This window comes from Micromys minutus (genome assembly GCF_963924665.1).
Source record: "Micromys minutus genome assembly, chromosome: 2".
NCBI classification, from domain to species: domain Eukaryota; kingdom Metazoa; phylum Chordata; class Mammalia; order Rodentia; family Muridae; genus Micromys; species Micromys minutus.
The window spans coordinates 59,144,038-59,204,985 of NC_137971.1; the positions used below are offsets into that span (position 1 = coordinate 59,144,038).

The window sequence follows — 60,948 nt, forward strand, 5'->3', positions numbered from 1 at the left end:
CTAGGGGGTAGAAATAATTTACACCTTAAGGACTGGAAGACTTGTCTGTCCATCACGAAGCGCAATGTATAAGCTGCTATCTGCCCAGCAGTGACAAGTAGAGGCTTCTCTCGTTGCCTGTGAGGGGCTCTGGTACTTGTCTGAACCAGTACTCTGGCACCTATGACCCAGGACCCCTTCATATCAAAAGCCTCAGCCCAGAGCTGAACTCATCAGCCTGCTCCTCACAAAGGCTCACATACACAGCGACGTTAAAAAATTAAAAAAGTTAATGTGGGTGTGAATCATAGCAACAGAGATCACGACAGCTGATGAGTGAGCACAGATTAAAGGGAGCTTGTGCCAAAAGAATGCTTTTATATAAAAGATTGAGTATGGAGCAGCCCAACAATAAATCAGGTGCACAGTTTCCCCACAGCGAGCACGCAAACCGCTAAGCAGCCAGGGTCATGAATTTCCAGCAGAATGAAGAAAACTCATCATGATTCTCCCATCACCGTGTTGGGACCACACAGCCATGTGTCTCAACCCTTCCTCCTCTTAGCCAAAGTCAGCTGGGGATGGGGGGGAATGCCCTACATAGGTGGTGGGTGGACAGGTGCTTGGACCCCAGACCCTACAGAGATATTCCATCTGCCTCACTGGGTCAGTGCAGAGGCAGGCATGAGAACCACACTGGAGTCCAGATAAGGAGTTGAAGCCTGACGGTTTGTTCAGGGCCATGGAGGCTCTACTCTATCCAGCCAGCCATCCAGGAAAGAGGTATTCACAGTGGCTGCCTCTGAGCAGACACTCACAGAAAGGCTCATGACACTCACCGTGACCTCTGCCCCATAACACATGTTTGAAGACCCCAGTGGAATGTCTTAGCTAGTCACAGGAAGTTCTCCATTTAACCAAAAAGTGATGAGTGCATGGCTTCCCGGTTGCAAGTCCCAGGTCAATGAGAGGGTAGCAAACTCACGCACTCCCAAAATCTTAGACAGCAGAATAGCATCCTGGGTAACTGTTTACATTATCAGCTGTAGCTGAATGCACATATCCCAATGGCTCTCAGACACAGCTAACATGTACATCATATAATAATAATCAATGTATTATTTATAATAGCCAAATAATGGAAGCAGCGCAGCCACTCCTAGTCAAGTGGATTAGTGTGGGATGCCCATGTGACAAATGCAGTCAGCAATGGGTGGTGACGAGCCATCCCTCAGGACACCGTGGAGAACCTGCGGACCATGCAGAGGGAGGCAAGGCGACTGGGGCTGGTAGCTTGGCAGTTCTCAGTGGGGTGCTGTGCACGTGCTCAGTTTATGAAAGGTTATCAAGTCCTACCTTTACACGTTGGGCGATTTTCTGAGTGTCTGATGCACTCCATAAAAAGTGTATACACCTAGAAAAGGCGCGCAGTTCCTTTACAATATAGGCTGTGAAAGAATGCAGAGGTGGCTGAAACCACCCAAAATCCCGAAGAGCATCTCTTCTCATGGCTTGGCCCTGACCAGGAAAGGCCAGCTTCCGGGCATGCAAGGGTATGTTTTATTCGGTGACAGACAGGAGACTCCAGGTATGCAACAGGCAGAGGCAGATCCCGTGATGAACAGGACAAAGGCAGATGCTAAGCCAGGAAACCCCTGGCTCACCATCTTCTGACTACCCCTCCCCTGGGCAGCATTTTGAGAGAAGGAACCTCCACATAAATGAGTTCATCTCAAGCTGCCTTTTTCCCTTCCAGAAGGCCTTTTGCCTAATACAAAATTGCTTGTTTAAAATTAATTAACTGCTCTGAAATAATTAATTCCTCGATGAATTAAAAGCATTAATTGGGATAGTTTTCACTATCCGTGATGATTCCCTGGACTCTTTTTGCCTAACGAACCCGAACCACCAATTTCCTGATGGACCCAGAGTCAGGCAAGGTGGCCCCATGGCTGCTCAGCCTCCCACACCCCCTCCAACCTTCTTTTTAATGGAGCCCCTGGGAAAGCCACAGGTAATCCCCTGGCTCTTAAAACTTCTCATAGAAGTTGGCTGGGATCTTTGCATAATGCAAATCTGATTGGGTACCAAGAGGTTTGTACACCTATTCCCCAGTTGCCTAAAGACCATGAACTTTTTATCAGAAAGAAAGCTCAAAGTAAAATAATAATAATAATTAAAAACAGCATTCCTCACACAGTGCTGCCAGTCCCTTGGGTAGAGACGGGCAAGAGTATGGCTTCCCTGCGGGCTGTGTGGGTGAATGGAAGCCATACATGGGGAACAGAGCCACCCTCAACTGCTCCCTAGAGGTGAAGTACTGCCACCTGCTGCCTACACAGGCCTATTAGCTGCAGCACCAGGAATGCTGAGGTTCCATGGCAGAAAAGTCAGGTAGATTTAGATGTGGCTGGAGTCCTCTAGCAGCCAGGGGCAGGTGTCTCTAAGCAATACATCCCCCCCCCCCAGCAGAAGAACCTCAACGAGCACTTATAGAAGATGAGCCTTCAGCCAGTGGCCTCTTTGTTCCTTCTCAGACAGCCTCCAAGAGGACTTAGAGGCTCTTATGGGGAAAATGTTCCCTCAATAAATGCCTACTCCAAAAGTGTTCCCCAGCCAATGTGTCCTCAAAGAGTGACCCTGAGCAAGTGTCACCTCAGTGGGTGTGTGCTTAGCTACTGTTCTTTAATAGGGAACCCTCAACAAGCATCTCCTGGTTGCCTAGGTGGAAATGGCCCTTAGTGGGTGGCCCTTAGCTGGTGTCCCTTCAGTGGGTACCTCTTCCAATGCGTCTTTTGTTCCATAAACCACTTGGGGAGTAAACAGCAACCCATCTCTGGTCTTGTGAGCTACGGAGCAATCTCTCTGGATAGCAGAGAACTTGGTGAAGGAGTAAATTTAGTATATTACAGAAGCCAGGAAGCAGGAGCAGCCAGCAGATGGCGAAGTGTACCTCACTGCCCAATTATCTCACCTGGAGCTTCATCAGCTCACATTTCCAGCTGTGTAGGGGAGCTCTGGAAATGGCCAGCAGGCTTCTGGAGTCTACAGGGGTCCTTGCCATCTGCAGTGTGAGAAGCACCCACAGCCTCCCACCTGGGTTCCCCAGCATCTGTCCATGTTCTAACTGATACACCACACATCCCAGATGCTCTTTTGCCATGAAGGTTCTTGTGCATGGACTATGCTTTGATCCAGTTTTAGAAGGTTCCACCATGAAGAACAGTCTCAGTGCTGCAAAAATATGAAGAACGGTGATCCTTTAGGTTAGGGACCACTACTATTCCAAAAGTAATAATAATATTGCTGTCTTTTCAAAATGTTCCCTTGATTCAGGGCTCCCTGTGGAGATAGCTTTATCAGTTATTAATGGTGCTTAAGACAGTGGGGAGGAGGGTTCACATCTATTGTTCACACTTTACTGAAGCATGGGCTCAAGGGTCTGTGATGGCGTTCTCTCTGCTATGACTGATGACATCCAGAAGGGTATATTCAGCAGAGCTCGTGTCAATCAGATCTTGCCCCTGGCATCCAGGAGTCCGCAGGTTTTATGCCTTTCTCTGTCACCCTGGCTCATTTTTCAAGTAACATCTGACCCTGATTATGTTCCTTCAAAGCCACCATGTGTTCTGGCTAGATGTGGTGGTACAGACCTGAAATCCTGTCTACTCCACAGACCAAGACAGCAAGATTGTAAATTTAATGCTGGCTTGTTTACAGAGAAAGTTCAAAGCCAGAATGGGCAAGTTAGCAGAAAGAACGAAAGAAAGAAAGAAAGAAAGAAAGAAAGAAAGAAAGAAAGAAAGAAAGAAAGAAAGAAAGAAAGAAAGAAGGGAGGGAGGGAGGGAGGGAGGGAGGGAGGGAGGGAGGGACGGAGGGAGGGAGGGAGGGAGGGAGGGAGGGAGGGAGGGAGGGAGGAAGAAGAAAAAATAAAACCTTGCCTCAAAGTAATAATTCAAATAAATGTAGAAGTTTGGAGGTACTGGTAAGTGGTTAGAAATGCTTTTTGTGGGTGCAACCCAATGGGAAGAACAAAATTATTAACTATCCAAACCGACCACAGCTTCCAGGGACTAAAACACCAACCAATGAGTTTGAATGGAAAGACCTATGGCCTGAAGTACATATACAACAGAGGATAGCATTTTCTGACATCAATGGGAGGAGAGATCTTTGGTCCAGCAAAGGCTCATTTTCCCAGTGCAGGGGAACACCAAGATGCTGAGGTGGAAGAGGGTGGTTGGGAGAGGGAGCACCTTCATGGAAGCAATGGGGGGAAAGGAGGGATAAAATTGTGGGAAAGGGAAAGAAATATCTGAAATGTAAATACAGAGAATTTCAAATAAAAAAGATTAAGGGGAGGGAGAAGAACTTGCTGCTCTTCCAAAGAGAAGGGTCTAGTCAGAGGGAGCACCAGGCCAGGAGTCCAAGTTGTTCCAATACCAGCAAACAATAACAAGGAGAAAAGAAACCAGGAAAGAACCTGGGAAGGAAGTTCATTCTCATCTTAGGTAACCTTTACAGTGTTGAACAGTTGCCTTGTCTCTGCCCTGGAACTCACTGTGGAGCTTTAAAGAATATAAGGCAGAGGTTGACATCTACCTGAGGGCTCTTCTGCTTTTAGGAAGTCAGGAAATATCCGGGATCCAGGCTGTTTAGCCCGAGAGTTGAAGGTGTGCCCAGCAGACCAGAGAATGTGCAACATATCCAGACCCTACACAGTGGCTTCCTACATCCTTTGAAGATGCAACTGACACTGCTCTGCTCCAGACACGGCTGTATGTAGATTTTGGTTAGCATGTAATTATTCCTTGTTACATGTCCATAGCCAGGCAGATCACCCTGACAGGCCTGATCAGGAACCACAGAACTAAGCAACCCAAAGCACCTTATCCCAGGAAAGAAAAGTGTCTAAAGGCAAGGTGGGCATTAACCTAATGGAACATTCCTGTATCTACACATTAAAAAAAAGAACAAAGATGGAAATTTTAACATTTACTATGAATTCTGGTCTGTTTCATTGTTTTGTTTTGAAACAAGGTTTCCATATGTAGCCCAGACTGGCATGAAACTCATGACAATACTCTTGCCTCAGCCCATCCAAGGGCTAGAATTACAAACATACACCTTACTCTATGAATTTTTATCTTAAATATGAGTGTATTCTGTATCTCAATGAGATCAATAGCATATTCTCAAACTGACTCATGAGCTTTTATTCCACATATCTATGAAAACACACAGACAGAAATCCAAAGCCAGAATCCATGAATTGGAGCAATAGTCACCTACCCCCCTTAACCTGCACCCTGGCACACACAGGGTTATTGAAGTGTTTATTGACTAATTGACTGAATACCTCCATAAACATTATTTAGAGCATTGACAGAGTACCAACTCATAAATAAAATTTGACTAGAGCACACAGCTTCCTTAGATCTCAAAATTAGTACTTGTTTAAGCTAATATTACATAGACTTTAGGAGAGATGGTAGCCTACCAAGAGTACCCTTGTAGACTAAGAACTGCCAATAAATATGTGATATCAATATGAAGACTGTGATACACTTGAAGGAAATGATGCTAGAGTAACAGGTGTTGATGAACAGAATCCAGAGTCAGGTGCAGCAGGAAGAGCCCTGTGGGGGAAACTAAGATATTCCTAGAGCTTTAAAGATTTATCCGTTAATGAGTGGGTGGGTAGGTGGGTGGGTGGTTGAATAAAGGACAGGTGATAAAGATAGAGAGATGGTAGATAGATAGATAGATAGATAGATAGATAGATGAAAGAGTGGGCAGAATGGGTGGGTAAATGGGTAAGTGGATGAGTTTATAAATTGTTAAGTTGTTAGAAAGATGGATGGATGCGTGAATAGATGGATAATAAATGGATAGATGAATAAATGAGTGGATGGGTGGATGGATGGCTGGATGGACGGATGAGTAGATAGATGGGTGTGTGGGATTACAGAGAAATAGGTAAACGTATGGGAGGCTGGATGGGTAGCTGGCTTATTGAGCTGGAGAATGGTTAGATGATGTCAGTGGTTAACACAGATGAGAACTACTGACCTGTTCTCGGGATCCACAGTTTGGAAGTGTTAACACTGCCAAATAAACATGGATATTTTCTAGGAGGGTACAACATTCTGGCATTCTATGGTTGCATTTTTATAAGAATAAATAAGGAAATGCCTAGAAATCATCTAAACATATACTAAACCACTAACATGCATAGACATGCATGCTTTAATAATAAGCCAAACCAATAGACTTTCTCAAATTTCACATGTCCACTAAAGAAATTGAATCAATGAACAATCTTTCAACAGAGAAAGCTTCAAAACCAATCAGGTTCCTAAGTGAATTCTGCCGGACATGTCCTCCATGGTATGTCTAAGGAGAGCGGGAGGCATTTCCTGAGTCACTGTGAACGGCCAGCATCACCCTAGCACTGAACCCTGACAAGGACTTTGTGGGAAGGTCTACAGATGACCATCTCCCATGGGCACAGACACAAAAGTTTCCAAACATAAGCATGTCCTGGACCTATTACATCAAGCTCTAATGGTACACACAGTTATTATCAATCAGAAATAAAAATTAAGAGATACATATTAGTAAATAAACAAGTGGTTACAAATTTTATATGGTGGGATTGGGTGTGGTGGTATACACCTTTGATCCAAGTACCTGGCAGTCAGAAGCTGATGTGTCTCTGTAACTTTGGGACTAGCCAGGGCTACATAGGTAGACCCTCTCTCAAAAAAAGTTAAAACCTAAAACTATATGCAGGTATGTATGAATGAATGAATGAATGAATGAATGAATGAATGAAGACCAACCAAGGGAGAGCAGTAATGCAAACCGTTAATCACTATGCAGCCTCCGTATTGTCATGGAAATGTGGCTCCTACTGGCCTGGAACAACACAGATATCAGCTTTCTTTTTTGTCCTGGTCAGATTATTTTTTTTCACCCTGCCATAAAATAGAGTTGTATAGAAAGAGGAACTCAAACTGAGACGATTTGCCATATTCATCCAAATTGCCTATAAGAAAGACAGTAAGAAATTTTCTTGATTAAATATTTGTGTGGGAGAGCCCAGTCCACTATGGGTGATGTCACCACTGGACGAGTGGTCCTGGGGTGAATAAGGAAGCAAATGGAGCAAATGAGGAAGAACAATCCAATAAGCAACACTCCTCAATGGCTTCCACTTTAGTTCCTGTCTCCAGTTCCCTGTGTTGAGTTCCTGCCCTGCACTCCTTTTGTGATTGATTGACTGTGATGTGGATCTTCAAGCCATTCAAATAAATCCGGTGTGGGTTGGGGAGGCGCGAGCGCGCGCATGTCTGTGTGTGTGTGTGTGTGTGTGTGTGTGTGTGTGTGTGTGTGTGTGCTTACATGTTTGTAGTCATTGTATTGGTTCTGTTACTTTACACAACCCTAACTAATATACTCATCATATGGGGAAAATAAGTCACTAGAAAATAATAGGTTCATTTGGTCCTGTGAAGGCTCGATGCCTCAGTGTAGGGGAACGCCAGTGCAGGGAGTGGGAGGGAGCAGGTGGGTAGGTGGGTGAGCCCTTTCATAGAGGCAGGGGGAGGGAGGATGGGATAGGGGGATTCCATAGAGGGAACTGAGAAAGGGAACAACATTTGAAATGTAAGTAAAGAAAATATCCAATAAAATAAAGAAAATAATAGGTTTTCCCTTTCAGCATTCAATAATCATCTAATTTCTAAACCTAAGAAGTGAATTCTGCTCCAAAATGCTGAGTTTCCAGGAGAAGCTAACTTTCCTGGGATAGGCGAAGCCTAGGAAAAACAGACCTACAGATTCCAAGGAGCTCTGGACTTCTGAGAATTCACCATTCTGAGGATGCTACAGGGCCCATTCAAAACCCTGAACACTCACTGCATAGCCTCCTGGAATGTCTCACAACTCTGGGACATTTGCTGGGATGAGGGGTACTAGATGTCAGGCTAAGCCCAGGGATGGTAATATCCACTCAAGGCTACATCCAAAGTAAGTACCTTGACCCAAAGTAAGGTGGTCAAGGAGGCATTGATCACACACACACACACACACACACACACACACACACACACACACACACCAAAAATTACCTATTTGTCTCTCTTCCTCAGGGCCACCCAATAATGGCCATAGTTTCCAAGGAGAGACTTGGTAAAGAAGTCCATGAAAGTAGTGCCATTTCAGAGTAATAGAAGATGGGGACTAAGGGATCCCTGAGTGCTGTCCCTGCTATATGGTCTCAGATGCTTCACGGGGGCTCTCAGAGAGTCTGGCTAGCCAGCAACAAAAAGGCTATTGCACAGCAGGGCATGGATACTGAGTACAAACCCCACCCCTTGCCACTACCTGTATCCCCCAGGAGTACTGGGGACCATGAAACCACATTGGTGTAGTGTGTTACTGACTTCTCCATCAAACAGGAGTGGTTGAACTCAGTGCACTTTAATTCATCATTTGGAAAGTAACCACAAAAACGAAATGTGCAAGTCCCGGCAGCAAAGACGCCTGAGTGTACAAATTCAGTTGGGTGTGCAAGCCTGAGGGTCATCATGCCCTATGGCTCCTGACCTTGTGAGGAATTCTAGGTGGATGGCATCTGCACCTATGTCCCATCCCAGGCAGGGGTCACTGCAGAGAAGAGCTTCTATGTCCTACTTGAGCTTCCTCTCCGGAAGATGGTAGAGAAAAGTCAGAGTGGATCATTTAGGCCTCAGCCTTGGGTTGGACGGAACAGAGAAGCCATAAAGGTTAGGACACGGGGATCAGGAGAGTGTTAAAATAGGCAGCCTGTGACCAGACCCAGAAGTGGTATTTGAGAGGATATGGAGGCCTCATCTCAACCTGGACAAGAGACGATCTGACAATAGTTCTCGAAAAGCCCAAAATACAAACTCTCAGAGCCACCACGGCCTCTCCAAGTCCCGATAATCAACCACTTATTCTCAATACTGGGCACCTAAGGAGTTCAGTTTTTCTGAAGTCTCTAGGGGCTGAGAGATCAGGGTGGACACAGGCACTATTCGTTGTCCAAAGTAAAATGAAGACACTAAACGACAATCTGAGAGCTGGGGTATATAGCTCAGTCAGCTGAGTGCCTGTCCAACATTCATGAAGCCCTGGCTTCAATCTCCAGAAACACAAAGCGGAGCATTGGTGGCTTGGGAGATGCAGGCAGGAGGATCAGAAGTTCAAGGTAATCCTCAGCTACATACAAAGTTTAAAACCAGCCTGAGATGCATGACTCAACGCATTTAAATAAACCAACAGACAGACAGATAGACTACAGACCAGTCTGAACTGCTTTATTTACTAAATTACAAAACAGTATTACTGACATTTTTCTGGCTCATGCTAGAGCTAAGCACTTTGGACACATGAAGTCATTCATACTCCCAAGCGTTCCTTGAGACAGAACTATCATGATTATATTTGTGGGTAAAGACACAGGTTCAGAGCAATGATGCTGCTTCAAGAACAAGTAGCAATGTTTACCCCAGGAGAATTACCTGAAAATTACCCCAGCTCTTCCTAATTCCAACCAGAGCCTGAGGCCACACAGGCCTCCAGGGCCCCTGTTCTCTCTGACCCCTTCCTGTACCTCCACTCCCAACAGCTAAAGACCCAGAAAGGTATGAAATACAGTAGATATACCCTGAGAGCCTAGTGCAACCCCAACAAGCCCTTCAGGACCTCAGCTTCCTCTGAGTCTCTGGCTTGTTCGTTTGTTGCTTTTCACCATGATTAACCTCTGCAAGCATGGGCCCCTTTGGCCTGGCATGTCCTTCCTGGAGACTCTAGGTATGGCTTGGTGACATCTGTAGGGTGGGGAAGAGACTATTAGGCCCAGTAGCAACTGGTGCATAGCTTCTGGTGTTTATATTCCTTGAGAGGGACCTCCTAGGAACCCACAACCCTGCTTCCCTTCTAGAATCTTTCTGAAGCTGAGGGCTGCCACAGTAAGCATTCCTGAACAAAGCCATAAAAGTATAAACTAGGAGAGGTGTTCCCGTTAGCCATGTAGAGGGAAGGGTGCTGAACACCTACTGACACTGGCCCACAGACCAGCCAACGCCAGTTCTGCAGAGCAGCCTCTGAGCGGGAATGACTCACTTCCCCTTCATTGTCCTGCGCAGAGCCTCCTTCACATCCTTGTTCCTCAGGGTATATATGAAAGGGTTCAGCACGGGTGTGACAATGGTGTTGAGCACTGTGATGGCTTTGGTGAGATCCAAGGAGCTCTCTACCGAGGTTCTCACATGCAAGAAAATAGTGGAGCCATACCAAATAAGCACCACAGTGAGATGGGATGAGCAGGTTGAGAAGGCACGGTGCCGGCCCCGAGCAGAGGGAATCTTGATTATGGTAGTTATGATGTAGGCATAGGAGACTAGTGTGATACCACATGAGCCAAGAATAACACAGAAGGCAATGCCAAATGACACCAGCTCCACCACCTGCGTGTCAGTGCAGGAAAGCACGATCCAGGGTGCGATGTCACAGAAGAAGTGGTTGATGACACGTGAGCCACAGAAGGAGAGGCGGGCGATGAGGGCTGCAGGAACTGTGATTGCAGAAAAGCCACACAGCCAGGATCCCAGGGCCAACCTTGTAGCCAGCCCAGGTGTCATGATGCCACCATAGCGCAGTGGCAGGCAGATGGCCAGGTAGCGGTCATAAGCCATCACCGCCAGCAGGAAGTACTCGGTACAGCCCAAAGAAAAGACGAAGTACATCTGTGTGGCACAGCCAGCCAAGGAGATGGTTCCACCCCGGGGAGCAAAAGTGGCCAGGGTCTTGGGCACGCAAGCTGTGGTGAACCAGATCTCCAGGAAGGAGAGGTTGCAGAGGAAGAAGTACATGGGTGTCTGCAGGCATCTGTGGGCACCCACCAGGGAGATGATGGCTAGGTTTCCAGCAACCGTAAGCAGATACATGACCAGAAAAAGCAGGAAGAGCCCAATGCGCATGCTCCTTGGCCCTGGGAAGCCCAGCAAGATGAATGGTCCTGGTGTAGACAGGTTCTGGCCGATACTCCAAGCCATTAAATATGTTGAAAACATGGACTACCCAGCTGCCAAGAAGGGAGCTCAGGAAGTGAGGGGACTGACCCTTTCTGTTCTCTGTGGCATCTACTCACCTTGTCCTACAATGTCTGGACCCAGACAAGCCCGGCTCCCCTTGGGAGCACCTGGATAGATAACGTTAACCATGCCATGCTAATAGGAAGTTGTCAGCATGCCATTTACACACTGCCTGTCACCTAGGGTGGGGGAGAGGATAGTGTTCTTATTCTACAGTGCCTGTCACCTGGTGGAGAGAGGTCCTTCTTCCAGAATCAGAGAGCTTAGAAAAAGACAAGAATTATCGGGTTCCCACACGTGGGATTCTGAGTGCCTTGGTCTTCAGCATTTCTGCCCAGCAGTCAGATGAGGCTCCTGAAGAACTCTCCTATTGCCCCATGGCAATGCCCCACACAAAGAGACACATTCAGTATAAAGCCCTCCTCTTCTTTTATTCCTTCTCCTCTGGCTCCTCTTTGGCTCAAGATCTAACCCAAGTTGAGCAAGAGAGGAGCCAGCTTTCCTGAAATGTGTATTTAAAAGCTGTCAATCTAAACTTGTCAAAAGGCTCAGTAAGTAAAGCACTTGCTGCTAAGCCTGACAACCTGACTGATCACCAGGACCCACATGGTGGGAAGAGAGAAGTGACTTATGAAAACATGCACACACACACACACACACACAACAAACACACAAATACACACACCATACACACACACAACAAATACAAATACATGCCACATACATACACACACTACACACATAACACACACCACATACACTACATACACACCACACATACACCACACACACACATACCACACATATACACCACATACATACCACACCACACATACACACAAATACACACACATACACACCACACACACCACATGCACACACAAACACAACAAACAACATATACACTACATATACATAATACACACACCACACATAAGACACACACTACATACACACCACACAACACCACACACACATACCACATACGCACCACACCACACACACTACATGCACACCACATATACCACACATACACACATACCACATACATACCACACACACCACATATAACACACACAACACACACACACTACATACACACCATGTACACTACACACACATAACACATACACCACACATAAGACACACACTACATAGACACCACACATACACACATACCACATACACATAACACAACACCACACACACACATGCCACATACACACCACACACACACATACACACCACATCTCACACACACACACACACACACACACACACACCACACCACTTAAATGAATATATATTAATAAATAAATAATTCTGAGCTGTCACTCTTACTTCTCCTAGTCAGAAGCCAATGGGTGGGGCCTGAAAGCTACAGTGTGCATGGATGTGTGAGTGGGTGAAAGGTTTAGTGAGTCCTGCCACCCAAGAAGCCCAGAGTTTCAGCACACACCCCAAACCCTTCTCAGAGCTGATCAGGAAGAAGTCAGGTGCCCCTCTGGCTCAGAGCCCAGAGGCATCTCCCTGCCATGTCCCCCTCTTCCCAGCCATGCACAGATGCTCATACTATACAACATGCACCACGCCCCATCTCCGGGAGCACCGTGCTCCTTATCCCGGTACTCACCCTCTTCCTGATCACAAAACCATCAGTCCCTCACCCAGAAGACCTGCCGGTGCGTGGGGGAATTGGCTGCGGTCCCTTCCCAGAGTCACAGCGGCCCTACATAGCTGCTCTTCATCAGCATAAGTCTGCCACCAAAACACAACGTACTTCCTTAGGCCTGCTCCAGATTCTTGCTCTACAAGTTCCCAGCAGCCTCCCTGGCCATCACCCCTGCAAGTCCATGGCACCTCCATCATACCCGTGGTATCTGAGCTGCTCAGGGCCTACCCTCAACTCTAACTTAGACAAACTTCTCATTTAGAAAAACATTTTCACTGTTGTCAACCATAATGCAAAGGCCACAAAGAGAAAGAAGAAGCTGCCAAGCCCTGTTTCCCCTAGAAGGTTATGCTCGCTAGTGTGACATTTGCAGTACTGTGTCTTCCTATAACCTACACACAATGATAGGTCTCGGGTTGCTGCATTTCTCTCCCACCCCAGAGCTGCTTGTGGATGGGGGAGGGTTGCTTACCTGTGTAGGAAGGATGCCCAGGCATCAGAGTTACCTCAGTCATCGTCCCACGCAACTGCACCTGGCACCTGTCCCCTGACGCTCAGATGACAAGCTTGAAGTTGGAGATTTTGGTCCCAAGCTAATGTGGGGGCCATTACTCCACTGCATTTGAGACTTAAATGGGTCCAGAGGAATACGGCTACCCATATACCAGAAGGAGGCCTGGCTTCTCAGAGGTCAGGGATGAGCCTGCAAAGACGAGAACTCTCTTGTCCAAGTTATCTCAGGGACAGCCTCAGTCCCTGTTGAGGTGGGAGGTGCATGACTGCCCTTCCAGGTCTTCAACATGTTCCCCTAAGCAGCCAGGAGGCCAGAAGTTCAGCATTAACAATGCCAAACTCTCTGGGCAGGGATCCACCCAGGCCAAGTGCACCGAGAGCAGTCACAAGCCTGGCTGACCTCTAAGACTGGGGTTTCCTGTGGGCTCAACACTGTTGCTCACTTCCTACAGTCACAAGTCAGGCAGAACATTTAAGGAGCCATTGAATTCCTCACTCTGACATGGGCATCCATCACTGTGGCCAACAGGAGATTCAGACTACAAGCAAAGATACTGGAATGTGCTCCCTCCTTGGAATGTGAGATATCTTTTCAGCAGACTGACCCCAGGTCCATAAAACAAACCCTGATCAAGCTGCCCTGGCTGTGGTCACCGGGGAGTGACCACTACTAGCCTCACCCAGGTCAGACCTGGTGCCTGAAGATCACGAAAGGGGGTTGCTGCTCAGCTCCTTGGGATCCAGCCTGGCTTCAAACAGCAGCCACAGAGGTCATCGGGGAAGAGTGTCTCCACCAATCTATTCCGGCAGTCAGCCATGTAATGGCCAGAACCCACTTGCACCCCGAGGCTGCTGTATTTTAGCCCAGTCAGCACGGGCATCTGATGAGGTGGCCAATGTCTCCACCTGCCTGTGAGAGCCAGGCCAGCCCTGGGCCTGGCAGGAATGATCTCCTGCATGTGGTTATTTATGTCTCTCCCCAAAACAGGTCTGTGAGAACACTTCTGCCAATTATGTAGCTGGCAACAGCCAGGCTCTGGGGACTTAGAGGTTCCCTGAGGGTGGACCTCCTGCCCCTGGGCTACATCACACTTCTTACCCTTATTGGCTGGCTCCTGGCACTGAAACCCAGGCCAGGTGCCCACACACCTATGGAGTAGCAGCCTGGGATATGCACCACCACATAGGGTGCGGTTTGCCCACCCATCAGATTCTGGGTGCCACTGGAGGATTTTCTGTGCCTCAGTTTCCCTCTATATAAGTCGGACAGTAACATCCTGCATACCCAAGTCAGTTGATAAACAAATTATGGGCCGTCCCTATTCTAGCACCCCTGCAGCCTTCCAGAAAGAGCAGCTGCAGCACATGCCAATACTGACTGGTTTTGCCTGGTCCATCCTGGGGTCACGCCTCTGAGGGGAGGACCCCTCTGCTCATACAGACAGGAAAATGCTGTGATCTGGGCAAGGAGCTTCCACTGATGACCATGCAGCTTGGGACATGGCTCAACGCTGAGCTCTGTGAGCATCGAGACCCAGATGGCCTGTACCTCTGGAACTCCCTTAGGGTACCAGGGACCAGCATGAGACTTACAGACACACAGCTGTATGGAGCTGATCACCTGGGGTCTGGGCATCAGTGGCAGGGACTAAGCAACATGGAATGGGGCCCTGGGGATAGTACAAATGCCCCTGCCACCCGCAGTCCATCTCTTCTCTACAATTTTGGGATCCCAGGACAGGAAGTGCCTGGCCGCTGTTCAGAAACTATGTAGACCTCAGTGGGCCACAATCAAGTCACACTGCCCTGGGATGTAGCCTCCACACAGGACCCTGGATACCCTAATAGGTAATTCATTAAAAATGTTGCAAAATCTCTCCAAGGCCCCATCAATCAGTACCTCCTGCAGAAGCTGCCTGACCTGAGGAGACACAGGGCTGCCTTCTGTTAGGCTAGCATGCTACCTTCCGCCAAGATGACAGGGTTGCCTCAGAGATAAAGAAGGAAGGGTTCTCAGCACAGAGAGCTCAGAAGTTTGGATGTTGCTTGCATGGGGCCTAGGCTTATGTTTCCAATGTCAACTTTCATGATCCACGTCACATGCACACCCTGAGCTTCTTTCTCGTTTGGCATGAAGTACCCAGCACTCAAAGCTGTAGGTACCATGCTACAGTCACCTCAGTAGCTAAAGGACACCTCGGCAGTGGATTTGTATTCTTCCACATTCCCTCATGATGAGTGAAGCATTTAGAACTAAGTCTATAGCTCTCCATTAATATAACCATTCTCACGTAGGGAAAAGCTGGGGGACGATGAGCCTAGCACTCATAGGACACCCTACTCTTGGAATTGCATTCTCTATAAAGCAGGTGGAAATGGTCCCCAAATCTCAGCCCCAGGGGTAAGTAGCAGGGCACCCTGGGATCTGTGATGTACTTCAATGACTTTGCTTTTGCAAAGAACAGTACCTATGCCCTTTAAGGGTGAGTGAGAGAGATGGAGAGATGGTGGGGGAGGGGCTGGGGGAGCTAGGGAAGAAACACATCTGCCACAGGCATTAGAACAAGGTCTGTCCTGAACCCATCCCAACGTCTACAATAAGGAGGCAGAAATACATCTGTTATAGAGTTAAGAACCATGTCGTATGGCTCCTGAGTGAGAGCCTCAGGAGAGGAGTCAGCTGGCTTGCATAATTTTATGCAATGGTTGGGGGTCACCACAGCAGGAGGGACTGTATTAACGGTTCACAGCATTAGCATCATTGAGAGCCACTGCTCTTCAGGAAGAGCCTCCCTTCTGTCCTAATATCCAGGCTACATAAAACCCAGGGACACAAATAGGAGCAATCCATCTTCAAAATGGGCAAAAAATTCAAAAACAGACATTTCTCCTGAAGGAAAGGAGGACACAGGGAGGCTGTTCAGCCCTGTGGAAGGAAGGACAGGCTTGGCCAGCCTCTCTCTGGCATTGTTCTTTGTTTTCTACACTACTTCCTAATGATAAACAGCATGGCCATAAGCAACATGAGGAAGAAAGGGTTTTTTTAGCTTGGAGGTCACAGTTCTTCATCCAGGGAAGCAAAGGCAGAAACCTGCAGGCCGAAACTGAAGCAGAAGCCATGGAGAAATCCTGCTTACTGGCTTCCTTCCAGGCTCACCCTCAGCTAGCTTACCTTTTTTTATATACTTTCATTTGTTCTCTAACAGCTTCATATATATGTATATGAATATGCATGACTATATGCGAATGTATAGATATATGATATATATGTGTATGTATTGTATAGGAAGTATATGTATAATATATCTTGATCATATCCATCCCCAAGTCTGTCTCCCAGCATACTCTCCTTCCACCTTTATTCCCTCTGCTGTTTCTCACTTATTAGTCCTGTGAGAATCTCAAACACTATATTTTAGTCATATTTGCTTCCTGCCTCCACTTTTCCCAGAGTCATCCTCTCTTCCTTCTCCACCTTCTTTTGTGTCCTCTTTAATTCTTTTTTAACCAATCATGTACAGTTGGTGCTACCCATATACTCTTCTGTGTATGGTCTTCCACTGGAGTGTGAGCAACCTTCTAGAGGCCACACCCTAAAAAGGAAGCTGATTCTTCCTCTTCCAGCAAACATCAAGCGCTAATAGCTTCTTAGCTAGGGGTGGTTCCTCACGTTCATGTCCTTTCACAATGCTGAGGTTTTATCTGGTTTGAGTTTGCCCAGGTCTTACACATTCTGTCACAACTGCTGTGAATTCATATGGGCAACTTTGCTGATATGTACAGAAGACACTGCCCCCTTGTAGTTATTCACCACCTCTGACTCTTATGAGAGTTCTTTTTCCTCTTCTCAAATGATCACTAAACTTTGGGAGGCCGGGTGGGGGGGTGGTGATTTAAATGAGATTTGCCTCATAGGCTTCTAAGTTTGAATCCTTGGACTTTGGTTGGTGGAACTGTTTGAGAAGGATTAGGGGGTGTGGCCTTACTAGAGGGATGAGTCACAAGGTTGGGCTAAGGCTCACATCATTTCCAGTTAATTCTCTCTGCCTCTTACTTGCAGATAAGATGTAAGTTCTCAACTACTGCTCCAGCACTACACCTGCCTGCCTACTGCCATGTTGCCATCCATGATGGTCAAGAACTCACCCTCTGAACAGCAAGCCCTCAATAAACTCAGCTTCCTTGGTCATGATGCCTCTTCACAGCAACAAAAAAAAAAAAAAAAAAAAAAAAAAAGTAAGGCACAGTATGATGTAGATGCCTCATTTAGAGCTGAACATTCCACAGTCTCATTATTCTCTAAACCTTAACCAGTGGTGCGTCTCTGTATGGTCATCTATTAAAAAAAAAAAAAAAAAAAGCTTACCTCATGGGTGCTGAAAGATGCATCAATGTATGAGTATAAAGATAAATCATCAGGAGTCAGTATATGACTATGCACATTTATCAGAATAAAGCAGTAGGTTCTCCACAAGGCCTATAACTTGTTTACCCAAAAGTTCTTGGATACACCCAGTGAGCCTGACCATCCAACAACAATCATCATACATCAAACAGCAATCAAGAAAATGCTCCTACATCTAACTTAGGTAATCCTTCAGCTGAGGGTCTCTCTTTCTGGGTGGTCAAGGTGACAAGTGAACCTTTTACCCCTTTGAGCAACAGTTCTCTAAGCAGAGTGCTTGTACAGAAAGCATTCAGATAGTTTGAAGTCCACTAAAACTGTAGACAGATGGGATGTTAAAGTAAAAACAAAAACAAAAAAGCCACAGTGGCACTGAGTCATCCTTTGTCCCTTTTGACAAACACTTGTCACTGGCCTGTCTGGTAAATGTTCCTTTAACTACTATATAAGGAGCTAAAAGGAGGCTTGATGGTTAACCCTGGCAGTGGTTAGTTCAATGACATATAAGAACACTCCAAACATGGAACTAAAAGCTATCATCCTGAGTGAGGTAACCCAATCACAAAAGAACATACATGGTATGCACTCACTGATAAATGGATACTAGCTCCAAAAGCTCGGAATACTTAAGAAACAATTCTCAGACTTTACGAAGCTCAAAATGAAGAAAGGCCAAAATGTGGGTGTCTCAGTCTCTTCTTAGAAGGAAGAACAAAACACTCATGGGAGGAAATACAAGGTCAAACAGAGGAACAGGGATTGAAGAAAGATCAGTCAGAGACTGCCTCACCTGGGATCCATCTCATATGCAGCCACCAAACCCAAGCACTATTGCTGATGCCAAGAAGTGCTTACTGGCAGGATATGGATGCTTCCTCTGAGGCTCTGCCAGAGTCATACTGACACAGATGAGGATGCTTGCAGCTAACCATTGGGCTGAACATGGGGACCCCAATGAAGGAGCTAGAGAAAGGACTGAAGAAGCTGGAAGGGTTTACAACCTCATGGGAAGAACAATATTCTCAACCAACCAAACCCTCCAGAGCTCCCAGGGATTAAAATACCAACCAATGAGCACACATGAAGAAACCCATAACTCCAATTGCATATGTAGCAGAGAATAGCATTGGAAGAAGAGGCCTTTGGTACAGTGAAGGCTCATTTTCCCAGTATGTGGGAATGCCAAGGTATTGAAGTGGGAGAGGGTGGTTGGGAGAGGGAGCACCTTCGTGGAGGCAAGGGGAGGGGGAGGGGAGATGGGAGGGCGTAAAGGGGATAACATTTGAAATGTAAATACAGAGAATATCCGATAAAAAAGAATACTTCAAACAAGCAGATGAAGGAGAAAGGAAGTTGGTACAGGATGTGAATGAGAAAGTCACCAACGTGGATGAGAGCTACAGCAAGGAAAGTAAGATTCTGAAAAGCAGTAACAAAACCATCAGGCTGGACATGGCGTTACAAGCTTGAATCCCAGCATTTGGGAGGCAGAGGCAAACGGGCTCTGTGATTTCAGGCCAGACTGGTCTACATAACAAGTTCCAGGACAGACAGGATGATAAAAATGCCCCAGTAAGTCAGTGTGGAAAGCAACGCCAGTAGACCACATCAAGCAAAAGAAAAGGCACTGGAGACTGAGGAGAAATCCAAAGAAATATTATACTCAGATGAATGACAAAGAACAAATAGCTTCTGTGAAATGGCTCAGAAGATAAGGCTGCCTGTCACCAAGCCAGACTATCTGAGTTCAATTCCAGGAGACCACAAGGTAGAAGGAGAAACCTGACTTCCACAGTTGTCCTCTGACCTCCACAAGTGCTGTGATACACACACACACACACACACACACACACACACACACACACACACACACACAATTAAAATATAATGTAATTTTTTTAAGAAATAAATAAGTATAACCATAACTTTCAGGAACTCTCAGGCATGCTCAAGAAACCAAACCTAAAACTCCATGGGCTGCTGAGGAAGTAAAATACAAGCTAAATATGACTGGGAACATAACTAAATGATCAAAGTGCTTTCCTAGCATGTATAAAGCCAGGGTCCAATCTCCAGCCCCACATAAACTAGACACAGTGACCCTTGCCTATAACCCCTGGCTTGGGAGATAGAAGTGGGAGAAAAAATTCAAGGTCATTTTTCCTACATAGTGAGAGTTCAAGACCAGTGTAGGAATCATGAGACCATGTCAAAAAGAAGGAAGAAGAGGAAGAGGAGGAGAAGGAGGAGAAAGAAGAGGAAGGTAGAAGGAGGATGAGAAAGAAAATGAAGAAGAGAAAGTAGAGAAGAAGGAAGAATAAGCAGCAGCAGTAGCCAGGCAGGGGTGCTGCACACTTTCAATCCCAGCACTCAAAAGGCAGAAGGATCTTTGTGAGTTCAAACTCAGCCTGGTCTACAAAGTGAGTTCCAAGACAGCCAGGGCAGTCACACAGAGAAACTCTGTCTTGGAAAAAAAATAATACTTGGCATAGAAATATATTCAGTGAAATTATAGAAGAAATTTTCCAAAATGTAGGGTGCAATACAGACATTCAAATATAGGAGGCATTTTGAACCCCAAATAGCTATGACTAATAAAAGCTCTCTATGTCAGTTAAAATGCTAAGACTACTAAACAAAGAAACAGTATTAAAAAAAAAAAAAAAAAAAAACTTCAGGAAAAGCCTATCAGAAAGGTATCAGATCTCACAGCAGAAGATCTACAAGTCAAGAAAGAGTGGACGGAGAAGCTCAAGCCCTAAGTGTTAATGCCTACTAAGATGAATTACACTGTTCAGCAAAATTTTCTGTTTGTTTGTTTGTTTGTTTGTTAAGACAGAGTGCCACTTTGTACCTCTGGCTGTCCTGGGACTTACTCTGTAGACCAGCATAACCTTGAATTCACAGAAATTTGCCTGCCTCTGCCTCCCAAATGCTGGGATTTAAGGTGTGCCCCACCACCACTAAAGTGATCATTTTTAAGAAATGCAGAAGTAAAGACTTTCTAATAAAAGCACAGACTAAAACAATTCACGACCATTATGCTGCTGAGAAGAATGAATATTCATAGCTGATGGGTGGATTATTCTCTAGATGCCTGTTATGACCTTCTGATCTGTGGTGCTATTTAATTATGTATTTTCTTTCTTTCTTGATCTTTTTCCCAAGAGATCTATCAACTGATGACAGTAATATATTTAAGTCACTTACTATTATTGTATCATGAATTGTTTTGTCCCTTTGGGTACAATGATAATCATTTTATAAAACAATGAGCACTCTGAGTTCCAATGTGTCAGGGAACAATATGTGTTTTATCTTCTTGAAGGATTTCTTTATTTATTAATACATAGTGGTGTTCTTTAGCTCTGAGTTTTCCCTGAATTCTATTTTCACAGGCTTGAATACAGCTGTGTCTGCTTATTTTGGGCCTGTGGTTGCTTGACATATAACAATCCACCCTTTCATGTTCGGTCTATGTAATCTTTGCCAGTGAGAATGAAATCCACCCCACATTCCCTACTCCTGTTTTCTCTTCTATCCCCATATCAATTTTCTCTCCCTACTCTATGCGCTTCTTTTAATATCCACTGAATCCATGTAATGCTATCTGTGTACACAGGGCTGTAGGACAGTCACTGGGGCATAGGTAGTCCCTCTGTGTCTGCAGCACTGAAGAAAATTGACTCTCTTTCCCCCAGCAGCAATCAAATTCCAGATAGGGATGAACTTCTTAGCCCCTCCCCCATGTATGCTGAGATTTTTGTGCAGATATTATGCAACAGATTTTTCCTGGAGAGATGCAACATCTATGTCAGTTTCAGGGACTTCCTGAGGCTACTTGAATTGTTTACTTCCTGTCCTAATGAGCTTGATTGTAGGGTGGAATGTTTCAACCACCCCTCCCTCAACTATGCTGTGAGTTTTGACAGCTTGGTCTTATGCAGATCTTATGCATATAATCCCAGACACTGTAAATTCATGCATACAACTGTACAAATACTGGCAAATACTGTTCCCCTACAGAGCTCTACTATCTCTAGCTCTGCAGTGTTTTCTGATTCCTCTTCTTACATGACCCTTGAGATTTGAAGGGAGGGTATGATATAGATGTCCCATTTACAGCTAAGTGCTGTTCCTCCAGAGAACCTTGACTAAGTAGTCAACTTCACTTAGACTCACCTAGAAGACAAGCCTCTAAGTGTGTTTTTGTAGGTCTTTCTAGGGAGGACTGAGAGGGGAAGACCCACCCCCAATGTAGCCAGCAGTGCCAGCCCACGGGTTCTGGTTACAAACTAAATCAAAGGGGAAACAGGAGAAAGCGGTGAGCTTCCTTGCCTGTGCCAATGTGCAACCTGTCCCTGCCGTTGTGACCCCCCCTCCATAATGGACTACATCCCTGTGAACAGCCAGAATAGACTCTTTCCTCCTTAACTTTTGTTTTGTCACACATTTGGTCCCAGAAACAAGAAAAGCAAACCAGTACACGCTAAAGAGGGACATTGAAAACGTGAAAAGCACACTTACAAACTGGTGAGCAACAGGTGACATGCAGCATTGAAAGCAATGAGCAAAAGGATGGGACGTTGTACAGAAGCCAAAACCATGTGGTTTTACAAATCACCACAGTGGGGCACATCTTAAAAACATTTGGCAGGAGATGTGGGCATAATCCCAGTGGAGGAATAAGTGGGCCGCAGATTGAGGCTCCTCAAGGAGGACATGGTATGCAGTGCATAAGCACACCGGTGAGACGGTACAAAGAACCCAAGGCCAGGATGGTGGCTGCTTCCTCTGTCTTCATGGAAATCTCCGCAGGAAATGGGACCCTCCCCTACGTACTCAGACAGGCTCATGGACAGGTGAGTCAGGCTCTGCTAAACAACACTGGTTGCACTCTGATTTGCCTTTAAATGAATAAACAAACCCTAATTAAATGAAAAGCTTGTACAATAAAGTTAGATCTGCACTCAGATGCTGGTCTCCAGAGTCTAACTCCCCAGCATCTTCATGGGCTCCGTCTCCAACTCCCCCACCTCTGATTTCTGTTTCTACAACATTTTTTAGATTTTTAGAAGCATTGCTTTGTTTCACATATAGGAGCTTATTTTCTGCATGCATGTATATGCACTACGTGTTAGCCTGGTGCCTGGGAGGGTGGGTCAGTTATGGGCATTTGATTTCCTGGAACTGGAGTTACAGTTGTCAGCCACTATATGGGTGCTGGGAACTGAACCCAGGTCCTCTGCAAGAGTAACAAGTGCTCTTAACCATTGAGCCAGCTCTTCAGCCACAAAACAATGAGATACTTGATACCCTCTGACTTGGCAAAGATTCAGAATTTGGCCATGCCATCTGAGCACGGACCAGTGGTAGATGTGTAATTGACGTGGTCACTCTGAGAAAAGACTCTAATATCTTCTTGTAAGACTTCGAAGTCCAACTCTGATATCCTCTTTCTCTGGTCTGAATCCAGACAGGAAACAGGATCTCTAGGCTGAAACATCACCCAGGGCTCTCCCCAACAGTCAAAGGCTGGAAACAGCCTGAGTGGGCTGTGGTCACACCTGGGACAGCACACAAGGTCAAGAGGAGTGAGTGGCCCAGAAGGAGAGCTGTCTTGGTAACAGAAAGCAAGAACTGAAAGACAACACAGAGTCACGCCTTCTGCCATAACCTTCAGTGCCCACAGAACCACGTGCTGGGGACAGGTCAATCATGCTAATCCGTGAGCGCCCCTCCGACAGGAAGGGGACTGGGGTGGGAAGCTGGGGTCACTTTGCACTTTTCTCCTCTTGTGTTGATTGTTCTTCCTGTCACTTCAGAAAATGAATGAGTGGGCAGATGTCAGTCCTGAGAGAAAAATGAAAGGCACTCTGAAATCTGATGGGAAAGTTTCTTGATTCTCATCCTACTCTGGAATAGAGGACCCTGTGGGAAGCCTGGGGCTGAGGAGAAAAAAGGAAGCTTCCCAGCTGAGTACAATTCCCCTTGGGCCTCTAGGAACCTCCCCAAAACTCCACAAATTGTCCTGAGAATAATTTTGGTCCTCAGGACTGGGGAGAGCTAGGCCACTAAGGAGCCTATAAAAGATCATGGAGCCCCAGAGCAACAGGCCTTGGGAGATGAGGAGCACTCTCCTCAGACCTACAGTTAGAGACAGGGAGAGATCTGCAGGGATACTGCCTGGCTTGCTGAGAACTTGAAACAGAAGAAAGCAACACCTTCCAGGGACCCTCTGCTGCCACAAGCCTGAACAGACCTGGGACTGGAAGTCCCTCCAGCCCTGAGGCAGGAGTAGCATCCATCCTGTGTGAGGCTGCCTGCCTTCGATGGTACTCGGGAATTCTGAATCCAGCATGCAGGGGGTCAGGCTGACAGGCTTCCACCCTCAGCTTGCAAGTGGTACCCCTTCCTGTTTTGGTGACTCACTCTCTTTCCGGGGTGCTGAAAAGAGACAGGAGACAGTCCTCAGGCTGTCTCACCCCACCTCAGCACAAACCACTAGCTGGGAGTCCCACAGACCCTGAGCAATGGTTATCTCAGCCTGACCCCAGGTTCCAATGCAGACAAACATCTTCTGCATCCACCAGGGCCACTGCCTGCTATTAGTGAATTCACCATACCAGAAGAGCCAAGTGCCCAACCCAGGAAATAAGAACCAATTGCAGCAAGAGCTGCTTGGTTTGTCAAAAACTATGTTCATCCAGCAATCACCTTATCCTGTCTAGGAACAGACAGCCTGGTGCTAGATCTGATGGCGGGACCTGGGGCTGCACCCCTTCCATAATGGGTGAATGGGTGAATGAAGTACCACCGATTCTGTTCCAGATCACCCCGTCTGCCCTCAGACACCTAGCTACAGAGATGATCCCACAGGAAGTTCCCAAACTGCATATTTCACTTGAGAATTAGTGACAACACTTTCACTCATTCTCCAACAGTAAGTTTTCTCCTTGGGAAACACGGGGGAGGGAATGAATTCTGTCTCACCAGTGTCTGGGCCATGTTAGGACATCAAATGTGGAGGTGAAGTCAGATGGAATCACATACCTTTAACCCCAGTACTCGGTACTGATGCCAGAAGGTACTGAGTTTGCTGTCCACCTGGGCTACAGAGACTGTCTCAGGGAGAAGGGGAGAGGAGAAGAAAGGAAAGAAGATGTCACTGTAGAGTGAGACATCTCCCCGCTGCAACCCCCTGCTCTGTTCACCCTCCATCTGGTGGCCCTGTGACTAGAGGAGGTATGGCCTTTCACTCTGACCTTTCTGGGGCATGAAGGATCGCCTGGCCACAGGAAAAAGCATGAAGCCACCAAGGTACCTGAGTCTTCATACAGGATAGCAGACAAAAGCCAGGCCCTATGGCGTCTGAGCAGCACATGAGGCAAAGCAAGTTTTTCTGGAATTGTATGTGTGCATGTCACATGATATGAGCATGAGTGTACATGTATGTATGTGTGTGCACATACCTGGCATGTGTGTGTGTGTGTGTGTGTGTGTGTGTGTGTGTGTGAGTGTGTGTGCAGCTAGAAAACATGTAGCTGTGTATTGGGTCAACGAGGGTTACACATATTTACAGAGACCCCAGGGCCATAGCTCAGGTGTTAGGCTGTGGTAGTTGTGGATGTGAGTTTCAAGATGGAAATGAACAGTAACTACTGTAGCACGTCCTGAAAGCACACAGTGAGAATTCTCTCTGACCGATCCCTGCAAACAAGGCTGATCAACCCTGGGAGCCCCAACAGAGAAGTCCCTTGGTCCCGGGACAGTGTCACAGCACTTGCCTTTGAGACCCCAGAAGGGCTTACAGAACCTCCCAACAGATCTGACCAATAAAACAGTGACCTGGGCTCATCACTTGGGGGCACTTGAGGGCACTTGTTCTAGGGTCCTTAAAAGTGGCCTCACCAGCTAGAAAGGGCCATGAGCAACCGCAGCAATGACACTTTGGTGACAGAGTTCATTCTTCTGGGTTTCCCAGAGCTGTGCCACCTTCAAGGGCTGCTATTTGGGTTATTCCTAATCATCTATGTGGTGACTGTCCTAGAGAACTTGATCATCGTGGGCACCATCAGTGCTAGCCGACAGCTACACATACCCATGTACTTCTTCCTGGCCAATCTCTCTGTGCTAGAGACCCTCTACACCACGGTCACAGTGCCCAAGCTTCTTGCTGGCCTCCTGGCAGGGGCCAAAACTATCTCCTTCTCAGCGTGCCTCACCCAGCTGTTCCTCTTTCTTTCACTGGGCTCCTCTGAGTGTTTTTTGCTGTCCACCATGGCCTGTGACCGGTACCTGGCCATCTGCCGCCCACTGCACTACCCAGCCATCATGGATTCAAAGCTGTGCCTGCATCTAGCTCTTAGTGCCTGGCTCGGGGGCTTCTTGGCCTCCTTTGTATCCACAGCTCTCATCTCCCGCCTCAGCTTCTGTGGCCCCAATGCCCTCAACCACTTCTTCTGTGATGTCTCACCCCTGTTGCAATTATCCTGCACAGACACCACGGCCATTGAAATGCTGGACTTTGTGGCAGCCCTGGCAGTACTTGCAACCTCTCTGATGGTGACCTCGGTCTCCTATGTCCGCATCATTGCCACTGTCCTGAGGATTCCAGGAGGGGCAGGCCGCAGGAAGGCCTTCTCCACCTGTGCCTCTCACTTGGTGGTGGTCTTAATCTTCTACACCACCACCACTTTCATGTATGCCCGGCCTCATGCCATAAGCTCCTTCGACCTCAACAAGCTGGTATCTGTGATTTACTCGGTAGTGACCCCCCTGCTGAACCCTATAATCTACTGCCTGAGAAACCGTGACATCAGAGAGGCACTTACCAAGCTCCCCCAGTCCCTCAGGTTCCCCTGAATGCCTGGTGCTAGATCCGGCTGGAACTGTGGGTCCCTCTGCTCAGCTCACAGAAAGGACCCACCAGCCAATAGACGCTGTGCTCTTCTTTGCCCACAAGTTAGAATACCCACAGACACATGTGACTATCAGCCAACATCCTACAAGCAGAAGTGACCAAGACCCAGAGATTCTAGACTCTACCAGAAAACCCAGCCCCAACCCAGGGACAGCTGCTCTTGTTAGCAGCCTAGGCACGCCCTTTGTCCTGAAAATTTCAGTAGAGATCCCCAGGAAGCTCCCTGTGTACCACCACTTCCCTCATCACTGAGGATCTGCACTTTATGCCCTTTTCCTGACCAGCCTTGCATGCTCCACTTCTGAGTCCCTGAGATTGGCCTTCTTCACATGAAATCTCAGCTTCTGAGCTTAGACCCTAAGACAGTCAGCTCAGAGGAGAGATCAAGGACTCTCGAGTCAGATGGAAGAATTCCATCAAGTCCAGGCAGCACCACTGAGCATGCCCCCTTCTCACTTAACAAGGGTGTCTTGTTAGATCCTCTTGTGTGACTTATTACATCCTCTTGTGTGACTTATTACATCCTCTTGTGTGACTTATTACATCCTCTTGCATGAAGCTCAGTAGGTCTGATGTGTAAAGGACATGCACATGCCTGCCTTTGCTTTCTTTTGTGGGGCATCAGGACAGAACAGTAATGCAAGCATTTTCCTTCCTGGTGGTTATCATTGTTGCCCAGGCCAAGTTCTTTCTTGGTTCTGTGATTGGCCTTTCCTTCATGACAGCCACCTGGAATGGTGACTTTCACTTGTATCTTTGGAAGAGTTTAACAGATACTTCAAATCTGTGCAAATATTTTGGGTTGCTTTTACAGCCCGTGTCTTAGTGTTTTACCTTGTACTTGTGACGTTCCATCAAGATGCATGCATATTTAGGATTGTCACTCATAAATGTAACCATTCATCATTAGGAAGCATCTCTCCATGTCTGGCACTGATGTTTGCCTCAACAATGAAAGCTTGAATTCTGCTTTGATTTAATGCACATCATCTTCCTTTGGTCATTTGTGTGATACATACTCTGTTTCTGTGCAGTTTTGTTATCTACTGACTATAAAAGCATAGGGGCTTTTCTACACCCTCCTTTGTTCCTGAATAAAGACACAGAGACTTTATTAATAAGCTTCAGGTACGGTGGTTGGGCAGATTCTGATCTATTCTAACATGACTATGATGTCCTTAGATTACTTCCCAACCATGTGGCCATCTTGGCCATCTTGGTTTTACCATGACCTCATTCTTCATCTCTGTCCTGATGGCTACTCCCTCTATCCCATTGCCCACCTGAGACCTTCTCTGTGGCTCTCTGGGCTCAGAAGTCCCACCTTTTCCTTCTCTGTACAGCTATAGGCTAATAAGCTCTTTATAGACCAATCAGAAGATGATGGAGAAGAATGTTTTACAAAATACCAACTCAAGAAATGCTTCATAATAATAGCAATACCAAAACCTGGACTGCACCCAGACCTCTGGGTACAGAAGTCAGCATGCAAATACACAGTGCCCAAAACCATCACACAACCACTGCTTCTCTGCTCCTGACCACCCTTCTGCAGGTGGCCCTATGATCCAGCAGGGCCTGCACAAACCATGCTTCTGCCACACCAGCAGCTCTGTTGAGAACTCGGCAATCCACCATTTGTACACTTTGTAGTTAACTTGTGTGCCCTCTACTTCTATAAGCTTTGAGCTCTTCCTGCCTGGTTTTCAACAGTCTTCCATGTGTTTCTCTTTGTATCTGCTGCCTTACGTGTCCTAATGCTTCCAGAACTGTGGCTCACACTGTCAACAGCTTGTGAACAGATCAGCCATGACTTTCTCAACTACTGCATCTGCCTTAGTTGCTCTTTGCTCCAAAACTACCTCGTGTCAGACCTTCTTACTACAGCCCCTGTTGCCTCACATTCTGAACTACTGACTCCCTTTTCTGGACTTTCCCCCACCTAGTCTTCCAGGTTCCCAAGTCTCTCTCCAACTATGTCTGGGTTTTTGGCGGGTATTTGGTTTTATTTTGTTCGTTCTACAATTTTGTTCTTTTTATAGGTAAGAAAGAAAGAAAAGAAAAAACTCATTTTCTCATAATGATCACTCATCGCAGAATGCACTTGTGACCAAATGTGTAGGTTAGTGTCCCCATTCACCAATCAAGCAATTCTGCAGCTAATTCCAGGTGGGGTCTTCTAACAAAGTTCAACTCTGACACTGACTCCTTGGAGTCAGCTCATTCCCACATACCTTAGTTGAATGCCTGACAGCCCTGCCCAACTCAGAGGCCAGCTCCAAGCCCTGGAAGTTTATCTATTTTTCATGAAACAACTACAAATGGAGCTTTACATGATCCCTTACTTAGGTCCTACTAATTTGCTAGAGGAGTCCGCTAAACTCTGGGGAGCATTTGTTTACATGTGCCAGCTTAATGAGTAGAACCACAGTGGGACTGGTTAGGCTGCCTAGTCAGGAAGGGACTTGCCTTGCAAACACAAACACATGAGTTTAATCCCCAAAACCCACATTTAAAAAATACATGCCTGTAATCTTAGTGCTGGGGAGGTAGAGACAGGCACATGCCTGTGGCTCACTGGTCAGCCAGCCCAGCCTACTTGGCGAGCTCTAGGCCAGTGAAAGACTGTCTCAAAAACATAAGACTGTCTCCTAAAGACACCTGAGGCTGTTGTCTGACTTCCATGTGCGAGCACAGTGCGAGTTCACACACGTGCGAGTGCACACACACATGCGCACTTGCACACATACCTGCATACACATATGTACCTGCACACTTATAAACACATGTACACAAAGCATAAAAGAAGAATCATGGAGATACAGATAAAGAAGCTCAGTGGGCAAGGAGTCTGTGAGTCATTCCCTGAGTCTCCTAAGCTGGTCTATCTGTCCCTTACCCAGATGGGACCATTTCTGCTGCCATTTGCAGATCCCTAATATCTTTAAATTTTATTTACTTTTGTGTGTGTGAGTACTTTGCCTGTACATATGTATATCCATGTGAGTGCTTGGTGCCCACAGAGACCAAAAGAGGGCATCTAGAGCTGGAGTTATAGGTGGTTGTGAGCCGCCACACGGGTGCTGGACACTGAAGCAGGTTCTCCACAAGAGCAGCAGATGCCCCAGCCCAAGCCTTAGTATGTTCCTCGGCTTTCTAAAAGTTTTCTTGGGTGTTCTAGGCCTTTCCCTGTCATCTTCAGAATCTCTTGGATTCTTTATTAGCTTAATCGTACATTTTAGAATGCCATTAACAGAAATTAATGTTTAATTTGGCAGGTGGGGTCCTCCAAGGCCCCTTTTCTTGCCTTAAGGAAACCATACCCTTACATATCTGTTCTTCTCTCTGTACAATCTGTGACACAATCTCTTTGGATCGTGGTTCTTATGATCCTGTTGCTTCCTTAAAGATGCTATTATAAAATTCAGACACTTTCTGAGGTGTTTGGGAATAGAATACATACAAATGGGTGCAACGCAGCTTCTAACAAGTGCCTCTAAAGGACATCCTGGGAAGAGCTGATGGTTGCAGAACAGATCTTACTCTTGATGTGGCATTAAAATTCACAGGACAAACTGAGCATGGTAGCACACACCTTTAATCCCAGCACTTAGGAGGCAGAAGCAAGTGGATCTCTATAAATTCAAGGCTAGCCTGGTCTACAGAATGAGTTCCATGCAAGAAATAGAACCTTCCAAGAACATGTGAGTCAAAAATGCATGAAGTCCTTAGCAGTGTCCAGAGAAGATGGACCAACAACATCCCCATAACTGGCATCTCTAAGAACAGGACAAGACAGCTGAAAAGCAGACACCCTCAATAGAGGTTGGCAGACATGCACTGGAGTTTTGGTATGAAGAAATCATCTTAGAATAATAATTTAGGCACCAAAGTACGGAGAAAGACCATCTCCACATGGGGAATGTTTGGTTTCAGACCCAGAACAAGGGACTGAGGTACATATTTTACAAACCAAAGCAGACCTACCTGGTCTCCAGGTTCTCCTAGCATCCCTCAATCCCTATCTGACATACCCCTCCCCCAACCTTTCTAGTCCAGGAGCTGGGTTGCCCTTCCCCTACAGGCTCCTCCCTATATTATCCTGACATTTTGTACTCCCTGTCTCCTCTTTTCTCTCCTCTCTCTAACCATGCCCAATCTCTTTCTCTTCTCCCCCCAGTTCCCATGGGGACTCCCTGGTCTCAAACCTAGGGACCAGTGAACTTGCCCAAGAGCAGCCTCCCAATAAACCTGCCTTTAATACAGTCTAATCTGGTTTAAGTCATCTCTTTTCACCAGTATTGAAGAAATAAACTGTCAGGGAATACTCCCAGAAGCAGAAGTAGGGAGGGTGAAGAAAAAAAAAAAGGAGTCCAAAAACAACACTGGTCAGAGAGCAGAACTGCAGTCTAACTCAAATTAGGGACTGCTGAATCTGAACAGCATGCAAAAAATGATGAGGTGGTGAGAAGTCATCTGGGTTGGGACTGAGTCTCTGCCACTTTAGCAGTCAAACGTTCTTGGCATTATCCCATCTCCAAGAACTCCAAAGAAGGTTGCCTTGGGCATAGAGCACCAATCTGGGGAGTGGGTCTAGCTACAGAAGAGAGGCTGAGTTACAACCAGAGTTCCACGAGGTAAGGAGTCACTTTAAGCTGAAGAGAAACATGGCAGTTGCCTCTGGGTTGGACCCTTCCATCAGAGAAGCTGCTAAAAGAGCTCCCAGGGGAACTGGGACACTTTTGTGTCATTAGATAGGAAGCTGAGTTGTAGGAAGCTGGAGGCTTTGAAGAGCTGGATGTGTTCAGGAGGCTGCATCCCCACTGGGCTTCCTTACCCCACAACCAGACATTTGAAGATGCAAAAAACTAGGACCACTGGTGCAAAGTTTGTAGTCTGTCCCGTCTTGGGATGCAGGGCAGCTGACAGAAGCTCTAGTTGGTAAGCAAACACAACCAAGGTCATACACAGTTAAGACATTCAGGACACAGCCCACAAAACCTCCTCTCTCACCAGATGATGTGAGCTCAGGCAACCTCCGAAGAGCAGGTGAGCACAGGTCAGTATCTTTTGTTGATCTCTATGTGACTGATCCCTGAAAGGATTAGAACCCTGTCCTCTGTTTTTTGTTTTTCTTTTTTTAATTAGTACATTTTCCTCCCCATTTCTTTAAGATAATTTATTTGTAGGGTGTCTGTGTGTATGCATACATGTGTATGTCTATGTGTGCATATGTGTACAAATGCCCATAGAGGTCAAAAGAGGGTGTTAGGTCCCTCAGAGCTTGAGTTATCTGAGCTGCCTGGTGTGGATCCGGGGATCTAAACTCTGGTCCTTATGATTGAATAAGTGTTTCTAATCACTAAGCCACCTCTCTAGTTGCCACAGTGTATGTTTTTCAAATATTTCTTTAATATATGAAATGCCTGTGTAAGTTTATGTGTGCCTGTCTGCCTGGAACTAGATGTACAGGCAGCTGTGAACCCCTAAAGTGGACGCTGGAATCAATCCTGGGTTTTTTTCCAAAGAGCCAAACACTCTTAACCACTGAGTCAACTCTCCAGCCCCTGATGTGGTTTTTGTTTGTTTTGCCTTTCTATACTTTTTTGATCAGCACAACCAGTTTAGGGCTAGGGATGCAGCTCTCTTTGTAAAACACTTGCCTCACTTGAACAAGGCTCTGGATTCTATCCACAGTACCACACAACCAAGCATGGTGGATCATGCCAAAAGGCTCTACATGAGGCCTATTTGCTGCAGAGCTTAAGACAGTCTATCTCCAGTAAATAATTCCCTTCCATGACTAATTTTCTAGGCCCCTCCATCCCTATAAATGGGGAGGGGGACCAAATACTTTGCCTTCCACTTCTGAGACAATTATGGTTACTTTTCGTCCTTAGCCCATCAAGCAGAAGCATGTGTTGACAGATTTTTGACTCTGCAATAACACTTTCTAATGCCCCAATAGCATTTTTTCTATTTTAAGAGCTTCTGTGTCTATTCAAATACCATGTCCCAAATGCTAGTCTTGCCTCCTGGTGCACCTTGCAGTCTGTCCCAGTGAAAAACCACCCCCGCCCTTTGTGTTTCCCACTGTGTCTCTGACCCTCTTCTTCTCTGCTCCCTTTAGAACAACCCCCAGATGCTAGGACGCCTGCGCTGATGCCCTTTCCTTTCAGTCTTTGTCTCTTGCATGATGTGGCCTTGGCTTTGGAAGCAACCCATCTCTTCTTTTTTCTGGGAACAAAAATGTTTTTATTGGAAAATTCCTTTCTAGTTGCTTGTATTCCTTTTTTACAGCATCCTCTTTTTTGTTATCAACATAGTGTCTGCTCTTCTCTGGTTATTCTGAGTGTGTGTGTGTGTGTGTGTGTGTGTGTGTGTGTATGTGTGTGTGTGTGTGTGTGTGTGTTGTGTGTTGTGTGTTTTAAGTTTCTCTCCCTCTGGGCCTCAAACCTCTTGGTTTTTATACCTTTGTCTTGTTCTTGTGTTTTGCAGTGGGTCTTGAATGTCTAAGACACTGTGTTTGCCCTTCACATTTTAACATGAAGCAGGGAAGCGCACCTGGGAGCTCTCCCTGCCTAAACTAACAGGGGGCATCCACCAGCCTTTGGGCTGAGGCTTTTCAACTTCAGAATAAAAAAATAAAAATTTTTTAAAAATTAAAAAAATTAAAAAAAAAAAAAAAAAAAAAAAAAAAAAGCTTAAAAGCACAGTACTTCAATGAGAAAAGCTCCATACACCGTACCAGGAGAGGGCCACTCTTGACAGCTCTGACGGTAATCTTGGACCTTGAAAAGTAAGTCTGGTGCCCTTGAAAACCCTCCTGGCTGTCTGGAGCGGAGGTTACACTTACCCTACAAAGGCAGGGAGGTACTGCAACCAGTCAGCTTGAAAATAAAGGGGGGCTGGGTCTCCAGGGGCCTGTTTTCAGAAGGTTCAGGAAAGGTCAGATCAACAAAGGTCTCGCGCCGCTGGGATCCTCATGGCTGTAGAACAAACTGCCTGGAGGGCCATCTGGCAGAATGTTGGAAGCCCTACACGCCTAGAAAAGCAGCACAGTGGTCCTTGTGGCTGGCAAAAAGGAGTAAGTGGAGCTGAGGTTGCATCAGAAGAATGGGAAAGGAGGCAGGAAATTCATAAGAACCGTAAGAATCAATGTGGTGGGCAGAGAATGGAGAGGAAGAGCCCATGCAAAGATGCTGGACCAACAGGAACCAGAACACACTGTGTGCCCGGGGTGTTGGGGCTAGTGGACATAGGGAAAAGAGAGATTGGGCAGGGATGGGGGGGAAGGGGGAGGGGAGATGGGAGGACGCTCTGTGCCTTGCAGCGAGGATGGGGGCCGGGCAACGAGAAGGGCTGGGGCTGTGCTTTTCTGAGCTTTCAGAATCTCCTCCCTTCCAGTCTCCCGGGGCTGAGCCTCCGCGGCTGCCCGCCCCTAATCTTCAGGCGGAGGCTTCAGCAAAATCCAGTCGTGAGCTCTGCTTAAGAAAAAGGGTCCTCGCCGCCGCACCTGCCTGCTAGGCCGACCACGGCCCTTAAATCGCTCATCCGACCTAGGCTTGTGACCAGTAAGTAGGGGAGATCGATGAACCCAGTGATGCTGGGAGGGATGGGGGGAGGAGGGAGGACCTGGAGGAGGATGGAGCTGCCACCCAGACCGCTGGTCCACAGCCAGCCCGAATCCATCCTGATCGGTTTACCTGTCCAGGCTGCTGGCCTGGGCAAACCCAAAAAGGGTGGGGCCGGGGCAGAGAAGAGAAGTAATTACCTAGGGTCTGGGCCTGCCCAGCGTTTCACCCAGCGTTAGCTGTTTGCGTTGCAAGGAATCGCTGATCAGGATTCTGACCCCCGCCCCCGCCCAGTGTATTCAGTCGCAGCCTCTGATTGAAAGGCTCTAGGAAGGCATAAGGAGATCCAGATGCCAGAGCAAAAGTTACAAGGCCGTCCATTCTAACCATAATCTCTGGGTGTATTGAGGACTCTCGATTCCAAACTAGCATCCGTCCTTCACACACTAAGCCATCCTCTTCCAGAGACTCAAATGCAGAGCGGAGGATTCGTGCCCCCACCCTCAAAGCCTGAGCCCCACTGCAGGAGCTCCGCAAACCCCATTCTGGGACCCATCTCCACCCTATCACAATAGTAGAACAGCCGCCCTGTTGTTTAACGCTTTCCCCACGACCCCATCTCCACCCAGCATCTCCATACAGCAGGAATCCAAAACCAAAGTCCTGGTGCTGGAGGTTAAAGAACTCCTTCCCCAACCCTGAGCCCACTGTCCTCCAAGATGCTGGGAGCCCTCTGGCAGATTACCACAAAACCAGCGGCTGATGTCGGTATTCCCATGTCCAGATGAGCCTATTCCCAGGCCGTGATACCCTCTTGCCCGGGCCCTAAGCCAAGCTCCACCCCTGCACAGAAGCTGAAGCCCCTTCCACCCTCTTCTCGCAGATTCTGCCCAGTAGGATGAACTGGACTGCTGCCACGTGCTGGGCTCTGCTGCTGGCCGCCGCCTTCCTCTGTGACAGCTGTTTGGCCAAGGGCGGCCGCGGAGGCGCTCGAGGCAGTGCCCGGGGGGTGCGTGGAGGTGCACGAGGGGCATCAAGAGTGCGCGTAAGGCCGGCGCCCCGCTACGGCTCCTCTCTGCGCGTGGCGGCTGCAGGGGCAGCGGCAGGGGCTGCGGCGGGTGTGGCTGCCGGCCTTGCCACCGGCTCTGGCTGGAGGAGGACCTCGGGGCCTGGAGAGCTAGGCCTGGAGGACGATGAGAACGGGGCAATGGGAGGCAACGGGACCGACCGAGAAGTCTACAGCTACTGGGCCTGGACTTCCGGCTCAGGGTCCGTGCACAGTCCACGTATTTGCCTACTTTTGTGTGGCACCCTTGGTGCCCTAGAACTGCTTCGGCCCTAGACCAGGCTAAACTCCATCCCAGGTCTAGCTCCTAGTCTGTCTTAAGGCCCATAGGCACACCCTAATAGCCTCCTACCCAGGGGGTCACTTATGTTGCCAACTATGATTCCCCAGCCCAGACATCAGTCTGGGCCCATAAGGCCTCTTGCAGTTTGTGGATGTCGTTTACTCTCTTGCCCATCCCAGTCTCCCAGTCCTCCACCCTGGCAGGAACTCACAGCTCTACTACGAGAGAGGCGGGCTGCCCTCGACTCTCTCCTGAGCTGCCCAAGCAGGCGCGCCTGTGTGCTTGCCCACTCTGATGTGAGAACATGAACAACGCTGGTCACCAAGAGGAGGCCATCCTCGGGTGGGCCTGTCTGATTCTGCCATTAAAGCTCCAGAGACCTTGGGCCTCCCATGGCAGCAGAGGGAGTAGACCACCTCCCTCTGGACTTACGATTTGATGAAAAGAACATTCGCTTGGACTGCAAAGTGAGAAATGTCAGGTGCTAATCACCTGCCCAGAGCAGGTCCTAATGATGTCATAGCTCAGAAACATCCAGAGCAGGAAAACATCCATCCCAGGATACCCACTGTGGTTCTCTTACAATGTGCTACCAAAGCCAAGGTAGTATGTTTCTTCCTGACAGACTGCCTAAGAGACCGTGTGTCAGAAGGGTTTTCCACTTGGAGCCACTTGGCCATAAGATCCACTTAACTGTTGCTAAAATCCACTGATAGTTGGGGTTTTGAATCCACATTCAAAAACATTCCATTCTGTTTGAACTTTAGGTTCACAAGTTAAAGGTCACTTGGGCACAATACCAATCCTGGTGGGGGCTTCTTTGCATATAACCCAAACTGCAAGATTCCCACAATCCCAGTGGATATCGGTGTTTCATGTTGGGAGACCCCTTCTTTGGAAATGGATGGACCGGGGAATAAGACAGAGCATGGCACTGTTGACAGTGGGCAGTCTGCACAGTGGAGGGGGCAGCAGTTCTTCAGGCCCACTACTGCCAGAAGAAAGCTAACAGACACCGAAGAACCAGCCTCAGCAGGTTGTGAATGTGGGTTAATGCTACTAGCTTTCTGACCATCCATATCCATCCCAAGAACAGAGCTGATGTGCTGAGTGGCCTCAAAGAGATGCACTATAGTCCTCACAAGAATCTGCCTTTGAGCAGACTGGCTTCCTGTTGTTCCAGGGCCCACTAGCACATCTTTGCCTGATGGAGTGATGGGTCTTGGGACTCAGTCAATATATACAATGCTAGCTCAGCATACCTCTGGTTAGTGAATGGGTTTCAAGGCTATTGGCAGGACCCTAGCCAGGCATTTTCTTGACCAACAAGTTGCAGGATGCAACTCCCTGCAACTTTTATTCACACTGCCGGTGCTCTTAGGCACAGTCAGCCCAGATGCTGCTCTGTCCCTAATAGACCAATCTCAAAACCACCAAGACCAGCAAGCTAAGGGCCAAGCCCACTAGGGTCCTCCAAGGCAGGTGCTGATGCATCAAATCTGGTATAGGGAGAACCACTAGAGCCCCTGCAACTTGTCAAACACCCATGAAGATGGACTACATGGATCAGATCTTCATGTACCACGAGTTCCATGTGTTAGTTCTGGGCATTATGAATACATCACCTTTTAATGATTATTTCACATGCACCAATCTGACTTCTCCACCGTATTTAACATTTGGCACAGCCACACATCTTTGAATACCTTCTCCACTAGCAGGAACTAGAGATGCTGAGGGAGAATCTCAGAGACTTACTGCCACCACAGCAAGAGGCAACAGTGGAAGGCTAGCCCCTGCTATTGGCCATCCACAAGAAGCAGAGAGGCTACAGAGCCTACAAGCACTGGTTCAAGCAACTATGAAAAGCCCAGGTCAATACTGAACAGAAAAGTCTAGAACTACTGAGCAGGGTAGCCAAGCTGGTACAACAGCACTTCCTATCTGTATCAACCAACCCTTTGCCTTTTCTTTGTAGACAGCAAGCTGCTGGCAGCAACATCTTCTAGGTACCTACAGGTACATGGAGGTCAACCATGATGGTACATGCCCTCTGCAGCGTTCCGCAGCCACCATGGTTTCAATGGCTAGCCTGTGAACCCTTTCCAGTGATCCTCTGACCTGTACAAAGTTGAGCCTGCAGCAGATGACCTCCTGACGTACAGGCTCTGAAGTGCAAGGGGAGAGGACACCCTGTTGCAAACCTTCTGGCCGTGTCTGTGCACTTTATCAGTGAGTTCATTGTGAAATAAAGCCCTCTGCTGGTAACAAGCTTTTCCCTCACTGCAGAACTTTAAGACACTGGAGAATCTGACTTAGGAACCCCAGCCCCTAATATACCAATCCCCAGCATTCATTGATGGAAGGGAATTTGATATATGGGCTCAACATATTAAGTGCACAATGAAAAAGCCATCAGAAAATAGGTCTTTTAACCAGGTGTCATGGCACACACCTGTATAATCCCAGCACTCAAGAAGCAAGGGTAGGCAGGACATGTGTTCAAGACCAGCCCAAACCACATAATAAACCTTTGTCTCAAAATGACAAAAAAATAAATAAAGTAAAATAAAATAAGAGAAGTCAGAGAGTTTTTTTTAAGTGGGACTTTTAATCCATTTTTCAAAATTACAGATTGTAACTTAGACACCTCTGCGATAGCATTAAACTCTTCTTAAGACTGAGAAAACCTCCTGACCAAGCCATATATGCAGGACTCCTGGGGCCTGATAGTAGAAACCAGGACTGACCAGACTCTAGTGGACAAGAGAATAAAGTGCACTTTGGAGCTGGGACGAGCGAGTCTCAGGTACCAGCTGAACTGGAGGAACAGTTCTAAGCATTAAACACTCCAGCTGTAGTCCCACAGATGATGCAGGAGACCATACTCCAGCCAGACAGTCCAGGGGTTAATGTCATCAGAAAGCAGCTATAACGTCACGATCCAGCATCACTTGGCCCAACAGCCCACTGCGGAAGGTCCGAAGGAAGTCTCGGGCTGCCATGGCATAGTCCGGCTGGATAACATTGACATTACCTGAGGACAGAGGATCTGATAAGAAAGGGGCCTAAAGACAGCCCAGGCCTGAGAGACCACTAGGGGCATCATCTGCAATCTAGGGAACAGGGCATGCTCAGAAAGAACACGGCATCATACCTACCCAGCAACCATCCAGAGCTAAGACCACCCTTTGAAGCCTACACTAAAAAGTCCTCCCCTCCAGAAATCTCCATAATGCCCTGCCTACAGGTTTCCTTCTGTGTCTCACTCCTGTCCCAACAGAAGACAGAGTAAGGGCCTCATGCCTCGCAGTGCAGCCTCACTCACCTGTGCCTGTGAGAACCTTCACTTTCCGTGTCTTCCTCAGCTTGATAGCCACATTCTTCAGCACCCACTCTACATGGTCACAGGCATTGGCCAGGGCATAGTGCTGCACGTACCTGGAGGCCCACAGCACAAGTCAGACTTCTGAGGCTCCAAGCTGAGGATTCACACTCACCACACCTCAGATGAGCCAGCTCCTGGGTTCCTAGAAGGACCAGATTGCTTCCAGGCGATTTGGTGCTCCAGAACAAGGCTCACAAATTCTTAGTGAAAAGTAAAGACTTATCACCTATCAATGTAAAATTCAAATGCCTGCACCCAGTTAAAAGTGCTTAGTCCCTCACCAGGACAGTACAGAAGTGTCCACAGACAGACATACAACATGGATTCCGAGCAAAGGTAGAAGGACAATTTAGTGAGGAAAAATCTTCAACAAAATTTTCTGGACAACCAGTCATCAATGTACAAAATTAAGAACATCATGGTTGCATCATACACTAAGAATATGTTAATATGTAGCAGAAGAAGGTCATATACCTAAATGTGAAACCTAAGCTGCCCCTATCCAAGAAGAAAATAAATTCTATGGCCTCAAGCTAGGCATATTTCTAGATATAAAGAAGTACCATAAGGAAGCATATTGTTACTAAGTCAGACTTCCAAAACTAAGATATAGTGCCAACAGAAGAAAAGGCAAGGCCTAGACTCCTGGAAAACTGTGTATAGACCTGATCCCTCAGAACGGGTAACGTAGTGCAACTTAAAAGTAAGAAAATGGGAAGTAGCTCAGAAGTAGAACATCTGCTTACTGTTTTCAGGCCCAGGTACAATCCACAGCACTGAGAGAGAGAGAGAGAGAGAGAGAGAGAGAGAGAGAGAGAGAGAGAGAGAGAGAGAGAGAGAGAGAAGATGCTGAATATGATGGTGTGTGCCTTTAATCTCATATGCAGGAGGCAGAGGCCAACAGATCGCCTGGGCCATGCAGAGAGACCCTGTCTCAAAAAACAAACACGAAAAGGGATGATAGTCTGGAGAGATGGCTCAGCAGTTAAGAGCACTGATTGCTCTTCCAGAGGACCTGGGTTCAATTCCCAGCAACCACATGGTGGCTCACAACTGTCTATAATGATAGCTCTAGGAAATATGATGCCTTCCTCTATAGATGCTGCATATGGTATAAAGGCATGCACACAGGCAAAGTTCATGTACATTAAATAAAATAATAAAATCTGGGCTGAAGAGATGGCTCAGTGGGTTAAAGCACTGACTGCTCTTCTAGAGGTCCTGAGTTCAAATCCCAGCAACCACATGGTGACTCACAACCATCTATAATGAGATCTGATACCCTGTAGATCCTGATATCTGAGGACAGCTACAATGTACTTACATATAATAAATAAATAAATCTTTTTTAAAAAAATTAAACCCAAAAATATGATATAAAAGACTAGCCACAAGTGTAAAGAGGATTTGGAAAAGTGTAGACCCCTATTGTCTTCTAGGTGGTGTATGGCACAACACAGTGCTCTGGAGAACAGCTCAGCAGCTCTGTAGGAAGCTAAAGCTCACCACTACTGAGTGGCTCAGACATTCTCCTGCATTTTACCCAAGATGAGTAGAAACTCACATCGAGTTAAGACCATACAGGAACGCTTCCAGAAGCTTTCTTTATAGCAGGCAAGAGCTACACACACCCCATGTCCAGCAGGGTGGACAGATAAACCAAGTGCAGGATGTCTGGGTGATAGACAATGAGCAGAGCCGCCAAAAGGAAGGTAGAGCATGGGAGACTCAGAACGCTCGTGCTGCCCAGGAGGTGTCCTGTGTAACTTCACTGACCGGATACTCATCTTCTTCCCTCACCCAAGGGGCTTAGGGAAGCGACAAAGTAAACACAGGATCAGTCATGCTACTATGTAGCCCAGCTGGTCTCAAGTATATGATCCTTTCTCTCAGCAATACAAGTACTAGGATTTGGGACATGGATCACCACACCCAGCAGAATGTCCACTGTCTTGGGTGACAATGATGTGGTCATATAGTGAAACTTATCAATTCATACACTTGTAATAACATACAAATTATACAATATCTTAATGATATAGTCCTAAAACCACACCGAGATAGAATGAGCAAGCAGGGGGCTACAGTCCCCACACCCACTGCCACTCACCCAAATAGCCCATGCCTGTTGAGGGTATAAAGGAGATAATCAGCCATGGTCTCTTCCCCAACAAGGTGGTCCAACACAGTTCCTGCAAGACAAGTAAGCCCATGGTACAGTGGGCATTTATGCCCCACCAAGCCTGAATGTTTCCCAGTTGAAGGCAGAACCTCCCAGCAGGTTAGCTGACAGTTGTTGGCCTTCTTCCTATATGGCATGTGACTTGGTTGCCAAGCATGACCACTCTGTCTACCCCTACTACAAGGCAGAATGGAAGCCAGCACATGCATGCTATGAGCTAGTCTCCCTCTCAAAACTGTGAAAAGCATCTGGTATCAGGAAGGATAGAGGGAGTAACAAGTCCACCTGCCTAGGGACAGTCAAGGTCAGCAGTAGAGCAGAGGCTTACCACACAGGGCCAGCTTCAGGCCTGTCTCCACGCTTTCAATTCGAGGATCCAGCACCCCAGGGGTATCCAGCAAGAACATCAGTGGACGCTCACATACCTGTGAAGCAGAAGGTGAGTCAAGCCAGGCAGGCAGCCTGTGCCCAACAGCTAAATCATTGCTGGAGACTCTGAGGCAGGCCTCTGAATAAACCCACCACATAGGTTGTCTTTTGCACTGAGGTTTAGAATCACCATAGGGTATAATTTCTGATTAATTTGGAGAACAAATGAAAGCCTGAGGCCCGTGGAAAATAAAAGGGAATACATAAGTGTGGCTCTTGGAAGAAGGCTGCCTTTCTGATGGACTTTCACAGGGACAGAGCAGCGGTGGCAGGAACACGCAAGGAGGGAAAGAAAGGAGGTCAGAAGCAGGGCCAACGCTGCACTCAGAGGAGCCAGACTCAGCAGAGCCTGCAAAGCTTTGCACAGAGCTCTGGGCTCAGCTACCGAGGACCCTACCTGGATTCTGGATGTCACCGCTCTTGTGATTCCTGGCTCACCACCCACTCTGGCAGCTTTTCCTGAAAAGACACAAAGAGTCCATCAAACATGTGTACACAGCAAAAGAACAAGGAATGAAAGGTGTTTCACTAACATATCCAACAAGCAGATTGGAAACCCAGAGGTCAATAAGCTTGTCAAATTATACTTTGTTCCTTACTCAGTTTCAAAGAATACATGGCAAAGGTTTTCAAAAGCTAGGCACAGTGGCCAAGGGCTGACAAATGTCCAGAGCTGGCTCTCCAATTAACACCCACAACAGCCCCTTTCTAAAATGATACGACACGATTTAAAACTCTTGGCCTTGACACTGCAAGTGAGTTTTGTTGTTGTAGTCTTGTCTTGTATTTTGGAGTCAGGGCCTCTGCCCCTCTGTCTATGCCTCACAAGAGCTGGGATTAAAGGCATGTGCCACCACATCTGGCTTTGTAGAAAAAAGAAAAAAAGTTAATAAAGACTATAGTGTTAGTACAAAAAAATAAAGCCAATATAAATTTATCCCAAAGTCTAAAATACATAAAAAGTCAAGCGCATGTGAAAGTGAGGTGAGTGTGCACTGTGAAGCGCATGGCTGCTGACCACATGGGCCACCGTCAGACCACGAGCTGTCTGTCCTCTTAGCTAATAGAACAGGCCACGAGATGTGGAAGGAATGCCACAAAGCAACATGGGGCTGACCACACTTTCACAGTCTGCTCTAGGAGTAGGAGCCAGCACACAGAGACTGCCTACCTGTCCTGAGGTGCTGCCGCCTCAGGGAGTTGATGAGGGAGGATTTGCCCACATTGGGGACACCGACCACCAAGATGCAGTATTCTGGGTTCTGTGGAAGCAGAAGAGTTTCGGCTTTATCCCACCAGGTTGTGAAACACAGCTCAGGGGAAAAGAAACATCAACACAAGGGCCCTGCCTGTGCTGACCAGGAGGGTTGGCCCAGCGTTTCCCGATAAAGAACAGTAAAACAAAGTTTGGGTCCTGGCCAGGACACAGCCCAGTCTTCTGTATTAAAGAAGGCTCGGATTGGACAGGCAGGAAGCAACTGGATAACTCCACATACCCACCGCCAGCTCTGCACCCAACCAACCTCTGCTCGGTGGTAGCGGTAGTTGCACCTGATCAGTTCTGTGACTTTTGGGACAATCTGCAATAAACAGACCACATCTTCTGGTTATGCATCCCTCACTGACCCACTTCCAAATAGCAGGGTCAGTGACCCTGTCCTTATACTGGCCCCTTGCTTAGGAGGGTAGAGACCATACAAACACACAAACACACACACACACACACACACACACACACACACACATCACTACGCCTCCAACTGTCCAACAGCCATAGTTAATTAGAATTCATCCACCCATTCCCAACACACACACACACACACACACACACACACACACACACAGCTGGGGGGGACCCAGGGGTGTGGCTACCTAAGGAGGACTCTTACACCAAGTATAGCTACCTATTAGACATTCCACACATCAGCTCAGAGTTCTATCAAAACAACTGGGAAAATAAGTTACTGGGTTCTGCAAGAGGCTCTTATTACTTAGAACCCAGCAGACTCCCTCAAAGCTCACTCAGGCTGTGAGTACACACACAGGAAACAGGTGGCCCTGGAGATCCTGCACCCCTGGGCGGTTTAAGCCAATTCCAGGACCATATCCCAAATATTTAGCAAGTAACATGTACAGAAGCTTACCTGCTTGATGTTTTCATCCTTTACACAGTTTGTAAAAATAACATCTTTCAGGCCTTTTTCTTCTAAGTGCTGGACAATTTTCTGAAAAATACATTTCTATTTTAATACTAAGCTAAATTAAAACTTAAATACTAAACATGACTGGTATTCCAGGAACAGTGGTACATGCCTTAGAAAGACCCTGTCTGACTATGCTAGAGCCGTATAGATACAGCTGAGCATGCTTGCAGCTAACCACTTGTCTGAACTCAGGGACCCCATGAGGTGGCTAAAGAAAGGATATAAGGAGATGAAAGGGGTTGCAACCTCATGAGAAGAACAACAACATCAACCAGCCAAGCCCTCCAAAACTCCCATGGAGTAAAGCACCACCCTTTGTGCGCACTTTGAGAGACCTATTGATCCAGATGCACATGTAGCTGAAGATAGCAGTGTCTGGCATCAATGTGAAAAAGAGGCTTTTGTTTCAGAGAGGGAACGTTTTCCCAATATAGGGGAATGCCAAGGCCATGGGATGGAGAGGGTGATCAGGAGGGAATGCACCTTTGTGAAGGCAAATGTGGGGGTGGATAGGAGTGGGGTGGGTAAAAGGGATAACATCTCAAATGTAAATACAGAGTATCTAATAAAAATTTAAAAAAAAAAGAAAGACCCTGTCTAAAATAAATTAAAAATTAAAATGTGCGTGTGTGTGTGTGTGTGTGTGTGTGTGTGTGTGTGTGTGTGTATGTGTATGTGTGTATATGTGTATGAGGGCAGTAGAAATGGCTCAGCAGTTAAGATCACTGGCTACTCTTCCAGAGGACCAGGTTTGATTCCCAGCACCCTCCTGGCAGCTACGAGTACTCTATAACTCCAGTCACAGGGATTCAACACCTTCTTCTGGCCTCCACAGGCAATGCATATGTATGGTGCATAAACACAGAAGCGGGTAAAATACCCATTTACAAAAAATAAAAACAAAAACTAACAAACAGCAGCAAGTAGTATACACAATTGATACACATGTGTATCAAACATACACAAATATATTCACACATTATATATGTTTTTATATGTACATATATATGGCGTGATATATAAAATTCAAGATTCTGAGCTTGGGGCCAGTGAGATGGCCCAGCTAGTAAAGATGCTTGCTGCTAAGCCTGACAACCTGAGTTCAATCCCCAGGCCTACACAGTAGAAGGAAAGAACTGACCCCTCCAAGTGGTCCTCTGACCTCCAAATGTATGCCATGGCAAATACATACCCCACACACATACACAAAGTAAATGAATAATAAATGTAAAAAAAAAAGTTTTTAAAAAAGGAATCTGGTTGGCCTGGTGGCACCTCCCTTTAACCCCAGCACTCAAAAGGCAGACACATGTGGATCTCTGTGAGTTTGAGGTCACCCTTGTCCCGACACAACACGTTCCAGGCCAGCAAGGATTACAGAGTAAGACCCTGCCTCAAAATCATAAAAACTTAAGCAAGGCTCTAAGCTTGGAAGGACGCTGCAGGTGCACTGTGCATCAGCGGAAACTCTGGGAGCCCGGCAACAAGAAGTGGATGCCAGCAAGCACAGGAAGAGCTCGGCTCTGAGGTGAGGGGCTCTAAGGAAGATCAGGTAGGAAGAGGGCAGACATAGCTGTGCTGGGTACCTCAGGCTTTGCCAGAGTAAACACCAGGACATGGCCTGCTCACAGGGACTCGAGTGCTTCTGGAGATGAAGTGGGACTGAGCCAGGGCTAGAAGCCGCTTCAACACCAAGCTCACAGGGGCTGACCTCTCTGAGGAATCCATCACTTTCATGTGTCTATCATATAAGACTCCCTTGGGGAGAGAAGGGGAAACTGAAACAGCTTTTCACTGTGTAGCCTTGGCTGGCCTGGAATTCATTATGTAGACCAAGCTGTCCCCAAACTCATAGAGATCTGCCTGCCTCTGCCTCCTGTGTTTTAGCTAAAAGGGTGTGCCACCACATCCAGCATGGGACTTCATTGTAAACTAAAATGGTATTGATATTGAACTCAATCTGATTATAGAGCATAAATAGTGCTAAAAGTACATTAGAACTGACATAAAGTCATTAGGTTTAATATTCAGTATAATACATTATTTATATTAGCATCTATCAGTATGTGTTGAAAGTCATGATTGTGTTTGGTCATTACTAACCACAAAGCATAGTAAATGCTTAAATAAACAAGAAGTAATTCATTAATATTGACAGTTTTAGTTATTTTCAGTTTCACATGATACAATTAAGATACTTGGTGGGGGGGGGCTGGAAAGCTGGCTGAAAGGTTAAGAACATCTGCTGCTCTTGGCAAGTTTGGTTTCCAGCACTTATACAAGTCACAGTTCCAATTCCAGGGGACCCAACACCCTCTTCTGACCCCTGTGAGCACCAGGCACACATGTATATTGCACATACATACATACATATACACATGTAAAACACTCATACACACAAAGAGTAAATCTTTGGTGGAAATAAAAATGGTACTAGCCATGACTAAAGACATACTGATCTCTGTTCTCCGTGAAAATTTACTCAAACATCCCTCTAGTACAGGCTTTGGGTGTGGAGCCTAAGGTCCTTGAGAAGCCTGGTACTCTTCTCACCTCCTATGTGTGCCCAGTAGAGGGCAGTATACACCAGTCTGTAAAGCAATCCCTAAACAGCTTAAATTTCAAGTAATAAAAACCAGGGGAAGGCACTTAACGATTAATTAAGAGGGGGAGGGTTAAAATGAAGAAACTTGTGCAACACGTGGCGCTGGAGATCAGCTCTCTAAGTCTGGGGGAAGGTCCTGCAACTAGAAACAGCCCTGGTAGCCTTGGTAGCTGCTGCTCTTCAGTAAAGGAAAAATTTCTGCATCATTAACAACTTTCTAAAATCTGGTTTCAATTCAAGGTCCTGACATCCCTCTTTCCAAAGAATTTGAGAACACGGAGGTAAAAAGTAAAGTCAAGATTTCAAATAACATCCCCTGCTGTCACTTTTTACTTCCAGGACATGTAGAAAATACACTGCCCTCGAACCCAATTCTACCTGGATTTAGAGCAGTGGTTCTCAACCTGTGGTCAGGACCCCTTTGAGGTTCAAATGACCCTTTCACCAGTGCTGCCTGAGACTGTCAGAAAACACAGGTATTTACAAGTCATAACAACAAAATTACAGTTATAAAGTACCAATAAAAATAATCTTATGGTTGAGAGTCACCACAACATGCAGAACTGTATTAAAGGGTCACAGCATTGGGAAGTTGAGAACCACTGTGCTAGACATTGTTAGGTACACTGAGCTTTTCCTATCCCAGTCCACTCCCAGACCTTCCAGTTTCTGGATCACAGGTGTTCAGAAAGCAACTAGCAGCAAAAATCCTGAGATCAAGCTGGATACAAAGTCAGCTAGGGACACTGCAGCTACCACAAGTGAACTACAAGTCACCAACAATGACCAGGGCTACATACAATAGCCTTGTGAATCTCCCAATTAATTAGAGCTAAGTAAAATGTAACCAGTCCCTTTGCTTCAGTGGTCACATGTGCCCACATGAGACATGGTGGACAGAGCATCCATCAGAAAAGCTGTGGGTACAAAGTGGCTATAGTGGTCACCAGGGGTCCAGCAGCACACCAACCCACTTCCCACAGGAGGTGTGCCCATCTTGAGCATTTGGGCGATACTTCCATATTGAGGGAAACAGCCGTTGCTAAAAAGTCAGGCCAGAAGCCTCTGTCCAAGCTAGGAGTTGTTTTAAAGTATAGCCTTCCCTGGGGGCATAACAGAAGGCCTGTGTCTGTTTTCCTGTGTCTGTGGCTCTATCATTGCTGCAAGCATCTGTAAGAAGGCGCTCACCTGCTGCTCTGTGAGATCAGCCAAGTCCATTTTGTTAAGGACAAGCAAATGCGGCTTCAGACCAAGTAGCTCTTGGAACAGAGGATTTCGACCTGAAAACGGGATGTGCTGATGATGTTAAGGCATAATGCCTATGGAGCTTTACCAGTGGAGCTAAAGCCAAAGAAAGAAGTCCACCTCAGAGTAAGTGTCACCATACAACCCATCTTCCTGACCCCAGACTTGGGAGGCCAGCCCTCACATTGCAGCTTGTGAAGGGTGTGATTCAGGGAAGGCGTTGTTACCTAACTTCCCAGGCAGATGGTGGAAAGGATAAAACCAAAGTTCATAGAGAAACCACTGTTTGGATCCCAAGGAATTTAAGCTTAAACTGAAATGGCCTGAACATTTACAAAACAGAGACTCCTGTGAAATCCTAGCCAGACAACCTCGAGCACCACCCATCCTCTCTGGAGATGCTACTTCCTACAGCTCTCCTCAGCTACCCCACATTGATGTGGGACTCCATCATGTGACTCTAACATAGGCAGGATGGGGCTTCTTATCTCTACATTCTGCCCCTTCAGCCCTCCCGTAGAATCTAGTATAAGAATCATAAGGCCTCTTCCTGTTCCATCTGGCACCGGCTAAACACCCATCTGCTACCTCCAGGCTCCTCTCCTAAAATGCTACAGAAACCACTACCCATGCCAGACCTGCTGCCACATCCTAGATTCAGCTAAGTGTTCCAGAGACTAAAGGTCAAATAACATTTTACTTTTTAATAATCAAATATAGGCAGGAATGGTGGGCATTCCTTTACTCCTAGCACACAGATCTATGTGAGTTCCAGGCCATCCTGATCTACATGGTAAGTTCCAGGCCAGTCAAGACTACTTTGTGAGATCCTGTCTCAGTGATGATGATGGTGGTGTTGATGATGTCACACTGGCAACATGTGATATTAGTTGAGTAGACATGTATAGCCTAAAACAAATACACAAGATGTATTATTGCTAATGTTCCTGAAGTTCTCTGAAGGCTGAAGTAATTCCTTCTCTCTGTTACTATTTCCAGAGACTCCCACCAGTGGCAGCAGGTCCCCACACCTACCACCAGCTGTTCCAGGGGCCTGGTGGTCTGACATCCCCATGCTCTCTTTTAAGGGCTAAGCAGAATGAGGAAGAACTCACATGCTAACAGAAACCAAACACAGCTTAAATGCAACAAAACAGGCAGAGAAGCATATGTCTAATGAACATGATTATGACTTGCCAATCTTCACTTAAGGACAAGAGGAAAACCCAGGTTGGCAGGATCATTTAATCTCAGGTTTCATAATTTACCCCTAAAAGTAAACCAGAGCCTGAGACAAATAATGTATTAGATGGGAGCTTAAAAATAAAAACGCCCAGCCTAGACCCCACCCCAGAGACTCTGATCTAAGTAGAGCCTAGCTATTGATGTAAAAGCCTCCCAGGAGCTCTGATGTGTAATGAGAATTGGAAAACACTGCTTTATGTCCCAGCAATTACAAAAGAAACTGTCACAGTTGTAGACATATGAGTGGACCAGAGGCAGAACGAAGTAGACTGTCCAAAGGAGATGGAGAAGAACCAGGATAGCATCCTGCTGCTGCCTTTATAGTCTAACAGAGATGCTCTCCTACAGCATAAAAGGATATCCGGGCGTCATGAACCTCGATAACACAATCCACCAACTTCAGACTCCTCTGCATCTTCTTTAGTCCTAGAAGATAGAGGGCCACTAAGGGAACAGCTAAAGAGGGCGAATTTAAGTTCTCCTAAGGCAATACATCTGAGACCCCATCAGCGCACACAGGGTTAAAGGAGACAGCATTTTTCGCCAAGTTCCAGGGTGCCCTGGATGGTCTTGGAACACTTCACATATAATGGTCTTGATCATGAAGTTCTTGATACTGTGCTGACTTAACCTCAACGCACAAAAACATTGAGGCTCCGCCCCGCAACTGCCAGCTGCCCACTCACACTCCCGCGCCTTTCTGCCACACACTATAACCTCAAATGGCCCCGGCAGCCAAGACCACAGCAACCAGCAGACCGGGGCCGCACTACGTCAACGGCTGCCTGGGGCCAAGCTGTGACCTATAAACTCAGACACGAGCTTGCATGTGCCTTCCAGGGGACCATTCAGTGCGACTCAAAGTATCAGGCACAAAACAGCTCTCCAACCCGAAGCCAGGAAGGCGATCAAAGGGACCGGGACCGCCAGTACCCGCGCCCGTGCTGCCTGCATTCCCCGCTGGCCTCACCCTTGGCCATATGGCCGGGGAACCAGCGTGCTACATCGTGACCTTGCAGGGGGAAACATTCGCGCCAAGTGGCCTGGACCGCACTCCATGCCTGTGGCCACAGCCTCATGTTGCAGGTGTCGGAAGAGCTCGCAGACGGACCGCTTCCGCCAGGGCCTGAATCTGCTCTCAGGGTTCCGGCGCGCCTGGGTTCCGTGCGCAACTGCACATGCGTCTGACCCGGATTACTCAGTGGCGAGAAGGCGCAGTGTGCTGCCCTATTCTCAAGATTCCTGAGTTTATGTGAGGTTCCTTTGAGTAATTTGAAGATTTTTTTTCTCCTCTTTTTAGAAAGACGTTACTGGGGTTTTTTTTTTTGAGTTTGTTTGTTTGTTTGTTTGTTTTTGATATCTGCTCTCGTATTGTGGTGGCGCACACTTTTTATCCCAGCACCAGAGAGACAGAGGCAGGCAAGTGGCTCTCAGTGTGTTTGAAACCAGACTGATGGATTCCAGAGCCAGAGCTACAAGGCAAGGCAGGAAAAGAAAAAAAAAAAAGGCTCAATTTTATTTATATTTTTATCTGGAGAGTCTGCGTGCAGAAGCCAGTGGGTCCTCTGAACCTGGAATTTGAGTAGTGTGACTGGGTGCTGAGACTTGAGCTTCAGTCCTGTGCAATAGCAGCAATCATCCTTAACCCCCAAGCCATCTCTCCAGTCCCAAGCTGGAGAGTTTTCACTACATTCCAAATATTTCCGGTTTGAGGATATACCATGGAGGACCAGTTTGCCCCGCATGCCCAAAATCCTAGGATTTTGTAGAGAAGCCAGAAGGATCTGAGCTGCTGGCAGTGAAGATGTGGCTTCACCACTGTAGGGAATTGCCCTAGGCACCTTTTTTTTTTTTTTCTTCCTTTTAAGACAACATCTCACTTTGTAGCCTGTTCTACAAAAACTAAAAATAAAACTTTAAATTAGAAGCCTCAGCAGGTGTGACACACCAGTAATCCTAGCATACGAGGTAGAAGGAAGAGGGTCAGGAGTTCAAGGTCAGCCTAGGCTACAAGAGGCACTGTCTAAAAAGTAAAGTCTTCTTTTTCCCACTTACACTTACACTATAAATCAATGTAATAAAATTTAGTTGTCCTCTATAAGTTCTTAAGCCTTTCTTAGAACTTTCAGGTTTTTACACACACACAGACATACATACATACACACATATACACACACACACACACACACACACACACACACACACACACTCCTGCATATGTAATGCAATCATTTTTTCAAATGTTAACACTTTAATGGAACTGTTCTAAGTACTGACTATATTCCCATTGATACAATGAAAGTGAAGTGTTCTTCACAGCTGTACGACTAAATGTAAATCCAGCCCCACCTGGTGGAACAGGCCTGTGATACCAGCTAAGAGTGGTGGAGGCCAGCGTAAGCCAGGCATCAGAAACTACCCTAGGAGAGACGCTATCTCAAAAAGGGCTGACATGTAACTCAATGTTATAATGGTTGCCTTGAATGCAGAAAACCTTGGGTTTGATCCCCAGTAACACTACAACCCCCAAATCCCCCAGACAGACACAGACTATAAGTCCAGCACTTGTGAGACTGGAACAGAATAGAAAATTCAAAGCCAGCCTGAGCCAGAGTGAGATGTTGTCTCAAATGGAAAATGGGGGAGTGGGGTGGGAGGATGTGCCCAGATTTTAAGTTTAAAGTTTAAGTTTAAAGTATGTCAAGCCAATTCTCCACCACGGAAGAACACCACCCCATCCCTAGCAGCTTAAATCCTCCTGGCTTCCCTCCCTCCCCTCCCCCACCTCCAGTCACTCCTAAAAACTGAAATGTGTCCCTGAGTGTTAATGGCAGAGACTTTTGCCCTTGAAAAATCTGTATTTTCTCATGGTCCTCAAGCTATGGACGACAATAAAAACCTAATGGAGTTTGGCTTTCTCACATGCATGGGCAATCTGGTGACATTAAAGCAGCAAGTGTTCTTGATGATATGACATCCTTCATGACAAGCAGCTGGGATGGAGCTAGGGCAAGCCTTGAAGACCTGAAGGATGAGGAGCCAAGCGTAGAATTGGACGGTGAAGAAGCAAGCCTAGAGCTGTTTCGGAAGTGTAAGCATAACAGAACAAGGAAGGTTTGCCCTCAGTGCTTCCAAACCTGGGGCCAGTGACAGTACCATGTTATGCAACGATGGGACAAGGGTTTCTGCAAGTTCCTCTAGCTCCCTCTGGAGCTTTTGAGACACTATCTCACTAGAGAAGTTGGCTGGACTAATCTCTCAGCCTCAACCATCTCCAGAAATATGCAAGCCCTTGTGACAGCTGCAACATGAAGAAGTTAATATGTCTAAGTGTTCTTTCTGTCTCCTCTGTAACCAGGAGCAGCAGACCTGTCCTCTGGAGCTGCTGTGAAGACAATGAGAACAGACTGCAACCTATCCAGGAGACCTACGCAGCACACTCCTCACATCTGCCCCCACACCTGGCTCCCCAGCACCCTTACTCCATATTCTCTCAATCTCCACACCCTCCCTGTGTTTGGCCAACCTACTCCCCAACAGTCTTTAAGCCATCTTCTTCTTCTTCACCTTCTCCCAGAACTCCAAAACAGGTCAGGATAGGATAAATACATGATCATTTAGTACCAGTCTAGGGCACCTGACATTGATCCCTTAATGATCAAAGGAGGATTCATTAGTCATGGTCCTGGACAACACCTGTGGGAACCCTGGAAACATCTTCACTATTTATTTTATATGTGTACTCTCTCTGCATGTATGCCTGTGTGCCAGAAGAGGGCATCAGATCCTATTACAAATGATTGTGAGCCATCATGTGGGTGCTGGGAATTGAACCTAGGACCTCTAGAAGAATACCAAGTGCTCTTAACAGCTGAGCCATCTATCCAGCCCCCTCCCCTTTTTAAGATTTTACCTATTTATATGAGTACATTGTTGATGTCTTCAGACGTACCAGAAGAGGGCATCTATCCCTTTACAGATGGTTGTGAGCCACCATGTAGTTATTGGGAATTAAACTCAGTACCTCTGAAAACGCAGTCAGTGCTCTTAACCACTGAACCATCTCTCCAGCCCCAGTGAATGCCTTCACTAACAGGACAAAGGGCAACCATGGGCCCTCAGGCCCAAAGAACCCAGAGAGGAATGCCATGAAGTAGGAATAGAAGGGGCACAGAGAGCGCCTGGACTCAGTGGAGACAGGTTGAGAACTGGATGCAGTATGAGACAAACTCTACACTCAGGCAGTGTTAACTGCTTTATGTGTACAATAGTTAACGGGACATCCATGATCAGACCAAGCCAGACTCCAACAGACATATGAAACAAAGCCACTTTCCCAAAATTAAAGGTACCAGTAAGATCCCCAAACCTCAAACCAAATCAAGAGCTTGGTCAGCCCAAGCCGTTGAGCAAAGCAGCAGGCACTCACAGCCTGGGCCGAGACTGTTCCACCTGTGAGTCCCACAGACTAGTGAGGCGATCAGCTTCCCTCCAGCCAGACAGGAGGGCCCCATGTGTGGTAGAATAAAATGTCCGATGTGTGGCTTCCCCAGCGAAGAGTACCTGGAGCTGCAGAAAAAGACCAAGTTAGAACAGGGATGTAAGGGGGACAGCTGTGGAGAGATACACAGAAAACAGAGCCCCTACCCATCCATGGACTTCTACAAATGGGCAGAAGCCATCACTGCCCATGCCAGGCAGGTGTGAAGAAACACCCAGGTGGTAGGTCCCTCAACTATGCCCAGAAGAGTTGCTGAACTACCATGGGAGAGTGCAGCTAAACCGAATACACCAAAGAGTGGTGAGAAGTTGCTGCCTACAACTAAAAGTGGTCTGACAATAAGCAAGCTGATAGGGACCATGAGATAAATGGCAAACTGAGCAGTGAATACCAGGTGATACTGAGTAGCTGTCTTAGAGATATGCACTGAAGTATCTACATGGATAATTCCTCAATAAGTCAAAGGACAATGGGCAGATTCTGCCCCCTGTGGTAGAAGGTAGAGGTAGTGAGTAGAGGAAGGGACAGCACCCTCTGCTCTACCTGCTTTTCTACAGTTGGTTTCCATAATTAAATCGTTTTGAAACAGTGCTTCTGGCTGGACTGACTCTCATTTCGTATACCAGACTAACCTAGTGGTCTTTTTAGCTGGGATTACAGAGGCATGAGCCACCCGGCCCACCTAGACTTGTGATATTAGAATCAGGTGGAGAGTTGGGGGGACTGTCAATTAGTGGTAGCATGCTTGCCTGGTGTACTCAGGAATTCAGCCCCAATGCAAAAGGCAGACAGCCGGAAGCATAGTGGGAAAGAAGATGGCTGTCCCTACCAGGGACTCTTGTTTCATTTTCTTTCTGTAGACAGCACTGTATAGTTCTGTAAGCCATGAGTATGTGTAATTCTGATACAAATTACACATTTTAAGTTCTAAGTTTGGATCTGAGTTTGTTGAGATGTAGTCTTACTCTCCTTGGCTGGCCTATAACTTGTTCAATAGACCAGGCTGGCTGTGGACTCTAAACATTCCTCCTGCATGTGCCTCCTGTGTGCTGAGACTATGAGTGTATGCCAGCACATTCGACTTTAAGTTACTCCTATTTTCTAAAAGAAACTGGCTGTGTGTCTGTGAGACCCCAGCCCCACCCATCATTCACACCTTTAGGCCTTAGTTAGCAGCAGGATCCCCGGTGCCCAACACCAAAGCAGGCCACTATGCAGGCCACTATACCTGAGTGCCAGTTCCATCTACAGGGAGAGGCTGAGCCATCAGATCTAGGTCATCCCCAGTGCTTCCCACAGCCACATAGCTGTAAGAACCTCGGGTGTAAGGGGCACTGTGCCACCGAGACCTCAGCACGCTCTTAGCTGCTGGCAATTGTGGGTTTCCTGAAACATGAAGAAACGTTAAATCAGAATTCTCACTAGCCTGGAATAAAACAAAGCCAGTGCTTGTTTTCCTAAGAAGTATCCTGTCGTAGCTGCTCTCCCGCACCTCACAGGGACAGCTGGTGCCAATAAGCAACACCGTGAGATGCCTCCTCTAAGTTTCCTCACCTGAAAGTACCTGACAACTGCGTTTAAAACTAGGAAGGTTTGCAAACCATGATTTGTCCACTGCCCAGGAAGAAAAGTTGTCTTGGAGATGTGCAGATAGGAATTCCTACTTCTCTTTTGCAAGTTTACTTCCTCTTTAGATTAGCCAATAAGATATATAGCTGGGGGGGAGGGGCTGGAGAGATGGCCCAGAAGTCCCCAGTTCAAATCCCAGTGACCATATGGTGGCTCACACCCATCTATAATGTGATCTGATGCCCTCTTCTGGCATGGAAGTGTACATGCAGATAGAGTACTTGTATACATAAAATAAATAGTATAAATAAAAAATAAAATTAAAAAAGAAACGAGAGAGGAATACAGAATATATTTTCTGTAATATATATCTTATTATATATATATATACTCTAATATATATTCTGTAATATATATGCTATTATATATGTATGTATATATGTGTATGTGTATGAATATATATCTATATATAAAAAATGGGAAGTACCTGTCATTCTCCGAAGTACTTGGGTTAGAGACAGAAGCACTTCTTCATCTGAAAGAGTCTCCATAAACTCCGACTCGAGTCCAGCAATAAACCCACAGAGCACATGTGAAGACCTGTATAAACAGAAAGATATGAGAGACAGGTCTGCTGGCCACACACACAGACTATGTCAAGGTCACTACCAGGTAGAATCTTCCCCCAGAGTCCTCCTACGGTCTTAGCTCTCAAAGCATCTGGCTATTTTCACATCCCTCAGTACCTTAGAGGATGGAGGTACCGACAAGCCATTTCTTCACCACCATGTACACTGGCATGAGGGGGATGCTGATTTCACTTGAGAAGGTCCTTAATGAAATCCTAAAAGTTACTGAATGGCAGGGCTGGAGAGATGGCTCAGTGGTTAAAAGCAATTACTATTCTTCTAGAGGTCCTGAATTCAACTCCCAGCAACCACATGGTGGCTCACAGCTATCTGTAATGGGATCCTATGCCTGTCCTCTTATGGTGTGTCTGAAGATGACTAGTGTGCTCACAAAAATAAAATCTTTTTTTTAGGTTACTAATTTTATTAAATGTTGGCCATTGGGTGCATTTTTGTGTGTCTGTGTGAAGAAACGGGTGAAAGTATAAAGGATTTTTGGTGTGCTGTCTTTCAGTCTGGAGTGATTCCTTCACACACCCCTTCCTTACCTACAAGGACACCTGGCTAACCATGATACTGAGCAGATATTTTCTCAGGAAAGAAAATGAATAGTACATGTTGATAAAAAATTAAATTTAAGCTCTGAAGCAAAAACTAGAATTTTAGCAAAATTGTGTATGTTGCCAAGAGTGTAACAGCCTCACACAGCTGAGCTTTCTGACATCAGTGGGATAAATTTACCATGAACCAACATTTTTCTTTTTGTTTGTTTTTAAGATTTATTTATTTTACCTATATGAGCACACTGTAGCTGTCTTCAAGCACACCAGAAGAGGGCATCAGATCCCATTACAGATGGTTGTGAGCCACCATGTGGTTGCTGGGAATTGAACTCAGGTCCTCTGGAAGAACAGTCAGTGCTCTTCACTCCTGAGCCATCTCTCCAGCCCAAACCAACATTTTCTGAATGACACCAATTATGGAGAGGCAAAAGTCAGTGAATGTGCTACAGGTTCAGTGAAAAGCCCTGTCTCAGAGTGATAGAGGAAGACCCCTGAAGTCCACCTCTGGCCTCCACAAACAGACATCAAGCATGCACACATATGCACACACACAGAGAGACAGGAGGGGATAACCATATTTTCTCAAACAAATTGAATTTGAAAGGTGGCAGGGTTTTGTGTGTGTATGTGTGTATTACATCTCTGGAGTCCAAGAGTACATTCTGGGCCTCCATTTGTCTCTCAGGAAACTAGGGTGGGGGTATCTGTAACCAACACATCAGGAGCACATGCTCCTCTTCCAATTAAACACTCAGAAATACTTGGCAGTGAACTGTGCACAGCCAGGTCCTCCAATAGACTAATACTAGTGAGTCAGCCAGCACTTCCCTAGAGTTCATAGACGCATACATACTCAAAAGGAGGCAGGACCAAAAATCCAATGAGCTTCTTGAACCAGGTGTCTTGGAGGGCGAGGGCTGTGTCCTGTAGGGGTGATGTATCTTCCCATACCACCTGGATGAACTGGCAGTCAGGCTCCCAGAAGGGCTCCTCAAACTCCAAGAAGATTTTGTTGTTGGTACCAAAGCCTAGTTTTCTGATGGCCTCTGCCTTTTTAACAGGCAGTGGTGGCTCAAAGAAGGTATCTTGATGTTCTTTAAGAAAACCTGCAATTCAGCATGGGATGTAGTTTAAGACAGGTTTCATGGTGCATGTCTTTAATCTCAGCACTCAGGAGGCAGTGACAGGCACAGTTCTCTGTCAGCCTTATCTACAGTGAGTCCAGGACACAGCAGGAGCTACATGGTAAGGCCCTGCTTTAAAAAAAAAAAAAAAAAAAAAAAAAAAAAAAAGAATAAAGAAGTAAATAAATAAATAAGTTAGGTTTTAACTAAAATCTACATCAAAAGGAACCTGTCCTGATTGTACAGAGAAAAGTGCTTCTAAACATCTCATACACTCATTCAGGTACCTGGAGACAAATTCCAAAGGCTGGACCTGGCCACCAGGACTCAAAACTGACTGCTACCATACTGGAGGGAAACTACAGACTCACTGGTCACAGAAGGACAGTTAAGTAGGACTCTGTAGAACAGCTCACTACTGACCCTCTATCTCTAACTGCCAGTCACACTCCTGAGGGTCAGCCTGTGAGAGTCACCACACGGATTTCACCGGAAGCTTGTCTTGCTCTGTACTGTGCTAGAAACTGAACCCAGGGCTTCATCTGTGCAAACACTCTACTGCGGAACACACTTAGATGAGTCTAAGTAGGAAGAGAAAGGAGAACAGCCCACAGTCAAACGACAAAGACAAACCAGAGGAGAGAACGTCTGCTTGAAACCAATACAAAAGCAAGAAGGCCTTAATCCCAGCACTTAGGAGGCATACGCAGGTGGATCTCTGAGTCTGACACCAGCTTGGCTCACATTGTGAGTTCCAAGACATCCTACATGGTGAGACCCTGTCTCAAAATAAAAATTAAAGTTAAAAAAAAAAAAAGAAGGAAGAAAATCAGTACAACAGGAAGCCTGCAAGGTCATAACCAGGCACATGACAGAGACTGTCTCCCCATACACAGGGCATGGGGAGAAATGTGATTCTATCTAGATCTTCAAGAACAAACAGCTCCTGCAATCTACGGAGATATGTAGCCACATAAGCACTTTTGTGTTACACCACGTGAAACAGGGAAATAAGAACTACTGAACTCCCTCTAGCATTTATTAATAATGACATCTCTGGACAAAACAGTATTAGCCAGGCAAGGCAGCATGGTGAGTCCAGCACTCAGGAGGCTGAGGCAGGGTGGGTGCAACTGCTACAAACTATGGTGGAGCACTTTCATCCACCTGGAGACCCTTAGCATGAAAACATGAACTCAACAGCTCAGTAAATACCCAGAGCCAAGGGAGGAGAAAAACCAGAGGCCTGTGATGCCTGGGACAGGGACATAGGCAACTTAATCAGAAAAAGAGTTCTACCTAATGGCACCGTGACGATGACATGATGTGCGGGCAGGCAGGTACCATCTTCACACTCCACCAACACGGGGAAGGTCTCCCCTGGAAAAGCAGCTTCCTGGAAGGACCCGTTCCAGTGAATGGTCTTCACTGCCTTGTCGAAAATCATCATATCCTTGGGCAAGGAAGCCAGTATGCAGTTGGTAAGTCCTTGGTAGCCACTAGGAGAGACAGAAGTTGATGTGAAACGGGCCCCAGGAAGGTAACTGGCAAAAATAACCCCCCAAGATGCCACCAGCATCCAGGAGAGCATCACTCAGAGCCAGAAGGAGAGGTAATGGCGGAGTGCCTGGAAGTGAGGCAACCCCTTAAAATACAGGGCCACTAACATCCACCTCCTTGCTAATGGGGGCCAAAGGAGTCCATGAACACAATACTGACTAGTTCCCTTGAGAACCAGGGTTCCCCACCACCACACCAGCCCCAGGTTTATACACTTCCTGACTCGCAAATCCCATCTCCTAGACAGAAGCTTTGGGCCTGGTGTCAGGGGCTGGGGGTAGCATGCGCAAGCCTGCCTGACGCCTGCCAAAGAGAAAGAGCCTGCTTGGCTTCCCTGCACCTGAAGGCCCTTATGTAACACCTGGCATGAGATTCCCTAGGATATCAGAAGTGAGCATTCAAGATAGTTCCTCCTCAGTTCCCTGGACACATCTTTGCTTAAACACAACTAGGAGAAAGAGAAACCAATCTCTCTGAACGGGGAGGGCAGTGTCCTCACCTGCCTGCTCCAGGCCTCCCCCTTTTCCCTCCTTTCTCCAGTCTAGTGTCCCTGCCTGAACAGGATGGATAGAGTTGGCAGAGCTATGGCTCATACCCAGCCAAGGTGCAATCCAGCCCAGGCAGCACTGTATACTCCCCGAACGGTGCAAGGGCTACCAGGTCCATGCTGTGGGTGCCGCTCACACAACACTCTATGTTGAAGAAGGTTTTGAGGATAGCCAGCTTGAGCTTTTTGGTGTCCTCCTTCTCAGTCCAGCTGGCCACCTGCTGGCTTATCTCCTTCTTCAAGAACTCGCCAACACTGGCCAATGGGGTCTCGGATTCATTCAGGAATTCCCGGGTTCGGTCTATCAGTCCATAGAACAGACTGGCCATCTCTGCCACCAGCTCCAGGCTCACACTTGTTCCAGAGTTGGTACAGCTCATGGAGGGCAGGGCCACGTGCCCTCCTGTCTCCACCAGCTGGTTCTCTTCTGATAATTCTTTCTCCCCCAGGAGCCCGAACTCTGCAGCCAGCTGGAAGACAGGATTGCCCTGGGAGGGCCCATGGATCCAGTGTGCACCCAGCTCCACTACACCACCTAGGAGGGCACAGGAAAAGCTACCTGGAAGCCCTCTCCCTAGAAAAATCAGCTCCACCCTTTCCCAAACATACTAAAGGAACATCTTGAGAATCACATAGTCTCCTTGTATACCAGGACCTATTCCTCAGGGTCAAGTGGTTTCCAAAGGCATGGTTTGGTCAGACCAGATTTAGGGAACTCCTGGGGAGGGGCAAGACAGCCTGTACTGGCTTCCTTAAGGAGAAACGCGAGGAACCCCCAAAGCTGAGAAAAGAAAGTGCGGGACCCTAGGTTGCTTTCCCTAGAAAGTACTCTCCTAACTTTGGCCAGTTGGCTTTGCAGGCCCAGTGAACGTGGGTGTGTGTTCCTTTACTCCGGAAGCCGAAAAAGGAAGGCTTCCTGGCTCAGTGGGAGCCGGATGGGGACTGGGGTCGACCGAGGAGCGGTTACCGAAGCAGCGTTCCGAGCGGATGCGACCCCCGGCGCCAGCGGTGGCCTCCAGGACCCGCAAGTGTGGAGCAGCCCGGTGGCGGCAGAGCCTCTGTGCAGCACCCAGCCCCGCGATGCCGCCGCCCACAACCAACACCCGCGGGCCGCCGGCCGCCATGGTTTGCTCGGGGTCCTGCGACCGGTGACTCTAGGCCGCTCCAGCAGAGGCGGGTGGGGCGGGGGAAGAAGGCGGGGTTATATAGAAAGGAGGGACTGAGTGTGCGTCGGGCTGGAGGTGGGACGAAGGGCGGGGTCTATGGAGAGCTGGAGGGGCAAGGCGGAAGGTGGGCAAGGTCTGGGCAGCCTTGGTGAACATTCGGAACTGGACCAGAGAAAGGGAGATGGATGTCCCTGGCCTTCACTGTGTCATCCACGTAGGTTTGCAGCTCCCGGAAGCGCTCAAGCTCCAGGTGCTCTGAGCAGCACTCTTCCTGTTTAGACCCTCCCATAGTCTCCTTAAGAGGGGTGTGGCTGTGGCTGCTACAGCAGTGTGAGCCAAGAACCCCACAGAGATGCGAAGTCTTCCAGAAGCATTCTTCCCAGCTCATATAAGTAGAGAGTGCGCCATAGCTCTAGTCTCCTTTCCACTGATCTGTCGGCTCACAGTGGA

General features: G+C 47.0%; 5 protein-coding genes across 5 annotated transcripts; 2 read left to right on the forward strand and 3 right to left on the reverse strand.

Annotated features, from left to right (window-relative positions):
• Window positions 1-10,130: 10,130 nt before the first annotated feature.
• LOC308416737 (olfactory receptor 287) lies at window positions 10,131-11,084 on the reverse strand (the record flags this gene model as incomplete). The annotated part of the gene is made up of 1 exon (XM_080911791.1): window positions 10,131-11,084. One exon carries the CDS (start codon window positions 11,082-11,084, stop codon window positions 10,131-10,133), a length of 954 nt encoding a protein of 317 aa, XP_080767917.1.
• Window positions 11,085-25,621: 14,537 nt separating this feature from the next.
• LOC308416738 (olfactory receptor 226-like) lies at window positions 25,622-26,560 on the forward strand (the record flags this gene model as incomplete). Its single annotated transcript, XM_080911792.1, has 1 exon — window positions 25,622-26,560. One exon carries the CDS (start codon window positions 25,622-25,624, stop codon window positions 26,558-26,560), a length of 939 nt encoding a protein of 312 aa, XP_080767918.1.
• Window positions 26,561-35,090: 8,530 nt separating this feature from the next.
• Window positions 35,091-35,534, forward strand: SPRN (shadow of prion protein; the record flags this gene model as incomplete). The annotated part of the gene is made up of 1 exon (XM_080911785.1): window positions 35,091-35,534. One exon carries the CDS (start codon window positions 35,091-35,093, stop codon window positions 35,532-35,534), a length of 444 nt encoding a protein of 147 aa, XP_080767911.1.
• Window positions 35,535-38,148: 2,614 nt separating this feature from the next.
• MTG1 (mitochondrial ribosome associated GTPase 1) lies at window positions 38,149-49,940 on the reverse strand. The gene is made up of 11 exons (XM_080912870.1): window positions 49,810-49,940; window positions 49,199-49,265; window positions 47,538-47,640; window positions 43,685-43,765; window positions 43,064-43,120; window positions 42,712-42,802; window positions 41,938-41,999; window positions 41,440-41,536; window positions 41,040-41,121; window positions 38,870-38,982; window positions 38,149-38,578 (listed from the first exon to the last, which is right to left on the reverse strand). Exons 1-11 carry the CDS (start codon window positions 49,916-49,918, stop codon window positions 38,460-38,462), a joined length of 981 nt encoding a protein of 326 aa, XP_080768996.1. The 5' UTR covers window positions 49,919-49,940; the 3' UTR covers window positions 38,149-38,459.
• Window positions 49,941-53,121: 3,181 nt separating this feature from the next.
• Window positions 53,122-60,499, reverse strand: PAOX (polyamine oxidase). The gene is made up of 7 exons (XM_080913174.1): window positions 60,300-60,499; window positions 59,381-59,867; window positions 58,525-58,724; window positions 56,955-57,207; window positions 55,397-55,509; window positions 54,569-54,726; window positions 53,122-53,408 (listed from the first exon to the last, which is right to left on the reverse strand). Exons 1-7 carry the CDS (start codon window positions 60,454-60,456, stop codon window positions 53,265-53,267), a joined length of 1,512 nt encoding a protein of 503 aa, XP_080769300.1. The 5' UTR covers window positions 60,457-60,499; the 3' UTR covers window positions 53,122-53,264.
• Window positions 60,500-60,948: the final 449 nt, after the last annotated feature.

Coding starts and splice junctions, on each gene's coding strand:
- MTG1 (XM_080912870.1), bottom strand. CDS start 49,918: ATGAGGCTGTGGCCACAGGCATGGAGTGCGGTCCAGGCCACTTGGCGC. Junction 42,803..43,063: donor ACCGCTACCACCGAGCAGAG/GTTGGTTGGGTG, acceptor CTGCTTCCACAG/AACCCAGAATACTGCATCTT. Junction 38,579..38,869: donor GAAGGTTCTCACAGGCACAG/GTGAGTGAGGCT, acceptor CTCTGTCCTCAG/GTAATGTCAATGTTATCCAG.
- PAOX (XM_080913174.1), bottom strand. CDS start 60,456: ATGGCGGCCGGCGGCCCGCGGGTGTTGGTTGTGGGCGGCGGCATCGCG. Junction 59,868..60,299: donor CCGCTCGGAACGCTGCTTCG/GTAACCGCTCCT, acceptor GTGCCCTCCTAG/GTGGTGTAGTGGAGCTGGGT. Junction 57,208..58,524: donor CATCGTCACGGTGCCATTAG/GTAGAACTCTTT, acceptor GCTGAATTGCAG/GTTTTCTTAAAGAACATCAA.